The sequence below is a fragment of the Glycine max genome, chromosome 5 (genome assembly GCF_000004515.6).
Source record: "Glycine max cultivar Williams 82 chromosome 5, Glycine_max_v4.0, whole genome shotgun sequence".
Taxonomy (NCBI): Eukaryota; Viridiplantae; Streptophyta; class Magnoliopsida; order Fabales; family Fabaceae; genus Glycine; species Glycine max.
In genome coordinates this window covers 8060265-8132246 of record NC_038241.2, presented here as the reverse complement: position 1 = coordinate 8132246, position 71982 = coordinate 8060265, and the positions used below count along the sequence as shown (strand labels likewise).

Below are 71982 nucleotides of genomic sequence, written 5' to 3'. Positions count from 1 at the left end.
GATACTTCACAACCTAAATCCAAGGCTGGTGCTAGGTGGATTGTTGTTAAGGTACGTGATTTAAATAAAACTTCTACTTATATATATTGCTTATGTGTGTGTACACTTATTGTAGTTAACGTTTAATTAATATCCAAATTTCATTATGTATTTAGTGTAATAGACAAAAAGGAAGCACTGAGTGCGGCTATTACGTCATGCACTGGATGTCCACAATAATCTTAGGAACTTTCAGGAATAATTGAGAAACGGTAATTGTTTATTTCAAAAAAAAATATTTTCTTGTCATTGGTATTAAATTATTAACCTATGTTTTATTTGATCATGCAGTATTTTAACGATGTTAGACCATTGGAAGCAGAGAGATTGAAGGCGCTTCGCATACAGTGGGCACAATTTTATCTCAAAGTTACAAATCAAAGTTAGGATGTTAGGGAACTATTTCATTTTAGGTTACTTAATTAGTTTACTACCTCGTTTTACATTTTTGCCAATTGTTATGTCATTTGAACATTGAATATTCTTTATTGATAGTTATTAATAAATAATTTATTCATAGTTATCAATTGATAGTTTACTATAGCTTTATGCTAAAAACTGTTTGAAAGCAGAATGCAAATGATATATGATGTGATTTGTGGTCTGATTTCAATTTTACAGGTTAAATTTTGGATTTTTTGTAAAAATAAAAAGTGTATTTAAAAAAAAAACCTTAAAACAACATTTGTTTTTTTACAAAAATTGATGTTAATATACACAAACAACATCGATTTTTGAAAAAAACTTATGTTAACATACAACTTAACATCGGTTCCTCAAAAAATCGATGTTATTTGTGTATATTAACATTGGTTTTTTTATAAAAACCGATGTTAACTTATATATTAACATCAGTTTTTGTTTAAAAACCAATGTTAACCTATAAAAATTTAACATCGGTTTTGTATATAAATCGATGTTAACGTTTCTAACTTAACATCGATTTTTATAGAAAACCGATGTTAATATATGAGTTAACATCAGTTTTGTATAAAAACCAATGTCAACCGTCAACATTCATACATTTTTTTTTGTTGTAATTCTTATTATATAACATCGGTTATTTAGATAACCGATGTTGTAAATTTTACGTTAACATCGATTTTGAAAAGCTGATGTTAACGATAATACTTTCAACATTGATTAAAAACCGATATAGAAAGTCATAAATAACCGATGTAGAAAGTTTATTTTGTAATGCATGATTAAACTAATTTATCCAAGGAAGTCATTCCACTTACATGTTATGCTTAGCAATCAATGACAAATTCCTTCTAACTCATACTTAAGTGGTTTGAACTTGACATATTTGAGCTAATTAAAAACCTAGTTCTTGAATGAGCAACAAGTGTGTAGGGATCGCCTTGCTAATTTTAGATTTAATGGTAAATTTTAGTCGTTTGTAGTTGTTTTTTTTTTTGGGTGCTGGTGGTTTTTTAAGTTTAATTTTTTATCTGTTAACTTAAATTACATGAACTATTTCACTACTGTTATTGAATGGAGAAATTATTAATATAAATTTTTTCATGTTTATGGATCATACACGTTTGGTTAAGGTTATTTTAAAGAAACAAGTGCTTATTTTTGTCTTCTTAAGAGACTTTTTTAAAAAAAATAAGTGACTATTTTGTGAATTTGTGATGATGGTATTAGCCTCCATGATCTCCAACCTGGAAATTGTCCTAACTATTGTTGTATATGGTGACTAGTTTTAGGTGTTAGAGCACCCTATGAGTGGCAAGTGTACACCTGTTTGTGAACTCAAGGTATACTATGGATGTGTATTATGCGTTTCATTAATTAAGTTTTTTGTAGAAAAAAATCATCACATGGTACACAAAGGGAAGAATTAAAGCCAAGATGGCTTGCTGGCAAAGTGAAATACTTCTACCCCTATTGGTTTGAACATTGTTCTTTGTTGTTTGAATAGAATAGAGGAAATCCATTTAAATGGTCTCTTCTTTCTCTCCATTTCATAGTTCTTTCCAATGTATCATGCACTTGTTGCATTCATACTATATTTTTTTAACTCCAATGATTAACAAAATGAACAACAGAAAAACCCATATGACAAGGTAACCCCAGATGTACTTACACATAGACTATGTTTGATCACTTACCTAGGTTGCAGACTAGTTGGTCAATAATCATAATGCAAACCCTTTTTTTGCAAGATAATTAGCTATATATATAATAACCTTGGCCTCACTACTTTATGTGTGTTTTGCTTTTGTCATTCAATTGGTGCAGAACATAATAAAGCTACCTAGACACATATGGAAGGTAGACAAATTGGAGAAAATGGATGAGGGAAACTTACTTGATCTCAGGACTTCCCATGAGCATGTCGTGGAAACAGAGACACTTTAGGATTGACAAATGATATGAAATTGGAAACTTGCACAAGCTTAGCCTGCAATCTTGAAACAAATAATTAATATTCAACACACAAATGAAGTACAAAGTCTGAATGAAGATGTTTTGGTTCCTTATTAAGTGCATTAGTGTAAAATAGTGGATGCAATGCTACATGTAAGGTTCGACTCAATTAACATGACCATGCTTTAGTTAGAAGGAGAAGTTTTTCCTGTCTTCGTATACTGTGAGTTGGAATAGTTGGTAAACTTGTACAGGTACAAAGTTTCAAACACTGAACCATGGGTAATGCATGAATTAAATAATTAATCCAACCTGCAATTTACTTTAATACAACATTTAGGAAACATACCTAAATTGAGGTTAAGCTTCAGTTAAGGAATCACTACTTATGCATTCCAACGAAGCATTCAAGCCAACACGATGGGAGATGACGGGCCAGCCTGCGATTGACGGAGGGCACGATGTCGGTGAGGGCGCAGAGGCGTTGTCGGGTTAGTGAAGGATTTAGAGATCGCGAGTGAATGAAGGACTCATTAGTCACTTAGGTGTTGAAATCAGTAAGCAAACAAAGACGACTTTTGGGTTTAAACCGTCTTTGTACAAAAGTTGAAATTTACAAGTTTGTCATCGCGTTTATATTTACTTACTATTCAAAGACGATTATATGAAAACGTCGTCTTTGTTTTCTTATTTATTACAAAAATATCACCACCACATATTCTAAGACGGTTCTTAGAATTAGTGACGTAAAAAACACATTTTTTAGTAGTGATTGTTATTGCAAACTAAAACAAAATATCTTATCTTAAAATCATTTCAAACAAGTTTTTATAAACCTATGGTTGAGTCTTGTATAAATGCTTATTCAACTAAATTCTTTTTCATTATTTTTCAAACAAAAATGGAAGAAAAACTTAATTCAAGAGTGCCCCTTTTTTTCATCCTTTTCGTAACTTACTAAAGCACAATACTGTTAATGATATATATATATATATATATATATATATATATATATATATATATATATATATATATCATTTTCTCTTTTTTTTTTCTTTCCAAACAAATAAAAGAGTTAAATTTAACATTTTATTTCCTTTTTTCGGTTGTCAAACTAAATAACGTAACAAAAAATATTTCCCTTTTATCATTACTTTTTCCCTTCATTTTCTCTCTGTGTAATGTGCTCATGTCGGCTTTTGAAATATGATATTTTCAATATTAATGCTACTATCAGGGTCATAGTTTCTCTGCTCTTCATTATATCTTAGGGCCCCCGCTTATACTCACATGGGGCTCACCTTATGTGATTTGTGCATTATTTTTAAAGTACAAAAATCCAAACCATTTGATTATAATACTTTTATTGATAATAATATGTGATTACAGGCTTACAGTCATCATCATTACATCCATATGACTCTTTCCTTTCTTTCTTTATGAAACAGTCATTTTATTTATTTTTTCCCGTAAATTATCGGTACCGCTGTGTTTTTTTCTTTTTCGGGTAACTGAATCTTTTAGTGTATAATAACAAAGAAAAGTATATTTAATTCGATGCGGCTAATATTTAATGTTGGATATTCTCTCTAAGTGGGTGTAATAGTATTGATTTTGTTAGACTTGAAGATGGCCATCATCAATCTATTTTATTTATGCTTCTAAATTCTAACTTTTTTATGGTAACGTATGAGGAAAAAAATTACACTCTCTCAAATAGCACCTCAGAAAAAATTCCGCCTGCAAAATCTAACTTTTTTTATGGTTTTATGTGTAGGTGTAGCCATCCGTTGAAAGATCTGAAGGTTTCTAGCCTTAACTTCCAAATCTCCTACAACGCAATAGGAAGCAAAACACCAAACTCCTTAAGTTGTTGGTTCATCCAATCTAGCCAAATCGTGCCAGCTCCACTCAGCCTTGGAGGATTAATATGCCGCTACAGTTAGATATTGCTCACACCACCACAATGCTAGAAAATATGCCCCACGTCCTCGTCACCCCTGCCACATCTAGGGCAAGTTGCATCAGCTAAAATATGGCATTCAACCATAAACTTCTTAGTCGGAAAAGCATCATTCCCCAACTGCCAGATTAAAAACTTAATATTCTCTGGAAGATCAGTTTTTCATATCCACGCCCAAGGACCTCCTCCTCTAACCACCTGGTTCTGCAAGAGAAAATTATAAGCAGACTTTGCCGAGTTTCTTCCAGATAAATCCCCCCTCCAGACTAGCATCCCTCACATTCTGATGAAGAACAATTCGACTCGCAACAAGTTTATCCTTGATATCTGAGGCAACATGGAATAAAGCTGGTCCAAGTGCCATCCATCGTCAGACACCACATCCCTCACATGAAGATCCTTGTCATAAAGATGAACATAAGGAACTTCCAAAGAGAGAAAGGAATTTTCCCACCAATTATCATACCAAAAGCTGCAGTTACCATTCCCCAATTCAAGCTGAAAACCACTACTTATGCTAGGATAAGCTCGTCCCAGTGAAGTAGTTAAGTACGACCCCTTGTGCTGCAACATATCACCAACATCCTCCCCCGGATACTTAGAGATAAACAGCTGCATCCAAGGCTTCATGGGATTATGCATGATATCTCAAACAAGTTTCCCTAGCAGGGAAATATTCTGAAGCTCCATATACAAGCCCCAAGACCATCCTCAGACCGCTTTTTGACAATACTTCACAAGGTGAACTTTTCTATTATTGTCCCCACTCCAAATGAATTACCTCCCCTATCATGTCAATGCAATCGCGCGCACACTACTTGGGGAATCCACTGCATCTGCATTGTGTAAGTGGGAATAAAAGAGATAACTGAGTTCACCAAGGTCACCCTTCCAGCCTTATTAAACAACCTTCCCTTCCAAGAAGCCAATCTCCTTTGAATTTTCTCTTCAAGATGAAGAAAGTGACACACTGTAACTCTCCCATAAACCATATTATAGCCCAAATACCTCCCCAAATTATTAGTAAGCCTGATTTGGGGATAAAAGCAATTTTATTCCTCCTCTTCAACAGAACTCCTTTAGAAGAAAAGGTTTTCGATTTTTCCATATTAATCTTCATACCCAAACCAACACAAAACTTAGCAAGAATATTAGTCATAACTCTCACCTTTGATGGTTTATCCTTGGTGAAAAGAAGGACATCATCTACAAAGAAAAGATGAGAGAAGGAAGAATCCCCTCTAGATAACTAGATAGAATCTCAAGATCCCCCTCTAGATAACTAGATAGAATCTCAAGATCCCTCTTCAAATGCTTCCTTGACAATATACCTCAATTTCTCCATACACAAGACAAACAAATAAGAGGAGAGAGGATCTCCCTCTTTGAGCCCTCTCTTTTGAAGAAAAAGGTCAAATTTCTTCCCATTCCAAAGAAATGACATGGATGATGACAAACACCATGCATAATCAAGGAGACAATTCTCCTAGGAAAACCAAACTCCAAAAGCATCTGTCGTAGGAATTCCTAATTAACTTTATCATACGCCTTTTCCAGATCCAATTTGAAGATCACATCACCTTTAACTCTCCTGGATCTAGGCATGCTATGAATAATCTCTTGAAGGATGGTAGCATTATAAGTTGTTCCTCTCCTAGGAATAAGGCTACTTTACATAAGACTAATCAAGTCATTAAGAAAAGGCCTCAGTCTACTAACAAGGCTTTAGAAATCAACTTATAGATCACATTACATAAGTTAATGGGTCTAAAATCCTTAACATGCCTTAAATTGTCCCCTTTAGGAATGAGCACAATCATAGTTTCAGCAGCTTGAGGGTCAAACATATCTGTCTTGAAAACCTTGCTCATGAAATGCCAAACATCATCCCTAATAAGCTACCAATACATTTTATAAAAAAAATAGCTTGGAATCCATCTAGCCATGGGCCTTGTAGGACTTCATATACATAAGAGTTATGAGCACCTCCTCCTTAATTTGTCACAATCCTATCAAATATATTTCTATTTGCTTCTTCCATAGTCACCATAGAGAAAGGGAAGGGGAGTGGAGCCTCTAGATATTATCAACCAGACAAAAAAACCTTAGAAAAAATTTAGTGCTTCAACATGAAGGAGCTTATCATTAGTACACCACTCACCATCAAAGAGAAATAAGCCATGGATTTTATTCTTTTTCCCATAAACAACTACCTAAGTATGAAAAAAGCTCGTATTCTTGCTCCCAAGATTTATCCATTGCTCTCTAGATTTTTTAAATCATAAGGTTTCCTCTTGAAATAGCACAAGCTCATACTCTTTAAGGAGTTGTTGATACAACTGCCAAGACCTTAGACAATTAACACTCTCTAGATAGGATTCAAGTCCCTTTCCATGTAACTCAGCTCCCTTTTCCTTTTAAAGTTTCTTCCAAAAACATCCTTATTAAAGATAAGGGAATCTTCTTTGACATGCTCTAATCAATGCAAGACATTGTTATGCCCATGACCCCAAGCATTTTAGACCATTATACTATAGTCCTCATGAGTGTACCAAGTTGCTAAGAAATGAAAGGCTCTAGTACCACAACTCGAACTGGATCTTCATCTATGCTAAGTGAATTTTCCACCAATATGATCCAACCCCATCAAGTTACAATCTTCAATGTTCTGCGCAAAGATGGAAGCTCTAGCTTGGTTAAAACCTCTCCTTTCTATTTAAAAGAAAAAAACGTATCACTAAAGTCACCAATTGAAATCCAGGGGTGACTGACACCATGCATAATGTTTCTCAAGTGATCCCAAAGGTGAACTCTATTCGCAGCCAAAGGGATAGCATACACATCAATATACAACCAAGTTTTCCCCTTAAAGGTTATGTTTAGAGAAATAGCTTGGTGCCAAGACTCAAAGACTAAAAGAGAAATATGTCACATTCCTCCTCAATGACCAAACACCCTAGCATGCCCCTTCCTCTTGGATAGCCACAACAACATAATCTAACTTTTCCCGGAAGCTCACAGTATTAATAAATTGAGTGTGAACTTCAAAGAGAAAATTTATCTCAGGCTTCCACCTTCATACAACTTCCTTTAAGTGAATTTGATTCCTTTTCTCTAAAGCTCCTCCAACATTCCAAGCAATAACATTAAAATCTATTAAAATCATTAAAAATAGTGATATAGATAGTAATCGATCCAAATACACACATTAAGTGATGGCCTCCAAACTAACTAGACCCTCAACCCTAGCATCACTAAAAACCTCCTCACTAGCCCCAACATGAGCAACCTTCATAGCCATTGAACCTCCACACTTTTCCTAGCACATTAACATTCCCTCCTCCATCAATATCTCCATCTGGAGGTTTCTCATGATAGATGGACATCCCCGAAATAGGAACTTGAGATGGCCTCAAAGATGAGACATCTTGTGCAAGCAAATTAATTTGAACCTACTGGCTATGATGCCCATGGTTAGGTTTGGTCACCATATTTGGGTTGGGATGTGAGCCCAACCCACTCCTACTCAGGCCAGTAACCTTTGGATTCTTAGTATTAGATTTTGGAAAGGTTGACTTAGCCACTAGTATAGAAATGGTAGCTTTCCCATTAACACACAATCTTTTCTTTTTCTTTTTCTTCTCTCATGTCTTTGTAGGTAAGACCCCTTGATTATTCATGGCAACTAATTTGACTTTTAGTGCCACTAGACTCCCTTTAATCTTTTCTCCTGTGAGATCCATACTTTCATTATTTTTCTCCTTTTCCATATTATGGAATATTTGAAATGGATTTGACCCAATCAAGTCCCCATTACCACCAATAAAACTGTCTTCTTTATTTTTGCGCCTGTCGAATCCCTTATTCTTCACTCCTTTTATTTTTATTACCGTCAACCACTTCTCATGCAACAAATCCTCTCCCTAATTTTGTGGGACATTAATTACACTAGGGTTTTACTGGGATGTTTGCATCATTGCGGCTACTAGCTCCATCCCTACCATGCCAGGTTGACTTACTGGCTTCTGGATTTCCACCACCACTGCATTTGGGCAAGAACGAGCCATATGACCATACTTACCATAGTAAGCACAAAGAAGATGAAGTCCCTCATATTCAATTTTCAACCAATGATGCCTAAACCAAACTCATCCAACAACTGGTTGGTTCAATACAATTTTAACATATACCCTCACATGTTCCAAAGAATCCGTTAGGGTCTCACCTTCCTGATTCAGGTCAAACCCCTAAAACAACTTTTACACACAGACATTGCTCATGAATTATACAATATCCACAACCTCACACTTGTTTTCAAACATGTTTAATACATTGCACTACAATTTAATACCTCAGGTTCCTAACTTAGAATCCTACACTTTCTTTTTAACACCTCGCGCATATATACTTTTCTCAAGGTAAACACCAGTCAGATTATTGTATAATTCACAATTCACAACACAAGTAATATCATATCAAGGATTGACCAAACACTTATTCACAACCATATACCATGTCCATAATTTAACATCTCACAACGCCACAATTTAACATCTCACATGTTCATGTGTATGTCACAAATTAACACATTCTCAACTTGCCACTTATACTCAATCTCAATCACAATTTCATAATGCCAAAATGACATGCCATTACGCCTCAAGAATCATATACACATCACACAATAGTAATATTTACATGTCACAAAACATATATACATGTATGTGTGTGTGTGTGTGTGTGTGTGTGTGTGTGTGTGTGTGTGTGTGTGTGTGTGTATCATACAATAGCAATCTTCCAACATTTAAGGCATATAAGCATTCACTTATTCATTCGGTTAATAGCAACCACACGTACATGTATAGTAATCAAGTATATCCTTACATTTCCTCCTAAGTTAACTACGACCTTTGTAGAGTAAAATTACAAGAAAATGGGATGTACTACTCCTATTAAGTTCATACTTATCTTGTTTGAAAGCTAAGACAATTATCTACAACTATTATGTTGATAAAAAAACCGTTTTGACCATTAACTATGTCTAAGCCTAAGGTAAACTTTGGATCATTGCTTAATTCTGATAGCTCAACCTTTGCTCAGTAATTTGACTCTCTAGGGGGCTATACAACTCGAAATTGGGTGGAACCAACAAAATTTGTTAGTTAACATCTAGGGCTACAACTTTCATGAAGACCACAAAACCTAATACAATCATTTTCTTAGTAATGTTTAGACTACAAATTAATTCACGTTGTCAGGAAAATAACATGGGCTTAAAACAACTGATTTTCACTAAGCACAAACATGCTCTCATCAAGCACGGTCATGCTTTGCTAAAAACCTTCATTTCATGAATCAAAAGATGCACAATTCAAACCTCAAAGCACACCCAAATTCAAAAAGAATAGCACAAAACATGTGATCATATCATGGGGAACAAAGCCCTCGATCAATTTCAAGAAAACATGCAAGAATCAAGAATTTTCAAATTTCTAATTTTCAATTAAACCATCTAGTTTGCATCAGGGCATCAATTGACCCGTCAAACATGAAAAATTCATAGGAATCATTGTACAGGAAAAATTAAAACGTATAAAACACCTCAAAATTAACCCCAATTTGATCCTCTAAGGATCCCTACACTTGTTTACTCTAACCCCAATTGCAATAAATTCACCTCTTACATTTAAGCAAACTCACCTGTATAGTCCAACAGAAATAGCGGCATCTCTAGGAGTTTTCTAAGATTCCTCAAGCTTTTCCTCTGGTTGCTCTACCAGGGTTTTCAAGCGTTGAAGAGAAGGAGAAGGAATTGGAACCTCAATTTCACTGTCTCTGTGTGAGGGATATTTGTCTATCTATAGACATTATTTCACACATCCCAATGGTAGGAATGTGTGGATATGAGTTCCAAACAGGGTATCCAAATTTTAGGACAATCCAACGGTTAACGAGTCTAGGATCATAATTTTACTAGGACATTGTTTTGGTGTATGCGGGAAAAAGAGAGGATTTTTGGAAGAGGAAGAAAGGAGAACAAATTTGGGAGGAAGAAACAACATACATATGTATTGTAATTTTAAAAACTGACCTAGTATGTCTCCATTTATATCTAAGGTACTTTGAGCCTATTATTTATTCTATTTTTCTTTATTTTATTATTTTATAAAAAATGAACTCTATTTTACTCTTTCATTAAATAAATAATCAATTAAAACATCCTTTATTTTCTAAAACTTCATTTTACTCTATGTATTTTCTTGTACTATGAAACCTTTATTTTACTTAACAAAACCTGATGGAAGCTTGCTTAAGAAGCTTCTATGGAGGCTGGATTTTCAATGGTGATTTTCAGCCATGGAATTGCAACGAAAGATAAAGGAGAAGAGGTGAGAGGAGGCGCCATCCACTAGAGAATAAGCCATGGAAGAAGAAACTTCACCACCAAGAGAGTGTCTTGGATAAGAAGCTTAGAGAGGAAGCTTCAATGGAGGAAGAGAATGAGAGAGAGAGAGAGAGAGAGAGAGAGAGGCGTGGAAAATGAAGGAGAATAGGGAGAGAAGTTGAACTTTGAAGTATGTCTCACAAGTTTCTCAATCATCAAAGTTGTAACAAGTGTTACACATGTTTCTATTTATAGCCTAGGTCACTAACTTTGTGAATTTCATTTTCATTTTATATGAATCTAAAAGGAATATTCCAAGAATATGTTAAAGGCATCTTAGCATATTCCCTTTAGATATCACAAGCATGGAAGATGTGACTCTAGCACATGGGAAGCTTCCTTAAGAAGCATGGAAGGTAGCTTCCTTGGGAAGCAAGGAAGAAAGTTTCCTTGAGAAGCTAGCAGTACTAAAAAAATTAGTTTTAACATCATCCTATTAACATCGGTTATGCTAAAAACTAATGTTACGTAATACGCGGTGGCATTTTTGAAAATAAAAAAGCTTTATTAGCATCGGTTATTTGAAAACCGATGTAAACATCGTGTGTTTAACATTGATTATTTGAAAGCCGATGTAAACATTGTGAGTTTAACATCGGTTATTTGAAAACCAATGTAAACATCACGATTTTAACATCGGTTTTCAAATAACCGATGTTAAACGCACGATTTAGCGCGATTTTAACATCGGTTATTTGAAAATCAATGTTAAACTTGCGATGTTTACATCATTTTTCAAATAACCGATGTAGGTTTTTTTAAATAACTACAGCGCAAACCCCACCCTCAGCCACGAAATCATTCTCTCTCACGCTCAACTCTCTCTCAACCCTTGAAGCACAAGTGCGCCGGAGACAAAGGGGCCACCTTGTGTGGGCCTCTCATCGGAGACAAAGGGACCGCCGTCGTTCGCTTGCACCGCCGTATCGAAAAAGGAAACACTGCGCCACCTTGCTGGAAAAGCGGAAAAAATCACCAAAATTTGCTGCACCACCTTGCTTGCTCTCTCCCAGAAGACAAAGGCTCGGTAGGGTACGTTATTTTGTTATTATCTCTACCCACTTTAACTAAATAACATGCAATGTGAGGCTGGTAGAATTTTGGTATGCTTCCATTAACTTCATTGATGTTGTAAGTGGTGTATGCACTCAAGGTGTTTGTTTAAATGACTCATTTGTTGATGATTGCAATTTATAAAGATATATGTAACCATGCATCTCAAACACTACATTGTCAATTGGAAAATAAGAGTGTTCCTTTGATCTAGTTCAAATATACAATACAAAAAATTAATAGACAGTGTGCATATTTGGTGGTGTTTTTCATGAGATATTCTCATTAGAGACATTACACTAGTATTTGACTAGTAGTGTGCCGCAAGCCATAGTTGAGTAAGAAACAACAACATGAGATTTCTATCATAGAAGATGACATCATGCACATCCTAAAAATCCCAATAACTTACTACAATTATATAATTATTAAATTTGTGCCTTCTAACTCATTTTTCTTACATGGCCACAATCATCCTTTTATTTTCATTGTACCTAAAATGGTGCAGTGTGTGTACTGTGTAGGGAAATTTAGAAAGAGTTGATCATTCTCATCTGAAGCAATAGAATTGTTCTTTTAAGTGTTAGTGTCCCAAACACAAGTCTTTGTTGCTTCATCACTACTACACCATATAGGCTCCATGGCTCAATGTTTTTCTACGATTCCATCAACTTCTGTAGTATTTATACGCCTATTATTTCATTGTTTAAATCCACAATTAAACCTCACCTCTAGGTCACATGTTGGCAAGGCTCAAAGCATGAAGCCAACAATGGAAAAATCTAGTTTGATTGTGCAATGGTCAAAAAACTTTTGCTTGAGTGAGTACTTGTATTTTAAGTGTTTATACTTTTAACCTAAAAATTTCCATCTCTAAATCCTTTTCATAATAGCTGTAAAATTTTCAAGTTCTTGAAGCAAGGTTTCTTGACCAACATGTTGTCAATGTGGAGATGTTTACTAAGAACGTTTAGCTTATTTATTAATCTTGACAAGGTGTCTTATATAACATTGCTTGGAGTGTATGCAAATCTTTGTTGCTTTAAGTAGTAGGTAAATTCAATAAGATGGATAGTTGTGAAATAAAAAATAACATAATAACTTATAATGCACATATTAAGGGATATGAAATACACAATATGTTGAGGTAAAAAATTTGTTTTATGAGATCAAAGAAACACATTTATCCTATAGATCAAACTTACTCAATAGTTAGATGAAAGAAACATGATTTTTTAGTTATTATTTTGTTTTTTTTTTTAAGAAATGGACTTGTGGTGTGGTTTTATGACTATGATGGTCAACACAATTTTGCTTGATTTGTGTTGGATACCTTGGGATGATTGTTTTATAGTTAAAATGATAGTTTTAAAATTTTCCTTGAATTGATCAATCTAACCGGTTGGACCAAGAACTAATGGTATAATCGGTCTGAGCCACTTATTGAATCAGATATGTCATTGATCCAATTGGACCTGACTCGATTGAATCAGTGAACCGGTCTAGTACAACTAATATTTATTATTTTCTTTTAAATACAAGTTTTAATGAAAATAAAATAAAAAATCCAAAAATTGAACCCAAGACCTAAAAACTATTTAGTATAACTTCTTACCTATAGATCTATGATTAATTAGTATAGATATGACCCAAATAATATAATATAATATATATATATTATGTTAGTAGATGATTCTTGCCATTCAATTACTAACTCACTAGTTGGACCAGTGACCCATTAATCTAGTACCTTGATTGGTCCAATTTTTAAAACACTACATGAAATGGTGATAAAAATATTTTTGGGAATTTTTGTGTGACATTGTGAAAATTTTAGAAGCAAGGTTTCAATTATTCCAATTCAATCATGACTGCCCAAAATATTCTTAATCATGCCATATAATACTGTTAGTAAGAGGAAAACAATTTTATGTATCTCATCCTTGTTTATGCCTTTTCTTTGGCATACAATTTTATGTAGTTTATATTTACTTACTTTGCATTTTTTACAATTCATGTCTCAACATTAAATATGTTTTTAATTCATAGTAATTAGTAAATTTCTTATGGAATTTCTGGTAAAAGCTGTTTCAAAACAGAATGAAAATTATATGTTGTGTGGTCTGGTTTTAAAATTTGTAGGTTAATTTTGAGTTTATTGAAAAAACAGACAGCATATTAAAAAAATTCCTAAAAACAACATCGGTTTTTTAAAAAACCGATGTTGATGTGTACATATATAACTTTAATTTTTCATAATTCTTATCATATAACATCAGTTATTTAAATAATTGGTGTTATATTTTTTCGTTAACATCGATTTTCCAAAACCGATGTTAACTATAATACTTTCAACATTGGTACTTTTAACATCGGTACTTTCAACATCAGTTAGTAACAGTCTTAAATAACCAATGTAAAAATCCTATTTTCTAGTAGTGTAGAGGGGGGGGCATGCACTTCTTCCTTGGGGGGGGGGGGGGACGTGCACTTATTCCTCTTGGAGCCTCTTGCTCTTGGCTCTGGTGACTGGTCCCTTCCTAGGGAGGATTGCATCAAAACCCCTATCATCTCATTTATTTAATTTCTAAAATCCCAATTAATTTTTAAATAAAACTTTTTTTCTATTTTACGAAAAATGGGACGTTATAGAAAGCGTGTGAGTGAGAACAAAACACGTTGAAAAGTATTGTGTTGGTTTGTGGGGTTAGTCATTGATCTTGGTAGTAGGCAGAATTGATTTTTGAGGTCTTGAAAATGGCTACCTATGGAGGGTTTTGAGCGGTGGAGGGTTCTAACCAACAAGGATGTTGAGTGAAGCGTCACTGCGTGAAGTGTTGTAGTGTGAGACCCACCGAGAAGTCGACAATCAATGGCGTTACAAATGGTATTAGAGTAGACCTCTCTCCTAGGATGGTGTGGTTTGAGGACGAACCAGGCAAAAGCTGGTGGACATGTAACACCCCGATTGAATCACACTAGAATGAGAGGGATCCAGAGACTGTACATGTATGAGACTGTATAATTGAGAAAGACTTAAAAGAATTAATTGATACTACCTATACCAACAAGATGCATCTACTTTTCAGTAGCCTATCACTCAAGAACTTCATAGTTAAGTGTGTTTGACTTCGAGTAGTTATGAGATAAGTGACCTTTTGAGAAGTTTCTCGAAAAACATATGAGTGGGGATAAAATTAGCTAAAATATCTTGTTTTAGTTTGTGGGATTGACCATTGATCTTGGAAGTAGGCTGAACTAATTTTTGAGGTCTTGGAAAGGACTATCTACAGAGGATGTTGACCGGTAAAGGGTTCTGACCAACAAGGATATTGAGTGAAGTGTCACCGTGTGAAGTGTTGTAGTGTAAGAGCCGCTGATAAGTCAAAAATAAAAAATGTTACACGTAACATGGACATGACCCCGTCTCTTGTTCGGTGGATCTGGTGGGGTAAGGTCACACCGGTTTTCTCTCTGAAAGTCTCTCCTGAAGTCACCATTGTCTTGTGCCTGTGAATGTGATATTCTAAATTCTAATTTAGCAATGTGTCTCAAGAAAATGTATCAAAATAAATGAAGAAAAATACATAAATCCATTTATATAAAAGCATTTTGCGTTGAATATCTCTTATAGTTACACTTATAATTGGTATGTCAAATTCATTGAAAGATTATTATGGCAAGTTCTCTTGATGTAGCATCTATGATACAACTCAAGAAAAGAAAAAATCAATGTTGCCATTGATTAAATCATTAGACACACGCATCCAAAAGTTGTACATTCTTTCCCCAATAAAACATAATTCCACTTTCTTTATTTTCTTTCCTTTTATTCAAACACGTCCAATAATAATATTGTTTCATTTTCAAATTACCAACCTTGGACACACATAGTCCACATCCTTTTGTTATTTTGCCTGGGTAATGTTGCAACCACTGGTAGTTCAACGTGTTACATATCTTCACCATCCCTCATTCATTCTTGTTTGTTCCCATTGTTACCAACATGCATATCAAAGAATTAGCTTCTTAGGTTGAACAGAGAAAGCATTAATTTGAATTGAAGCTATACCAAATTCAAGCAAGCTAGCCAACAATAACAGATTAACAAGAGAATGTTGGAGATTTTCATATTAATTCTTAAATTCTTAAATGCAAATCAAACATGAATATTTATTCAAAATTACATTAATTATTATTTCAATGTGATTTTGGGAGATCCAATATCAAACCATGCATGTATTTAATGAATCACATTCATAATTATGTAATTTTTTAATAAATTTTAACTAAAAGATAAAAAAGTATTAAAAATAGTTTAACTTTCGTGCACTGTTATTGTTAGTATAGTATAAGAAATTACACTGTCAATCAATAAATTTATTATTATTATTCGTATATAACAAATAATTAAAATTAAAATTAATAAAATTATCATAATCTATATGACTGAACTAAAATATGTGCCATCATGTATTATTAACTGTTAAATAAACGTGCAAGTCATTCTCGTGGTGTGAAAAAATATTGAGGCTACTCTTCCAAACACTTTGTTAGTGGACCCCACACTCTGGAAAACGAAAAGAAAAGGTTGAAGATTGCACGACACTTCTCTTTTTTATAATCTGTTAAAGTTGTCTGCTTTTCCACATCATTCACACACAACCAAACCAACCATGCTTGATTTTGAATTTCAAATTTGAATGTGTAGGTGCCCACAAACAAACGGCCACATACATAAAACAAAGTAGAATATAGTATTTCCAATAGTAATAGTAATGGTAATACTAACAAGGAGAAATCATAATAATAATTGTGGTAAAGTTTGGATCTTTTGAGGTTTCCTCGTTGCAGTGAAACATGGGGGACTCAACTTGTCTCATGCAACAACCATTCTGTTATGCTTCCGGCATTTCCAATGAAGCCAACGAGGTTAGTTCATTCAGCAGTCACTTCCAGAATTTGTTTATTGGATTCTTGAACTGAACCACCTCAAATAACTTCCATTTGGTTTCTTTTCCTTTATCTTTTTAATGTTTTTCTTACTCTTTTACTTGGTCATGCATGTAGTTTATGAAACAACGGAATGAAAGAAAAAATTTTGCATTTTCAAAAGGGTGTTCATTCCTGCTTTCACTAGTGAATTGCATGCAACCCCTTGTAATGATTTTACATGAACTTGTATTATTGTCTGTTTGTAATTGTATACCCCAAACCGTAGTATGGAGAGTGCAATCTAAGTTTCATCCACAAATAACATGATAAGCAAATATGAACATCATTTTTGGGTCTCAAATCATATTTTGAGTAAGTAGAAGTGAAAAAACGTTGCTTTTGGTGGGGCCAAACCATGGTTTGCAAACTATAATCCAATACAATTAATGTTTGATGGGTTTTGAGTGGGGTTACCATAACATAATTCATTAAAGCTTTGTTTTTAGGCCATATGTTGGGTGCAATTAATCAAGAAGAGATTTTTCTTTCCTTGTTCAATGAAGGTTCACCTTGAAAAAACTGTGAAACTTGTGCGTTTCAGAACAACCCTATTCATGCACTTGGGCAATCAATTTCGTTTGGGAGGTTCATGTCAGAGTCCCTGGCATGGGAGAAGTGGTCCAGCTTCTCCCACAACCGCTACGTAGAAGAGGCAGAGAGGTACTCAAGACCCGGTTCAGTTGCACAGAAGAAGGCTTTCTTTGAAGCTCACTACAAGAAACTTGCTGCTCAGAAGGCAGCTGCACTGCTTGAACAAGCAAACAATGAGGCACAGAAAAATGCCACAGGACAAGAAGATGAGGGAGTAATTGACAATGACAATGACACTCATAATTCACAAATAAGTCCAAATTCTGAAATGGTTGTCAAGGAAGAACAAGATGCAAAGGTTTTAAGTGTTACCTCTGAGCAAGATGCTGTCGTCAGACTCACAGTCAGTGAGCATGATGTAAGTGTTACACCTGAAAGTGCCAAGGTAGAGGGAGCTGAGGCAGTGATGGAAAAAGTAGCTGTTGTGGGAAGTTCAATGAAGGTTGAATTGCAAAACCAGGTTGAAGATGTTGATGCACAAATGGAGGAAAGTGAAAAGCTTAGTGCAATTGTAACACCTCCAATTTTGACACCAATAGTGAAGGTTATTATGTTTATTTATTTCCAGAATTTTTTTTTTTTTTTTTGTGTGTGGATATTTTGAGGTGATAACACTGACTAGTTATTGCAACAGGTATCCAAATCTGAACAGGAAGTTTTGGCAAGTGTGGGCATGAAGAAACCACCCGTTTCTTCCTTTAAGTTGTCAAAGTTTAATGGAACCTCCAAGTTAACCACTACACCTGTTAAGTCCACAGCAACTATTTCTTTCAAAAGAGATAACATTGCTACCCCAATTAGCAACAAACCTGCTAATGGAACCTCCAAGTTCACCACTGCACCTATTAAGTCCACAGCTGCTATTTCTTTCAAAAGAGATAATATTGCTACACCAATGAGCAATAAACTTGCTAACGGAACCTCCAAGTTCACTACTACACCTGTTCAGTCCACAGCTGCTATTTCATTCGAAAGGGATAATATTGTTACTCCAATGAGAAATAAGCCTGCTATATTAAGCACTGCAGATAAAAAGAGATCTACTCCTAGATCAGTTAATTTTACACCCATTAGAGAACTTAATAGATTGACTGCTTCAGTCATGAGGAAATTTGAAAGTACAAGAGCTGGTGCTGGTTCTTCCAAGGCTTCAAAGGATAGCTTGACTCCTCTAAGAACTCCAACTATGGTATTTCAGCTTTTATGCTTTGTCTTTTCAATTTTTCACCCTATTCAAAACCCTTCAGCATCCATTTTGCCATGATCTTCCATGTTGCAATTTTTGTCATTTTTCACCCTAAAGTGAGTCATTTTCAAATTACAGGCTTCCAAGGAGATGCAAAAGCAATCTTCATTGACCCCATTAACTGAAAAGAAAAGGTACTTGATTTATAAAATTGTTAGTTGTAATGTGAAATATGGTTTCAACTTTTCTCTAGCTGTTTCTCATCCCATATTGATGAAAAGGTGCATGTAAATTTTGTAAAATTTCAGGAACAAAACGCCTCTTGATCTATCATCAGCACCAGGAAACCATACGGGTGGTTCTAAATGGCGCTTGCTTTCTGGAGAGTAAGTTCTTTCCACTTAAGATTCCATGAGTAGTAAAAATTTTAGTCAATAAATGAACAATTTATCTTGGTTATTATTACCTTTTTTTTACCATGGAAATGAATTGAAGCATGTTATAGCATTGAGGCTGGAAAGCAGGCCACTAAGAGCACAAATCTAGGTGTTTCATTAGTAGCTGATTAAAGCCATCGTCATATAAAAAGGACTAGAAATAAAGAATTACTCATCTTCATCATTCTCTTCAATAGATTACTGGTCTAGGAGATACATACACATCTACAAACTTCAGTTTTATCTCTATATAATATACGGCCAGTACATAATAGTTCTAAGAACATTCTCAGCCAATTCATTGAAAGAGTTGGTGCAACTTGGTAACTGATTGGAAGGTCTTTAACCTTTGCAAGTACTTTTAGCAATATATGGTCTATTGGTCTTTATTATATAAGGGGCTTTTCTTTTCGTTGTTATTGTTTTTAGACCTGTATTACCAATATATTGTTTTTATGCAGAAATAGAATGAGATCCCCACTTATATCATCCCCTTTCAGCTTGAGGACAGAAGAAAGGGCTGCAAGAAGAAAGAAGGCAAAATTAAAATCCTTTTTTTATTAATTATGAGTTTACATAACGTGGTTATTAAAGTAATTGTCTGTTGATCTTCATCAATTTTAGAAACTTGAAGAAAAGTTCAATGCTAATGAAGCACAAAAAGTGCAGCTGCATACCAAACTCAAGGTGGGTGACAAATAAAATTAGTACCAAGTAAAATGCTGTTGTGAGAGTTATCTTTGTTTCTTAAAATTCAGTTTAATCAAAAACATCTAATCCTCTTATTTGCAGGAGAAAACTGAGACCGAGATTATTAGAAAACTACGCCAAAGCTTTTGCTTCAAAGCCAGGCCACTGCCTGATTTTTACAAGGAAAGGAAAACATCAACGAATGAGACAAAAAAGGTATCTTTCTTAAATTGGTAACAATTACAGTGATCTTGACCATTTGCACTTCAAGATTGGAAAGTATAGAGATTTTTTAAGGGTCATTTTTATTTGAGACAATATTTTGTTTTCTATTTTCAAAAGTCTGTATTAGAAACAGTGAAAATTGTTTTTGCAATTCCTACTCAAATTTTTTTCCTATATAAACTTTTGAAAATAAGAAAGTGAAAATAATGTCAATTTCATAATTAGAAGTGAAAAAAAAAAGATTTTCAAACCAGACAAACCCGTCAGTCCAAATCCATGAGAGGAGCAAATTTTCAGTACTCTTACCTACTCCTTTAATAGTTTTCTGTTATTTTTTCTATCTAAACAAATTAAAATGGGAAAAAGGTAAAACTATACATGTTGACTGTCATGATTTTAATGAGTACATACTCCTGAAGCACTAAAATTCATTCCCAACAACTGCTTCCTTCTAGGATCCACTGACACATTTTGAAACACCTAAAGACGGAAGGAAATCCACCCCTAGTATGGCGGCAGACAGCAAGACTTCTTTTCCTCCCAACAGACCTGTATTGAAAAACAGTGGCACGAAGCATTTTCAGGGAAAGAGTGGTCGCACCTTGTCTCATCCTCTAACTTCAACTTCCACGATTATTCCAACTCATGAGAATACGTCACCAAATATTCAGAATGGATACCATACTGGTAGAAACTTCAAATATCAACCATGTTGAGAGCAAAACATCACTTGACAAATTGATTCTACTAGCAGCGGAAAGATCAGTGTAAACTTGTAAATGTAGCTTCATGGAGATGGGATTGTATTGTATCACACTAGTTAGACCCAATGATCATAAGTATGACCCTTGTTGTATTCCAGGTATATAGCAACATTGGTCATTAGTGTGGCCTTCTGACACGTTATTCCTTTTTTTTTTTTTTTCTATTTCCACCCTCACCATCTCTCTTTCTGTGCCCCCCCTCTTGTTCAAATATCTTTACCATGTATAACCAATATTGAGCGATTCGTTATTTCAAAATGTATTGGAATTTTTGTAGAAGTCATGCACAAATTGTAGCAAAATCTAACTTCTCTAAGTGAAAGTGTGCCTAGAAACGCAAATAACAAATAAGACTTGCATAACCGGAATGGCAAATTGGCTTAATGTATAGAGTACACCCTAACCTTGAGATACAAACAATTTTGGCTTATAATCGGTAATCACCAAAGGAAGGGTATGCTTACAAACGCCAATTCTCAGCAACAAAATGGATAAAAGCAAGAATACATTGTTTTGATTAACTTCCTTCAGAAGTTTTTTCTTATAATGTGTAGCAAATTTGTTGTAACAAATTTGTCAAGAAATCTGCATTATTGTGTATTTCTTATTTTTGATCTGTAACATACAAATGCAAGTAACATTTCAGGAAGATGTACAATTTCAGACAAGATTAATACATGATATAGGCTGCCTGTTCTGTTAAATTAAAAGTTTTGCAAATGAAACACTACTTTGTATCTGCCATGGATACAAAATGACAGCCTAGGTTAATCTAAATGCCTTCAATTGACTAGTTCAAATTTGCCTCTGAAAATTGAGAGGTCAAACTCTAGCATCTTTTGTCCATCTCTTTAAGATGTACTGGGATGGAACTATCCTTATGTTCCTATAGTCAAGAACTTTTAATGCATGGCAGCATAAGATTCCCACATACTCAAATTTCATACAGCAGCAACTGATTGTCTTGTTAGAAGAATCAAAAGTAACCGAATACTCTCGTACCTGTTCATATATGCTAACTTTATAATTATACAATGATCCACTCTCAGTGCAATGCTTTATCACTAGATTCAAACATGCTTCATATTCTTTCTGAAATAACTCAAATATCTTAGGTGTGTATGGAGCACTTGCATGCTTTAACGTAATGATATCCCCCATCAGCGGTGGCATATGCTGGCTCATGTCATAATTGGCTTCTAATTCCCTGTAGTGCCAATCAGTAACAACCTTAACAAGATACTTCAAAAGTGGAAGAATGTCTGTGCCATGCTTTAGGTACTTTTTCAGGTTGCCAGTAAGATTTTCTCTCAGTAGCATGCTTACCATGTCAGCACAAAAAAACTGTCTTCCATATGCTATGGCCCATCTATCTCTGCTGCCATATATTTGTTGCAACCATTCATTTTGCCACAGATCATACTTGTCCAGGAGAGCATTCCATGCATTAACAAAATAATCCTCCTCCTCATTATCAAAGAAGCAGCTTCTCAAATCATTTACAAAAGAACCAGATCTAACAGAAACATGACTCAGCTGTTTGAGGGCATCTTGATAGACATGCCATACACAAACTCGATGATTTGTTTGAGGTGATATGGAATTGATTGCTTCAGCTGTTATTATGTCTAGATCTGTAAGGATTGTCTTTGGCTTGCGTCCAGACATTGCCTCAATGAAAACTCGAAACAGCCACTTCAAAGATTCTACAGATTCATTATAAAGAAGTGCTGCCCCAAAGATAGTCATTTGCTGGTGATTATTTATACCAAGGAACGGAACAAATGGCCGGAAGTCCTTATAATATTTATAACTACTATCAAAACAAATAACATCACCAAAATCACCGTAGTCTACCATCATCTTTGTATCAGCCCAAAATATATTAGTTATTTGATCATCAGCATCAAGCTGGAAAGCATAAAAGAAAGAAGGATTCTTTGATTGCTTGATTTGGAAGTGATGTTTAATCTTTTCAATTTCTCCCTCTTTCATTTTGCTTGTACATTTGAAAGGTAGTTTGTATTCATGACCCATGGGATCACAATCCATATCAACAAAGCCTTCAATAGCCTTGCAATTGGATTCAGAGGTTGACGTGGGCAGCACATTAGATCCATCTGCAATGTTCTTTTCAACTTGAGTTGTAGCTAGCTTCTTTTGTGATCTTAACATGTGCACTCTACATGCAGCAACAAGCTCATGATTATGCTTTTCTTCAAAGTGAGTAATATGATATCTACCATCAGGTTGTCGAGAAATTACCAGTTGTGCTAAACATCCAATTCTAGTATCCTTTCGAGGTCTCTTTACATTTGTATCCTGTTTGTCTTTATGCCGAAAACCTTCTCTGAAGCAAGTAAATCGTCTAGATGCCACAGCACCATCAACTTTACTCCTATTTACATAATCTTTTCTTACACTGAAACCTACATGTCCAGCATATGTATTATAAAATTCATATGCATGCTCCTCTGAGTCAAATCCCATTCCCAGTTTTGGTACCCCATCCAACCCTGACTTGGTTAAGTTTGCTTCAACAGCTTGAGCAAAAGTCAATCTTTTCTGTGATTGTAACATATGAGCAGTACAGGGTGTTACTAACTCGTGATTGTGCTCAGTTTCAAAATTAATGACACAAAACTTTCCATTCGGCTGACGAGAAATAGTCATGTGTGCCAAACAACCAGTTCTTGTTTCCTGCTTCAATTTCCTCAAGTATGTACCATTTTTGCTAGGACGATAACCCTGTCTATGGCAGGTGTATCTTCTGGACACCACTGCACCATTTATCCTACTTTTGTTGACAAAATCCTTTCTTATGCTGAAACCGTTGAGGACAGCATACTCGCTATAACATTTGTAAGCAGTGTCTTCTGATTCAAACTCCATGCCAATCTTGGGTGCCACACATATTTCCTCCTCATTTTTTACATCAGTACTAGTCATTGTAACAAAGGTAGCACAGGGGTTCTCAGTCTCACACAACTGTCCACTACTGACGTTAGTAGGAAATTTGTCAACATGGAAAATATTTGATGTCTGGCATTCATCATTAATTTCCATGTGACTATTGTCAACAGGACAAACATTTGGACTGGTACACTCATTCTCGGTGTCAATGACCTTGTTAGTGTCTGAGACGGAGAAATCACTGTGGTTTTGAGTCTGACTCTCCTGCCCCATATCAATCACCACCTCAGGGGATATTGGACATTCATTTTCTGCATCTTCCAGGGGGTGCCTTTTTATATCAGGTTCAGTATCCTGCATCGACCTATGTTCAAAATATATCAAAAGAAAACAAGGGGAGGAAAGCATACAGCAACAACAGCAGACAATCTGCATTATATACACATAACGTGTTTGGGGTGGTGCTGAGGTGGGCCAAAATCAATTTTGATTTTACAGTGAATGGGAAGCAACACATTGTTGCTATGGAAAAATCACATTTTTACATGGTTTTGGGATATCCCTCCATGATTTTGAAGGTATCCAAACACACCATAAGTACAGTTGAAAAAAAAAAAGAAATTTCTAATTATATCAAAACCTAACATGATATACCATGTCTCTGCTACAGGTTATGAAGGAAATATATGCTTTAAAATTGAAAATCATAGCTATCAATCCTGGATAGCAGTGAGTAGCAGCCAACCCCGAAAACACCATGGTGGGATAACCACTACAGCAATATTATAGGTATGAGATACAAAATATTATATTATACATATACAAATACTCAATTTTAAAACATCTAAAATTTAAGACAATTTAACACTACACCAAAAATTGAAGACATCCTAAAGAGAACACAGAGAAGAACAAAGATGAAAGACATGTGAAAGGCCAAAGAAACTCAGCCTCAAATAAAGAACATAGCACTGTCTCAGTGAGAGAACAGAGCATTGCTGCAGAAGTCATGGGTTGGCTGGAAACCAAAGAACATCACAAAGAATGTCAGAGATGGCACTGAAAAGAGCAGTGCGTGGGTGGTTCATTTGTCTAAAGAGCTTATGTGATTCAATGAAGAATGGAGCTTTCATTTCAAACCCTTTGATTCAATTAAGGGGAGTGAAAAGCAGTGCGTGGGTGGTTCATTCGTCTAAAAATAGTATCCCTTTAATTGAATCAAAGGGTTTGATCATTTGTATGGTTGTTTGGCACACATGACTATTTCAAAAATTGTAACCTTATTTAAATTCCCTAAAACTAGGTGGGGACACTTGTACGGTTGTTATTGATAGCAACAAGGTTATAAATTGTATCCCTCATTTGGTATGATCATCAATGGAAAATATCAGTGTTTATCTTTTATCTTCTCTTTAGCTTTAATGATAGTTTTCTCTAGTTTCAGAGCATCCTAGTTGTAGCACTCTAACAATGGTGCCTTCATCAGCTTACTCCCCTCCCACACCATCAACCACCACCCACAACACCCATTATACAATACAGTCAACAAACCTTTGTGGACATGTCTTGCTTGTCCACGAAAATGAGCTAAAACATTTTTCCCTTCCATCGTGGATTCTAAACCCTCCAATTCTCTTATGCTTACAAACTGCAGATCCACAACCATCCTCATTCCTCAAGCTGTGTCTCTCCAGCCTTATCTTCCTTCACTACAGGTCCCCATCAACACCAAACATTGTCCGATCTTGGCCTTTCAAAACGGTTTCATCTCCACTGTTCATCCATCCCACATCATTTTCCAAAATTCAACCGGCAACAACACATGTTCAAATCCCACCTGCAAATACAATCCTCTCACCCTTGGATAAAACCTGCTCGTGGTCACTACAAGACATGGGTCAGCTCCGGTCAACATCATGTGACCCAACCCAACTTTTGACAACACAGCTGGTGATGGTGTTTTTGAAATCCAAACAATTCCCTATGCAAATTCCAACCGTTCATAACATTATCAAAACCAACCCGCACGCCCACAATGCCACGTATTTCCACCTTATTGCCCCAACATCAAATCCATAATGAGGCTATATGATGTTGACACTAGGAATTATTATTATCCATTGATTGACATCATTTAAGGCTATATAAGTGTATTCCTCTTTACCTATTAGGATCAATGGGAAATATCATTGTTTATTTTTTATCTTCTTTTTAACTTTAATGGTAGTTTTCTCGAGTTTTACAATAGCCTACTTGTAGCACTCTATCACATTCCAAGCTATAATCTAAACTATTGTTATTCCATTCTGTTCCTTCATTCCATCCCTTTTCATAATCTACTAATCATAGCCATAAAGTTCAAATTAGATTCCCATTATTGTAAATCTTTTTTACACCATTACCTAATGATGTTTTGACAATATTGCAATACAAAGTAAAATTCTGGAACTATAGACAAATAGTGGATCAAAATGATATAAGCTCACTCTAATTGAGGAAATCAAACCAAAAACCATGAGGGAAAGAGTTACACAATGGCGGAGCTGAATACTTGCATTACCCACTCTCTCAAAACTCAGTTAAGTTCATTCCACAAACCATTAGCCACATCATAAACAGACCCAAAACAAATGCAGAGGACTTGAATCAATCACTTAATGTGCACAGGAGTGAGAGAACAAAGTCTTAGGTTAGGGTTAGGGTTATCAAATGCATATATATACAGATAGCAATTAACAAAATCAGTAATCACTCAAGGAATTTGACAATAGATAAATTTACAGGACGAAAAACGAGTGAATCACAGAAAAGAACAAAAGGGAAAGATCAAATTAAGTTAATTGGCACTAAATGAGGTTAAATCAAATTGTTATAGTAATAAATAGCATTGGTTTCTGAGTTAATAATCAAGTGCTTGGTACAGAAAATTAAGAAGCATAAAAGAGGAGGCATAGAGAGTGTGAAAGAAATTGGAACCTGGAAGCTGAGGAGAATCGGAAAGAACCGCAGAAATTTTAATTGGGCTTTAAATAATTCGGAGCTGTTCGTTCGGTCACACACACGAAACGAAACGGAGAAAGCGGACAATTCTCATCTCTGCAGTTTGTTATTTACAAAGGACGTCAGGAGTATACTGTAGAAGTTTTTTTTTTAGCTAACAAGTAATCATTGTAGAAGTTAGTATTAGTTTTTATTTATTTATATATATTAATTGTTAGTTTGTAAGTTTTGTAATAGCAGGAGAAGATATCAAACCAATCATATTTTCCTTCTTTCTTTTATTAGACACTCAAACCACCTTATATCTCTGGTTAGTATTAGTGTATCAGGTTTGGCATTAATTTTTTATTTTACTACTACTTTCATCCATAAATATAAGATTATTTCCGTCATTTGCATTAATTACTTTTTGATTAAAATATTTTTAATTACTTTTTAATAAGTACATTCTTTCTCTTATAAAGATTGAAAAAGAATACTAATGCACACTAATTAAGTGGAAAGTAATAAATTGAAAAGAGAGATGATGAGTCTAGATAATATTAAGGGTAATTTAAAAAAAAATAATATAAATTGTTAACTAATATTATTAACTAACTTTCTTAAAGGGTGTGAATTAGTTAAAAAAATATTATAATTTAGGAATATAGGTAGTAACTTATATATTTAAGATTTTATAAGACTCAGATTAATTACTATATAAGAATTAAAAATAAATAATTTAGTTAATTATTAAAATTATCAACAATTATATAATTTTTTGAGAGTTATTTTAAAATCCAGACTAATCCGATCTGTCGCACTAACTCGACCATGACCTCGAAGATTTGGCTGGGTCAAGTTTACACTTAAACTGGTGACCCATTGATCAATCAAGATAGCAAAGGTATATTCATTCATCAACAAAAATACACTAAAGAACTTCTAAGAATGTTTAAAATGGAAGGTGCTACACCAATGAAAACCCCATGCATGCTTCCAATCCTCTGAGTAAAGACCAATAAGGTAAACCAGTAGATCAAATGATCTACAGAGGTATGATTGGACCACTTTTGTATCTGTCTGTTAGCAGACATAATATTATGTATAGTGTATGTTTGTGTCCTAGATTTCAGTCTAATCCTCGAGAGTCACATCTCAAAGTTGTTAAGAAAATTTTACAATATCCAGTAGGCACTACTAATCAAAGTTTGTTCTATGAGAAAAATAAGATTTCAGGTTAGTAAGATATTGTGATGTAGATTATGCAAGAGACAAAGTTGAATGAAAAAGTATTGGTGGTTGTCATTATCTTGGACCTTGTCTACTATCATGGACAAGTAAGAAACAAATCTCCATCGCATTATTTATAGTTGAGGCTGAGTATGTGTTTGTTGCATGTTGTTGTTCACAATTGTTATGGGTAAAATATCAATTAGAAGATTACTCTAGTATTGAGAATAATATAACAATATATTGTGACAAAACTAGTGCAATCATTCTGTTTAAAAATCCAATACAACATTCAAAGGCTAAACATAATGAGATAAGATATCATTTCATTTGTGATTATATGCAACAAAGAGTTTTTAATATAAAATTTGTAGACATAGATCATCAATGGGTTGATATCTTTACCAAACCTTTGTTTGAAGATTGTTTCATCTATATTAGGGAACATTTAAATATGGTTAGTCTATCAGAATAATGATGTATGTCATATTGCTTTAGACGATGTCATCATCTTATAGTCCATCATTAATTTGTTTGGACTAAAATGCGTTCAAAGGTACACACAAAAGGGGGAGTGTGTTAACAAAGACAAAACTTTTCAATTTTCTTTTGAAAAACGTGTGTCGTCATTTTTTCACCATGATTAAGAAACAATTTTCAAGAATATTAAATGTGATTTGGACCATTATTGTTTATCTCTCTCATTTCAAAAACATATAAAATGCAAACGCGGGCAACCAGAGAAACTCTTTTGAAAAACTTGAACTCTCAAAAATCTCTTGTGCTTTTTGCTTACGTCTAGGAATTTGATTCTTCAAAAACTCTCTTTTCTCTTAAAAAGTTTGAATCTTTGTAAACAATGGCCCCTGAGAAAAGCGAAATTGTTAGGGTTTCTAGTATCCACAATGTTGGAGATGCTAAGAAGGTCTTTCCAAAAGATTGGTTCATCCTTGGGAAATGGGTAAACTTTCAAAGTCTGATGGAAGAAGGCTTCATTGTCCAATGCCTTTTTGATTGTTTTGGCTGGACACCATTATTGGAGAAGTTCAATTCATGGCACTATGTGTTATATGCCCTATTCTGGAGAGCAGCAAGACAAGATGAAGTTAGCATTCGAGGAGCCGATAATGGAAGAGAGGTGATCATCTCGCTTAAGATTGTTGTTGCTGTGATTGGATGTCCAAAAGAGGATTTGGTCTTTAATAAAGATTAGGAGAAAGATATAACCTAGGACACGGTGGACATTATGATCTATGAAAAGCAATGTCTAGAATTATTTGATTAGAAGGCTTTGGTCAACTTCTTGAGGACTACAAACCTCACATACATGTACAAACTCATCCATAGCTTTTATGTTCAACATAATAATGCCTAGACTAGGATCAAGAGACAATGTAAGTGATAGAGACAGATTTTGCATGTATAAAGTGATGGTGGGCGAAAAGGTGAATCTACCTGAATTCATCTTCCTTTACTGGCTTCAAGCTTTCAAGGATACATTTCACGCAAAAGAATGGAAGAATTATGTTCCTTATGAGATGTTGTTCATTCAAATCATAAAGAACAATGGGGTAGACGTGTCTGTGTTGGAACCATCTATAAGTCCCTCACAACTTAAAGGTTTGACCTTTGTCAAAATAGGAGTAGCTTACAATTTCCTTGAATATGCTCAAAAGTATATCAAAAGAAAGGTCAAGAAGGAGGAACCACGATTTGGTGTTGAATAGACGGAAAAAGCTAAGGAGTTGCCAATAGATCTGGAGTCTTGAGCAGTGTTTCAACAAATACAAAGAGAGTAAGCTCAAGCTAGGCCAAAACCTTCTAAACCTAGCCAACCCAGACCCGAACTACTTATCAAAGGAAAAGACCTACCTCCACTATATGACGCCAAACCCTCAGATCAATCAAAGAAACCCAAGATGCAATTATCATCTGACCCCAAACCTGTAGACCTTCAGACCCTCAAACAACTCAAAAGAGGAAGGAACCAAACTCTAAGTCTAAACCTAAATCTCAGCCCCTACCAAAAAGACCAACCATAAAAATAAACACCCTCAACTTGCACCTATCTCACCACCCAAACCAACGTCACCATCCAACACCCAAGAATCTAAAGTTGAGATTCCTAATACCCTAACTCCTCAACCTTCACCCTCTTTGGCCTTTCCACCCCAAACTCCAAAACCTTCACCCAAACCAGCTTCTCCCTCCATGAGCAAGAAAGAATGCCTTGGCTAAGGCAACAAAGCAATCTTTGACTGAGTCGAGGAGGAAGGCCAAGATAGATAAAACTCTTAAGAGGAAGGATGCCTTGCAGGAAGAAGTTGGCATCATTGCATCTAGGAAAGCTATGCCCAGGGAAGAACATAAAAAGAAGTTGGCTGAAGATGCAAACCTGAAGACCTTTGCAGTAAAGGTCTCTGAAGAAATTCCAGAAGATGTTATTTTGGAATCTCTAAAGATTTTGTTTGTTGAAGAGGGGCAAAGAAAAACAGTTGAAGAGGCTACCATGGTTGATGTTGATGGTAAGCCAGTACCTAAGGAAGTAATTATAGAGTCCATCCAAGCATAGTCTAAACTTGAAGCTAAACAAGCTAAAATGGAAGAGCTTGAAAGGATTCAATCTATTATTGAACATAGAGCTAAATTATTTTCTACAAATGTTGCTGCAAGGAAAGCAGAAGTTAAGTGGTTCTCATTCTTGACGACTTGGACACAATGGAAAATGAAGCTCTTGAAGAAGCAATGGTCTACTTTGTTATTGAAGTTTCTCTTAATGAGTATGAGGACAACATAATTGAGACAGACCCTAGTGTTGAACCTGTCAGATCAAGGCCAATTTCTGAAGTTGATAAAAAACAAGTTGATGTTGTTTTGTTTGAAGTCGTGGATCAAGACAACATCAGACATTTTGAAGCTATCTATGGACCACCAGCATCTAATACTGTTGTAGACATACAAGCTGGCATGGAAATAAGGAAAATGTTGCAAGCAACTAAAGAACCTATCAGATTAATGACTCTTTTTGCCAAACTTGATCATCGTCTGACAAGGAAAGATCAATAGCATGTCATCGAATGGCTTCTTCCTTCAAGGTCACTACCTCCACCATCACCTACAAAGGATTCTACTGTTGAACCTGATGTAAACGACAGATTCTACCATGGCTTTAGAGGATATAGAGTGTTGGAATGACAAGCCTACAACAAATTTTAGAGAGACAAAGTTGACATTGGGACTCATAATCTTGATCCAGAAATGCAAAAGTTGGAGTTGGAAAGGCTCAAACTCCTTAAGCTCTAGAAGGAAGGTTTTCTAGGTATTGATCCTTTCTCTTATCAATCTTGGGACACCTTACTTGAAGAGGAAGACTTTTCTCTTGGAGTCTATGGAGAAAGAGAACCAGTATTCAAGATGTTCCCCCCATGACATATTGTGGCTCCTAATCCTAACAGTCTGATCTTCAAGCATTTGCCCATACTGAAAGATATATCCTTCTAGTGTAAGCATCTAGAGAAGTTGTGAGGTTGCATCTACTAACATGCCCTTCTCTACTCCCTTGGATTTACAACAAGTGGTGGGTTTTCTATGTACCTTCAATGTTGTTATTCCATAGGATCGGTCTAAGTCTGGAGAGAATTTTCAAACTGAAGACATCCAGAGGCTCCTAAAGAGATTATGACTTTCTAGACTAGGAGCAATCATGCTATGGCCCTAAGTCAAGAATGAAGCTATTTTCCTATAGAGAGAAGATCAAATCAAGGCAAGCTACTCTAGAGACTCACTTTCATATCGTTATTGATATGCATGTTATGTATCAGAAGATCAAATGCTACAAGGGTAAGGAATTACTGATTGAAGATGATGAAGATGTTGAGTTTATCAGATTGGTTAAAGCTCGACCTAGTCACCTATTCAAACATGAGCTTGAAGTTCTCAAACACAAGACTGACCTGACAACTCTGGAAGGATATGCCATGAAAAGGTTCTATAGGCTGCAAGAATGCTACTCTGGTTTGAAACCTAAGGAGAAGCCACTTATGGATGCCTATCATCATCAAGTTGGGCAATTCTATCAAACTCTGAACCACACTTGCCTCCCTCAAGAAACTCCCTTCAACATGATTTGTACATGGAAAAAGGATTTTATGTTGAGTCTGATCGCACCTTCTCTTTGGTGGTGACTTTTCCCTTCTCCAAATTCTTCTTCACACACCATGTGGATCCTATCATTGAAGAAGTTGAATCTAATGTTGAAGTTGATTCTGACTCCATGGTCGTTCTATTTATGATCCTTCACCCTTTTGTGCCTATGTTCATTTGCTTGAATTGGAGCTAGGTAGAACCAGAGAGTTACTTGCCTAGGCCTTGAAGGATCGCACTCTTGTTGAGAAGGAAGCTCATATATGGTCTTTGATTGGTGACTATTTCTATAAGAAAAGCCACTAGGTGGAAACCTCCTTGTCCTCCAACACCACCTGGTAGTGTTGTTCATCTTTCTTCTGATTCTGAGGATTCTAGTGATGAGTTTCTTAGGAAGCTTGGTGAAGAAGTTTCCAAATAGAACGGGGAGAAAAAGTAAAAGGTTGAAGCTCGACATCATCTGAGGGGGAGTAACAAAGTCTGAAGAGATCCATTTAGGGGGAGCTCTTATGGCTATTTCTTCCCTGAACATTTTATTCAATACTTAAAACACATCTTCTTGATGTGAAAATGTTTATATGAATAAAATGATATGTTTTCTGGTACCTGTTCAAACTTTACCTTAAAGTCTTACGATGCTTTACGATTTGTTTATCATATATATCATTTGCATCTAATAAGGCTAACTAATGTTTTAAATGATATATCTTATAAGTTTACCTTTATCTTTTAAATTATATTTGCTTGACATCATAAAAAAGGGAGAGTTGTTAAGTCAAAAGACATTTATGTCTTAAGATGAATCATGACCCCTTATTATTTTGATTAGATGTAAAAAAATACAAAGGTTAAAATCTCCGTCTTATGCGAAGTTTGCGTCTGATGTTTTAGATGATAAGCAAATAGAGTGATGACTGATACAACATTTTAGATGACATTTAAGACTTCATTGAATAGTGTCACAACCTACCCTTCGGCAGGAGGGTGAGGCGAAAATAAAAAGGTGCGTCTTCTCATGAAGAAAACCCGTGGAGTCCCTAGTGGAGTCGTCTATTGTCACAACCTACCCTTCGGCGGGAGGGCGAGGCTAAAATAAAATGGTGCATCTTCTAAAAAGGAAAACTCACGGGAGTCGCCACCAACGTTTATTCAAGGAAAGCGTTAGAAAAAACCAAAAAGAGGTCTGTGGATTTTGAAAATAAGGGTTCGGGAGTTGTTTGCACATGGAGAAGGTATTAGCACCCCACCCGCCCGTTACAAGGGACAACAATCTTTAATCGAGTGTGTAAAAACGTGACTTCAATATTCTTTATTTTCCCTTTTTATATTTTTTTTAAAATTTTTTTGGGGTTGACAAGGGTGTTGCCTCGCTCATACGTATCCTCGGGTGCGATGAGGAATTCAGACCTGCGTAGTTCTTTAAGTCTGAATGTTTGTATTTTAAATTAATTTTATGTTTTTGAAAGATTCATTTTAATTGCGAACAAAAAGTCGTTTAAGACATTGGACCTTGGAATGATGATTTAAATTTTGAAAAGCGGAGTGAATCGTTAAGGCGTTGGACCTTGAAACAATCTCAAGTGATATTTGATAAAAATAAGTTATTTATGAGTTGGTTTTATCTTCATTTTTGTTTATTAACTTTCAATCTCTTTAAAGACAACTTTACAACATTAGTGATTGGTTAAGATTGAACTTTACAAAGGAAAACAAGATTATCGATGATAGAAGGAGGAGATGAATATGCACAAAACAAGGGGAACCCCTAAGGGTGCCTAGATCACATTCAAATCTTAAAAACAAAACTAACCGATGATCGCAAAAAGAACACCGAACAAGGAACGATGTAGAGATTGATCACAGTCGCGATTCGGCAGCACTTCGACTTCGTTTCCTCTTCTTTCTCTCTTCTCTCAATTCCCTTAACTTCTGAACCTTGGAACCCTTTACTCAGCCTCCCTCATGCCTATTTATAGCAAAAGATGGCATTAGGGGTCATGGCAGCTCGCCTAGGCGAGCTCAACTCGCCCAGACGAGTTGATTACTTCACCCCTAAGCTAGCTATTTGGGGGCCCAGGCGAGCCAAAGGCTAGTCTGGGCGAGCCAGGGTTCAAAAAACCCCCTGAAATGATTCTTTTGCCCCCCCTTTCGGTATCTTTCACATTCTTGATCAAAATATCGAATGATCATCTGTTTCGCACTGTAACTGATGTTCAACACCATAAGTCGACTAACAAGGATCAAAAGATCAACAAACGATAGTCCCCGGATGAAATTAGGGTATGACAAATAGTATGTGTCTGAGAACTATTTTGCAAAAACATTCTCTTAGATTGTTGAATCCTATGAAGAATAAATGAAGCCAAGGTTTAAAATTCCTTAATCGCCATCAAAATAAAAGCTCTGTTGCACATGACCTGCTCTGACACGAAGGAAGTGATTACTTGTTGCAATACTCAACACATAAGCTTTGGAAAGTGGACTCTCTACATGAGAAAATGGCGTGCATTTAATGCAAGCATTAAAGGCCCCCAATGGCCACATTCATCAGACAAAGATTAAGTATAGAAATCTACCTGTTGTGAGACAACGAACACTTGAAGATGAAACCTATATAAACCAATAGCTTTGAAAACATAAAAAACACAATCTTCCACAAAAACATTCATTATTCTTTCTGCACAAAGCTTTCTATATATTCTTGTAAAGTTAGATAAAGCTCTTAAAAAATCTTGAACATATTGAGAGAAAAAGACTAAATGTTCATCATATATCCATCTGTAAGACAATTCTAGATTTTTTCTTTGTGCAAACTCAAACTACAAATCTGTAAGACTAAGTGTTGATTGTATATCTGTCTATAATCTCTTTGTGCTTGGTAAGACAAAGAATATTGGGTGTTAATCAAGCTTGAGACTTGATGTTTTTTGCTAATAATTAAACATAGTTTTAGTTGTAGAGACGAACCTGTATAACTTTATGTCTATAATCTGAATTTGTTGTTAGGCTTGTGCTTAATGTGTTTGTTTTTTTATTTTCTGATTGTGTTTTTCGTAAAATTTGATATGTGTTTTACACAATTTCTTCTTCACACAACAATGTTTGTTTGATTGCAAAAATGTTTTTTAGAAATTACTAAAATCATAATCCAACCTCCCTTCCTTGTGATATTTGCCTTTACAACATGACATGCAATTACCACTAAAGAGAAGAAAGTAAGGAATCCAAATAATGATTAAATTGGTGCATTTTAAATATGAAAAGGTGGGCACCTTTTGTTTCATCTGTGGACTTATGGGCCACAATGAAATTTTTTTCCCACAACTGTTTGATAAGGAAGAGGATGGAACAAGGGGTGGGCCGGGTGTGGAACTATGAGTGAACCTAAGGAGAATAAGGACTAGATGTGAGTAGGTGGATGAAGAGGGGCGGCGATGAATGGCATAATGAAGCAGGAGTTGGAGGGAGTCATTAGGAGGAGGTAGAGAAAAAGGCTCGTGAAAATGAAGGCAACTCGGAGGCTAATAATCAAAAGACAGCAGAAGGCAGTCACAACGTAGGGAAAACTTAGTAACCTAACTAAGGAAAGCCCCAAATTTGTTACCTTCTAATGATATGACTACAAACCCTTACCAGATGGTTGTCGCATTAGGATTAGAAACAAAAGATACGATTGGAGAGAATACAGAAGATGATAGAGCAAAAGACAAAAAGAGAAGGAGGAATGGGCCAAACTTCAACATGCCATATATGGAAGTGGGCCATGGGAACAAAGCAGAATATGCAGGTTATGAAAAATCAACAACCAACTCTACCCAACATTTTTTATTGATAGGTCTTTGTTTCAAGGCCTTCTAGGAGTTATGAAAATACCCAATTGGAACTACTAAAGGGCTCCAAAAAGTTATCAACATCTGCATTTCGAAGGAATAAGCAGGTTTTATTGTGGAAGATCCATCTTTGACAATGTCATCATTGCTAATGAGGTTCTGCACCACTTAAAATGCAAAGTGAAGGGAAAAAGAGGGAGATCGCATTGAAGATTGACATCAGTTAAGCATACAACTACATCGAATGAAGTTTTCTCAAGGAGATAATGGTCAAGTTCGTCTTTGATAACTTGTGGGTGAGTTGGATCATGTAGTGCGTCCAAACTGTCCAATACTTAGTGATAGTCGACAATGATCTTGCTGGTCCTAGTAACCTTGGCCAAGGGTTCTGAAAGAGGAACCCTTTGTCCCCTTTTCTACTCATTATTTGTGTTGAGGGTTTATAATCCCTTCTCAGAAAAAAAAAAAAAACAAAGCTTATAGGTGATGTGCATGGAGTGAAAATTTGTCGGGTATCCCCTTTTGTATCTCACCTTATGTTTGTAGATGATTGCTTCTTATTCTATAAGGCCTTTTTACAGGAATGTTTGCATGCTAGGAACATTCTGCTTGCTTATTGAAGTATTTCGGATCAAGCTCTCAAGCTTTAAAAGTCAAAGGTGCTATTTAGTAGAAATGTTGATGATGCCCTAAGAATCGATATTATGCGTAGCCTGGGTGTCCAAGAAGGGGTTGTGAATGGAAAGTACCTTGGGCTGCTATACGTGATAAGCAAAAATAACAAATTCACCTTCAGATATATAAGAGATAGATTGTGGAGAAGCCTTCAATGTTGGAAGTGCATTCCTTTGGCGAGTGCTGGCGGGGAGGTCTTAATAAAGGCGATAGCTCAAGCAATCCCCAACTATTGCATGAGAATCTATCTCTTTCCTCACTCACTTGCGAAAGAACTTCAAAAGATGATTAATTCTTTTTGGTGGGGGACGAAAAGAAGGGACCTCAAAGGCATTAACTGGCTATCTAGAAATTTGATGGATTGGGCTTCAAGAACCTCTATGGCTTCAATCTCTCTTTGCTAGGGAAAAGGGTTGCAAACTAATGAACACCTCAGATACTATGGTTTCAAGGATTTTAAAAGGCTAAATACTATCATTCCAAGGATTTTTAGACCCGAAAATTGGGAACAACCCATCTTACACATGGCGTAGCATATGTAATTCCCAGGTTCTACTAAAGGAGAACTTTAGATGGAAGATTGGAGATAGTTCCACCATTAATATTTGGAATGAACCATGGTTGCGGTCGGATGATGGGCCTCACACCTTAACAAATATTATTCCTGGCTACGAGCATCTCATAGTGAAAGATCTTATACACGAAGGTGAAAGGCCTGGAACAAAAATTTGATTCAAAAGCTTATAGGGGATCAATTAGCCAATGAGATTCTGAAAACTCCTCTCTATAAATTTATCACCGCTGATTCTTGGTATTGGTTTTATGATAAACGTGGTCTATATTCTATGAAGAGCGCCTATAGGGTCTTCATGAAGAATGTGATAGATGAGACCCCTTTGCTAGTGAGGACTAGTTTCAGATTTGGAATATGGAAGCTTCACCTAGAACAAAGCTATTCACATAGAGGATTTGCAGAGACATACCCCACCAGGATAAAACTTCGTTAAAAAGGTATGGATTGTCATACTCTCTGTCTCCACTGCACCTCTGGTTTGGAGTCTGTGTGGCGTGTTTTTTTTTTTGGTGTATATCTATGCAAGACACTTGGGACAAGATGGGCCTGGATTCTAAGTTGAAGCTTATTATTGAAACTGTCTACTTCATTAAAAAAGCAGTCATTGCAGCTCTGGCTATTCTAAACCCGGCCAAGGGAGCCTTGTTCGGTACCGCCCTTTAGGCTCTCTGGAGGAGCAGGAATGATAAGCTCTGGGAGAATAAACAGTTTTCAGCTTCTCACACTAGCTCTCGGGCTTCCTAATTCCTAGTGGATTGGAATGTTGCTAATGCTCTTAGGAGGCAATATCCATCTCACCATCATTTTGTGTCCCATACCAGATGGTGCATGTGTTCCAGAGATGGGCTATGTAAGATGTAACTTAAATGCTGTGTTTCTTGGCTTGGCAAATATTACTAGTTGGGGCTTCTGCTCAGAGACAAGAATGGAGCTTTTGTGTTGGCTGTCAGATTGGGATCAACCTTGTTTGCCAACTTCAGAAGGGAAAGCTTTAGGTCTCCTTATAGCTCTTAAGTGGTTGATGGATTGTGGTTTGGCCCATGTGGAATTTGAATCAGATTGTGAAGTGTTGGTGACAAGCACAATTCAAGACTTCTCAGCTGTTGGCGCTATTATTCGTCAATGTAAATACATTAAAAACACTATCATGAATGAAATTCCTTGATTTTTTTCCCTGTAAAAAAATGAAAAAAAAACATAAAATTATATGAAAAATGTATAATTAATTCTAATTATTAAAAGAAAATAATTTAATCGTTAAATTATCTTAAAATATTTAGATTAGGAAAAAAGAATACATATTAACAAATTTTAAAAAGATGCGTATAGGTAGTTTTAAAAAGAATACATATTAACACTTTGAGAAAAATATAATAATTATTTAAAAATAATCTACTCCTATATTATAAATTTGAATCGTTGTCTTGAATAAGAGCATTTTTTAGTTATTATCCAACTATGGCGTTTTTAGAAGTTTTCCTAAAATGAAAGCAAGTTTTGGAGTTATTACCATTTTCATTGAGCCACATGTCTTTTTCCAATATAATATTTTAAGAGTTTAATTTAATCTTTTTATTTTTTAAATATATTTTTATTTTTAATCTTAAATTTAATTTAACTTAAAAATTAGCTTTAAAATTTTATTTCTCAATTATCTCAAGTCGCTCTCATTTTAACTTCTTTGTATACTTAATTTTCATAACCATTTATGTGTTTTAATTTATTATTTTAATCTTTATTTATAAATTAAATTTCAATATTTTTAAAAATTTTATAAATATTAAAATATTATTGTACCTCAATAAAAAAATTTATTGTAAATCCAAAATATAATTTATTTATTTAAAAAATATTATGAATTTTAATTATAATATAATTTATATATTAAAAAATATTTATGCCTATTATAAATTTTAGTTATATAAAAATAAGTATAAATCACCAATCTTATCCTTGAATGTGTTTAGCGTTATCAAATTATATAAAATTAAAGAGTTATATTCATTTATGTTTGTAAATAACTTTTTTTTTATAAAAAATCTAGTATTCAATCAAGACTTTAAAAAAAATCATGTGATATTCAATTAATCAAGAGTATTATATTTTTTTAAAGGACAACAAAGTATTGCGTTGTTCGATTAAGATTTTTTACTTATAAAATGTCTTTTGATTCTGTAAAAAAAGTGCTTTGATATTAAAAAAATATAAATGTCGATGGGTGATTATTAACGTTAATTTTGATGAATTTATATGATCTTTTAATAGGATGTATAAATATCACACGCATCCAATGATTTCATTACAACCTTTCTGTATACTTAATATAATTTTATTATATTACATAACTTAAAAATTAGCTTAAAATTTTTATTTCTCAATTATCTCAAGTCGCTCTCATTTTAACTTCTTTGTATACTTAATTTTCATAACCATTTATGTGTTTTAATTTATTATTTTAATCTTTATTTATAAATTAAATTTCAATATTTTTAAAAAAATTTATAAATATTAAAATATTCTTGTACCTCAATAAAAAAAATTTATTGTAAATCCAAAATATAATTTATTTATTTAAAAAATATTATGAATTTTAATTATAATATAATTTATATATTAAAAAATATTTATGCCTATTATAAATTTTAGTTATATAAAAATAAGTATAAATCATCAATCTTATCCTTGAAAGTGTTTAGCGTTATCAAATTATATAAAATTAAAGAGTTATATTCATTTATGTTTGTAAATAACTTTTTTTATAAAAAATCTGGTATTCAATCAAGACTTAAAAAAAATCATGTGATATTCAATTAATCAAGAGTATTATATTTTTTTTAAAAGGACAACAAAGTATTGCGTTGTTCGATTAAGATTTTTTACTTATAAAATGTCTTTTGATTCTGTAAAAAAAGTGCTTTGATGTTAAAAAAATATAAATGTCGATGGGTGATTCTTAACGTTAATTTTGATGAATTTATATGATCTTTTAATAGGATGTATAAATATCACATGCATCCAATGATTTCATTACAACCCTTGTGGCTTTCCTAAACCCACATTCTTTATTCTTTTTTGTCACTTGTCAAACTTTTTTTTTTCCATCACAAATAATTACTTCTCTATTTGTTGAAGGTGGCCCTGGTGATGATACAATACTTGATCATCCCTTTCTTCCAATCCTACACATCTATGCAATTGAACCACCATACGAATCTTCATGGATCTCCAATATTACTAGTTTATAATGATCATAATTTTTAACCTATTGTTTAAATTTAAGTGAGAAGTTCTTCATGCATGTATGTATGAAGCTGAAATCAATTAGTTACTGAAAGATTATAAAAATTGTATTGGTTTTAATTTTATTTATTCAAATTTTATCATTTCTTTGTTTCTTTTTCATTGACTACTATAATTTTGAACTTTTTTTTTGGTTTTTCTTATTATCTGACTCTAAAGAAATTAAACAATGTTTATTGTTAATTTTTAAACAAAATTTTCTTTTATTAGTCCTTAACCCATATATACATATCAGTGAGCACATATATCAATTAATATGTAATTGTGTTAAATATTCGAAGAAAAAAAGTTTAATTTAAAAAAAAATCAACATTCACATTCATTTTCAATATTAGCTAAAGGTTATGTTTTGCTATCAATGTCAGTAAAACAAAATTCTCAAGAGACAAAATATTCACATATATATCTTGCCACCAACCTTATTCACAACCCTAGCTAATCATAGATTAGAAGTTGCAATGTGACAGGTTTACACAAGTAAAGACTCAATATAAAAAGTCAGATTTTCCATTACTTGATCTTTATGAGGAAATGCCTTTCTATGATATTCACCAGATTCAGTGCAATCAAAATGGTGTTGCAAATGAGTGTGTTTTGTAATATGAGATGATGTCACGTAAAAACCTCTTATTCATTTTTTTTCACATTAAATATAATTAATCAGATTTTATTTATTTTTATTTAAAATCATAAATCAAGATTATAATTATGGCAATATTTTTTTTAATAAATCATGATAATAAATCATGATTATATATCTTCCTATTAAATGCAATAAAATAATTGAATTATATGTTGTTCCGTATATTTGATTTAGTTACACTGATTTAAAATGAGAATAATCATAATTGAATTAAAATGAATAAAATAAAAATATTCATTTTTTCCTTGAAAAAAAAGAGATGATTTTTTGATAAAAGATTGCTCAGTCAATATTTTTCATTGAGTGTCGGCATATAATATGAAATGTTACCAGCTTAACTTCTATTTTTTTAAGGTAAATTTATCTTTTTATTTTTTTTATTCTTTGGAAATAGAGCAAAAGTGAATCCAATAACATTAACATGGATTATTGTATTGTTCACGTTAAATTTGACTGATTTTGAATTGTATTCTTTTTATGAAATTAAGTGAAAAAAATTTGCACATAGCATTTAAGTTATTTCTATTTTTTTTAATAGAAATTTCTATGTGACAAAAATAATGTATCAAATCAATATTTAAGGAAAATATTATTTATTTTCTTTTATCCTTTGATCATTATTTATAAAAAAAATAAAAATATACTAAATCAACTTTTTTTAAAAGAAATGTAAGACAACATCAAAGTTTTAACCAAAACAACTAAGTCAATAATAACAATTTTTTAAAACATGCATGTATATAAAACTATATTTAAATACTTATTGATATATCTACTAATACATTTATTAAAATTAAAATTAAATAATTAATAATATATTAAAAATTTAAAATAACATAAAAAATACTTTTATAAATTATAAAATATGAATTATTATCCGTGCAAGATATGTGACACTAACCTATATAATGAAAAAAATACAGATGATTCTTGCAATCCTTATATATAACGGCAATCCTTATATATAACGAAAAGTCAGAGCAAAGGAACTTGAGTGATGAATTGAAATAACTTCTTTTAATAATTGTTTTGAAGAACAAACTACAGTTTAAATGTTTTGAAGAACAAGGCATCTACCATTTACTATCTAACTAAAAGACAACTTATCAGCCCCTTGCATATTATGGCTTGACCAAATAAGGCACGGGTAAAATAGGTGGACAAGCCACATTTCATTTCGTTGACAGACATATCCGAGCAGACCCGATGAATGGTGGCCCGGCGGGGGTTAAAGGAGGATGCATGGGGCTTTCCGTTAGCAGGGAGGTGGGGAGGTGCTATGGAAGGGGAGGTGGTATGATTTCGGCTGTTGATGTGACTATGCAGAGGAAGAAGATGGGAAAAGTTGTCTGCTTATTGTGGGAAGCAGAGGCGACGTGGTTCCGACTGGTGGTGGTGGCTTCGCAGAGGAAGAAGATGGAGAGGGTTGGTTGGGTATCATGATATTCAATTTCAGGAGAATGACATCGAGTTTGGAGTCCATGGAAGCTTGGGTTGCAGCGAAGCGAAGTTGAGTTGTAGTGAGTTTGGCCATGGCGGCCTCGAGTCGATGCAGGCTGGTGGAGGAAGGTTCGACTTCTGCCATTAGAAGGCGGCATGTTAGACCAATTGATAGGAACAAAGGACAATGGTGCCTTGATTTCGAGGACAAGGGTGATGAAATCCTACTCCCCAAGGACATTGGATAGAATACTCTAAGAAGATTGAGCCAAAGATTCAGAAGAATGTCTTAGGATTCTCATGAGCCTTAGGGTAAAATTTGGGCCCATGGGTTTTCTTTGTAAATATTAGAATAAGCTTTCCTTCTTTTGGGCTTTGTATTTTGACCATTTTAGGTTTGTAGGGTACCTTACAAATTAAGAACATCCCACTCTACAAGTTAAGGGTATCTTAGTAATATAGAGTTTTAGCCTTGCATTTCAGGGCATTTTGAGTAGTCTTTGTAGTAGAGACTTTTTTGTATTTTCATGTATTTTGGCATGAGGTGAGCTTAGCTATTATAGGGGTGTGTAGTTTGCCCCCTCTAGCTTCTCAAGGAATATGCTAAGATTCCTTTGGCATATTCTTAGAATATTCCTTTGGAATATTCTTGTGGCATATTCCTTTCCCATGTGCTAGAGTCATTCTTGTGACATCTAAAGGGAATATGTTAAAATGCCTTTGGCATATTCTTGGAATGCCTTTGGCATATCCTTGGAATATTCTTCTTAGATTCACATGAAATGAAAGTGAATTTCATTTAGTTAGTAACCTAGGCTATAAATAAAAAAAAGTATAACACTTGTCACAACTTTGATGAATGAAAGTCTTATGAGACACACTTCAAAGTTCAACTTCTCTCCCTTTTTTCCTTCAATTTTCCACGCCACTTTCTCTCTCTCATTCTCTTCCTCCATTGAAGCTTCCTCTCTAAGCTTCTTATCCAAGGCATTCTCTTGGTAGTGAAACTTCTCCTTCCATGGCTTATTCCCTAGTAGATGACGCCTCCTCTCACCTCTTCTCCTTTATCTTTCGTTTCAACTCCATGGTTGAAAATCACCATTAAAGAACCTTATTGAAGCTCAAAGATCCAGCCTCCATAGAAGCTTCTCAAGCAAGCTTCCATCAAAGGGACCTCATTCTACACTAAGCATTATAACTCAAATTCATCTCTCCCTTCTTTCATTCATTATAACTATATTTATACATATCATAGGGTCACTTTGTGAGATAACAAAATTGGAAAGCTTTAATTAATATGTTATATCTAACTTCCTACACTTATCATTTTATGCATATCCATCCAAATACGTGGGACGCTTGATGCTCCTTTTGGGCCTACTACTGCATCTTCTTCCTATCAACCAAACAAGATCGCTAGGAGAATATATGACATAACTTCATAGAGGAATGTTAAATGCTAATCACCTTTATTATAGAAAAATGGGATTGCACATAACATAAAACAATTACAATCATAGTATTCCATAGATATATACTAGGAAATTACATACCAAATAGCATTTTTATTAAGTGAAGAATTAAAATAACTATCCTTTTTCCTTGCATTTTGTTTAAAACTTATTGAAGATCAACCCACCAATAAAATATTTGACAGCAAATGAATTCCTTTTTGGAAGATCATGTACCAACTTACTATTTATAAATGTAATTGAAGTTGAATCCAAAGAAATTCAACCATTAAGTATAACCAACAGAATCATCCAACAAATATATCGAATTAAGGAACCACTTACATCAAAGAGCAAGTTTCTAAAACCACTTACATAATTTAATATTAATTTTTATAAGCAAATGAAAGTGGTAGCTTAATACATTTATTGGTGAGAATCAAACGAGTTCTTTTGCTAATTAATAGATTTTTCTTCTATAGGTAAATATAAAAATATAATAGATGTTAAAATATATTTACTATAAATTTTAATTATATAATTTATACATTAAAAAATAATTATAAACTTTCTCTATAAAAAATAAGTGTAAATCAACTATTTGTTTTTGAAAGTGTTAAGCCACATATTCCTTGTAAGGTGTATATGGTTGGAGAAAAATGTTAAAATTTTCACCATCATCATCATAAAAAGGCTTTCAATCAATAAGTGATAGACCGGTAAGAAAACATAATATGGTCGGTCATTATTAGAAAATAGGGTTTTAACATCGGTCATTAAGGACTTTCAACATCGGTTATTAACCGATATTGAAAGTAATACCGTTAACATCAATTTTAGAAAATCAATATTAATATAAAAATGACAACATCGGTTTTTTAAAAAATCGATGTTATATAGTAAGAATAAAAAAAAAGTCATATATATATTTTTTATCAACATTGGTTTTTACCAAAATCAATGTTAACTTATATATACAACATTGATTTTTTCAAAAATTGATGTTGATATGTACATACAACACCGGTTTTTGAAAAAACCGATGTTAAGATATACATACAGCATTTATTTTCACTACAAGTCGATGTTGTTTTTTTGGATTTTTTTAATGTGTTGTCTATTTTTTTTAATAAACCCAAATTAACCTACAAATTTAAAACCAGAACCACAACATATAATTTTTATTCTGTTTTCAAATAGTTTTAAGCAGAAATTCCATAAAAAATTGATATTTATTATGAATTAAAATAATATTTAATGTGCATATAACATGAATTGTAAAAAATGTAAACTAACTAAACTACAATTCCAAAATTACTTAAACACTAATTGTTTCATTTTTATCTTTCAAATAATAGATTGCCCAATGGATGCGAAGTGCCTTCAATCTCTCTGGTTCCAATGGTTTAACATCATTGAAATACTGCATGATATAATAAAACATAAGTTAATAATGTATAATGCAAATTATAACAAAATGAAATATGTTTCAATTAAACAATTACCGTTTCCCAATTATTCTTGAAACTTCCTAAGATTATAGCTGACATCCAGTGCATGACGTAATACCCATACTCAGTGCTTCCTTTTTGTCTATTACACTAAATACATTATGAAATTTAGATATTCAATGTTAAGTACAAATTATTCTGCACAGTATTAAAATATAACTAGAAGCATTGTTTAAATGACTTACTTTAACAATAATCCACCTAGCAGCAGCCTTGGATTTACTTTGTGGAGTATGATTTAGTTCTTTCAAAGCACTGTTCAATACAAACGTGGATGCGTAATGTAGAATTAAAATATTGATGTTCCCGACTAATGCTAATACAAATGTATTGAAAAATAGAACTGACCTGTTAATAATTCCTTTGAGGTAGTTGTCTGGCCTATTATGCAACGAACAAAACCAGATAACAACATTTCCCTTAGGCAAAATGACAACCATTTGCTAATGTGCACTGCAGTGGAGAACAATATAAGTTATTATACTATTATACATTATTTAAATTCATTTGTTTAGTTTAACTTACCCATTCAAGTAGACTCCTAGGTACACATCCCTCTTTGAATTTTGCATTCAGTTTTTAATATAACTTTCTTATTCAAATTGTGATTGCCTAGGTACACATTTCCCTTGTGTGGACTATGGCTCGAGGAATCCATACACATCGTCATTTCCCGCTCGCATACTTGTCTCAGTTTTATGCCTATTGTTGTTAAAATAAAGTCAGTTATGTATGAATTTTAAACAATAATGTAAACTGACTTACAGAATCCACAACTGTATAACAAAGATGTTGAGACATTGACCATCTGTGCTATTTCTGATAGATCTTCATACTTTATGTACAAGGGGAAGTTATCATTAAACACCCCAAACATGGTAGCATCCCACATAACCTCCAACGACATAAGAAAAAGTTGTGGGATGGTCAATGTCATTAGATATATGGGATCATCAACATCATTATCCAGCCTATCTGTAGGTTTCACCGGTCCCACAGTTCCATGTTTATCCAACACAATTAATTGCCATAATTTAACTACAATGAACACTTTAATTGAAAAAAAGAATTTAGTGACAGTGAAATACATGTTATGGTAAATGCTTGACAAGATGTGTTGGCCAAGCAATGAAGGTGTTAAGTGCCTGCCCCACCAATTGAACCTGTTTAGTGGGTATAGGAATAAAAACATCTTCATCTCTAACTTCCTCAACACCAACCTTGACTTGATCTTGGCGCAAAGGCATGTTGTGAACGATTGTCGACCCCTTATACAGTCTTCCTAGTGCAACCAGGTGGGGAGGATTTTCTTTGACGTACAACCTGCATTTCTTTGAGTCACCCGTGTCTGGATCGTTCCCTAAGGGATCAACACAACTCTCCTTTGTGTTGACACGAGCAGCTGAAGGACCAACCTTAGGCTCAGACGGTAGTGCGAGTTCCTGTGATTGCATTCGCGATTGAAACTGGTACTGCATCTGATTGAAGGACAACATTAGTTGTCGAGTCACTTTTTCTGTGATCGACTCCTCCAGCTGGTCCCTGATTTTTTATGTTAGCTGTTCTTGGTCTTTTGGAGCCATGGATGAAGACGTGCGAGAGGTCCTTTGAGCTGGTCCAAAGTATTGTTAGATCGTGACACCAGTTCCTATAGCACGCACACGACTAGGGTGTTCTGTCGTCCAATGACAACAGTCAGTACATCCTGACGTCCATGGGCGACAAAGGAATCCTGTGAGGCCTGCTCCTCCAAGGAATCCTATAATGAACACATTTATTCGTTTACTTAATCAAACAATAAACATAAATAATTGCAATTCACAATTGAAAGTGACTTACAATTTTGTTAGCAATTTCCTTTGCTGGCTCAGAAGTCATTTGCCTATTTTCCTTGGTGCGGGCCAACTTCTACTTCACCTGTCATCTAATGGGAGATGAAGGATCAATGACGATATCAGTGCTTCCAGATTTAGCAGCTTCCTCTAGTTGTTTCTTTTTCTTCTCCTCCATCAACTTGTTTTCTAGAAATTCATAACCCCCACGTGACAACAGGTGAGGGGCAATATTTTGTTTCTGAATGGCCTATGCCTTCTTTCACACATCCTTTAAAAATTAAAAATTATCCAAAGTTATGATTACTGACAATAGTAAGTAATTTTAAAGTTTAAAGCAATGAAAATCACAAAGTTACCTCCCACGAATGGTCTCTACGACTTTGACAAAATTGGGTCCACTTCTCTTTGCTAATGTTGTACTTTTCGCATACAGTGTCATCGACACTGTCCTTGTCAGCTGCAAGTGCCCATTTTGATGTCAAATCAAACTTAAACTGTCTCCATCGCTCCTCCGTAGTCTAAAGTATTTTCTTTTTTGTCCTCAGATCAGATGTTTCATAGATATCAAATTTAGCCTAACAAACAAAAATTACATTTTATTGTTACTAAATTACAATTTTATTGTTAATCAACAACATGCAACATTTAAGTAGAATACCTGAATATCCCCCCATATCAAATCCTTATAGGCAGCAAGGACTTGTTTCCAATTCTCGTATGTGACATCCACCTTATCACGAGCGACGATCCCCAAATATGTTCTTAACTTCTTTTTGTGGGGACTGTCGGCTTTCATGGCCACAGGATTCACAAGGACCACGGGTCTCTCTGCCCCAACTGGTCTAGTAGCCAATGATCTCAGGCGTGTGGCTTTTCTTGTCCACTTCAAGGTAGAAGGTGACGTAGCTCCATGTGGAGCTTGTAGGCCTTGAATCATCTTCATCAATGGAGTTCTTTGCTTCTTGAAGTTTAATGGCAGTGGAATGAAGAAGGAAAAAAGTGTAGAAGCAAAGCTTCAAGAATTATTTTGATGATGCTAAGGAATTATAAAGATCATTCAAGAATGAAGAAAGCAAGATTTTAAGCAAAGGCAAAGGTCTCAAGAAAAGAATTAAGATAGGTTTTAAGATAGACTATTAGAAAAGATTTTGAAAAGCACAAATGATTGGCCAAGAGAGTTTTTATCTTAAGAATAATTTTTCCAAGCTTGTTACTCTTTGGTAATCGATTACCAGAAGACTGTAATCGATTACCAGAAGCCCAACATTTCTGAAAATGGTTTTTCAAAAGTGTAATCGATTACTATGACTTTGTAATCGATTACCAGTGCTTATAACGTTCAAAAATATTTTGAAAAACCTTGTAATCGATGACACAAAACATGTAATCGATTACCAGTGGCTCTGAACGTTGAAAATTCAAATTTTAAATGAAGAGTCACAACTTTTCAAGAAAGATAACTGTGTAATCGATTACACCAGGATTGTAATCAAATACCAGTGGCATGTTTTGAGAAAATCTGCCAACAGTCACATCTTTTCATTTGATTTTTAAATGGCCATCAAAGGCCTATAAATAAGTGACTTGGGCACGAATTTTCTAGAGAAAGTTTTCCCAGTTAACAAAAAGGCATAATCCTCTCAAACAAAAATCTTTTATCATTCAATATTCCTTGGCCAAACACTTGTGATTTTCATAAGGAATTGAGAGCCTCAATTGTAATATCTATATCTTTCTAGAGAGATCATCTACTCTTCATCTTCTTTCTGTTCAAAGGCTTAAGAGACTGTGAGTCTCTTGTTGTAAAGGAAATCTGAACACAAAGGAAGGAAAGTCCTTGTGTGGTTCAGTACTTGTAAAAAATTTACAAAGATAGTGGAACTCTAAAGCGGGTTGCTTGGGGATTGGATGTAGGCACAATGGTGTGGCCAAACCAGTATAAATTCGGTTTTGCATTCTCTCTTCCCTTTATCTCTTATATTTACTGTTGTTTATTAGTCTCATTTCAGTTTGATCATTTGATTCGTCATCTAAGTAATTTGTTATAAAAGGAATTTAGAACTTGCATAAAAATCTGAGTAAGTTTTAATTGGGGGAATAGTTAGCATAATCTTAATTTAACCCCCCCTTCTTAAGATTTCTAAGGCCACTTGTCTAACAAAAATATGATTGGAGACGCCACTTCAAGGAGAAGATGAGTCAAGATCGAACAAGTTCACCACCATAGGAAGACATGGATAAGAGCTTAAAGGCAGGAGAAGATGAATAGAGAGAGAGGGAGAGAATGAGCATGAAATTTTATGCCTCAAAACAGGTCTGAACTTTGAAGTGTAATTCTCAAATGATCAAAGTTGAAAAAAATGCACATACATGACCTTTATTTATAGCCTAAGTGTCACACAAAATTGGAGGGAAATTTGAATTTCTATTCAAATTTCACTTGAATTTGAAATTGGATTTGCATAGCCAAAATTTCACTAATTATGATTAGTGAATTTTAGATATAGTTCAACCCAATAATCCAAGATCAAGTCCAAGATTCTCCACTAAGTGTGCTTAGATGTCATGAGGCATGTAAAGCATCAAGGACATGCACAATGTGTGACTATATGATGTGACAATGGGGTGTAGCAAGCAAATGCTCACCTCCCCCTCTAAAATTTAATTGGATTGGGCTTCTCCCAATTCAATTAAATTTATTTCCCAACACACATCACATATTCACTTAATGCATGTGAAATTACAAAACTACCCCTAATACAAAAAACTAGTCTAGGTGCCCTAAAATACAAGGGCTGAAAAATCCTACATTTCTAGGGTACTCTACCTACATTATGGAGCCCTAAATACAAGGCCCAAAAATAATTAAACCTTAATCTAATATGTACAAAGATAAGTGGGCTCATACTTAGCCCATAGGCCCAAAATCTACCTTAAGGTTCATGAGAACCCTAGGGCCTGATCTTCTCTTGCATCTCTGGCCCAATCTTCTTGGAGTGTTCTATCCAATGCCCTTGGGGGGTAGGATTGCATCAGAAGGGGAATGTGATGTTGCATCAATAGGAGGAGGAAGAGAAGGAGATGGAGGAGAGCTTGGTGGTGTAGTCATTTTCCTGTATAGAAAAAACATTAATTTTGAAGATTATCACCAAACTCAATAGCTTATGTAATTGAATGGAAAAAATGAAGTACATAATAAAAAAATACATTAGACGATGTTAATTAATTCTCCTTTATCATGAGCATTACGATTAGCATGAATGTTGCCAGCTTCTTCTCCGACGACGTTAGGCGACATTTATGTGGACAAAGGACTAAGTAAGTATCAATGTGTGAATCATCATCTTCAACATTAACACCAATTGTTTTCTCGTGTAGAACTACTGACCATCTTTCATCACAAAGGTCTTGAACATAAAATACCTATTTAGCTTGTTTTGCCATGATGAAAGGGTCATTATGGCAAGCGAGTTTCTTAAGATCTATTAACATAAATCCTACATCATCGGTCCGCACACCGGTATTGTTGTCAACCCACTTACATTTGAAAACACAGATAGTAAATTTGGCATAGTTAAGCTCCCAAATTTCTTCAATGAAACCAAAGTAAGGGATGGAAGCTACACGAGGATTGTCATCATGTACACTGGCGAAGTGTTGAGATTCAGCCCTTAGGGTTACCCCACTGTTTTGCATTGTACTTTTCTCATCTTGTTCTTTTGTATAAAAGGAATACTTGTTTATATTGTATCCTTGCCAAGTTATAACATTTATTTTAGGCCCATCTGCTAGCTTTCTTAATGTTTCAGAAGCATTATCGTCACCAAAGATTGTATCTTTAAACCAATTTAGGAAAGTCTTGTTATGCTCTTTCAACACCCTGTTCTTTGACATTTTTGGATTACTTTCCTTCACTAAACCTTCATGGCGAAGTATGTATGGAAAAACTTCATTACTATTATTCAATACATACAAATGAGCTAGTTGCAAATCTTCTACACTTGGAGTGATAACATGCAGTCCTCTTGAACCCTTACATCTCACTCTTTCATCATGACGAGACTTGGGAAGCCCAACAGGTTTTTCCTTTTCAATGTACTGTGAACAAAATTCAATAGCTTTTTTGCAATGTACCCTTCCACAATAGATGCTTCTAGACAATGTATATTCTTTATATACCCTTTTAAGATCTTCATGTATCGCTCAATCGGGTACATCCATTGCAAATAAATAGGACCACAACATTTGATTTCTCTAACCAGATGAACAATTAAGTGAACCATAATGTTGAAGAAAGCAGGAGGAAAATACATCTCCAACTAACACAATATAATGGTAGCCTTGTTTTCCAGCTCATCTAACTTGACAGAATCAAGTACTTTGCTAGATATGGCATTGAAGAATAAGCACAACCGACTTATGGCAAGCATGACTTTGTTAGGAAAATAGCCTCGTATGGCCACGACTAACAATTGTTGCATCAAGACGTGGCAATCGTGAGACTTTAAGCCTTCCAACTTAAGATCTTTCAACTGTAGAAGGCTTTTAATATTTGAAGAGTATCCTTGTGGAACTTTTACACGGCGTAGGCACTAACAAAAACTCATCTTTTCCTTTTTGACAAAGTATGACAAGTTGGAGGCAAGTATATTTTTTTACCATCAGACCTTGGATGTAACTGGGCTCATATACCCATCTCAGCTAGATCTTGACGAGTATTCAAACCATCTTTCTTCTTGCCTTGAATGTTAAGGAGCGTCCCATTGACACTATCACAAAAAAATTTCTCTACATGCATAACATCAATACAATGTCTAACATCTAGATTGGACCAATACGAAAAATCAAACAAAATTGACCTTTGCTTCCATATGCAAGTGTTACTTTTTTCCTTCTTTTGGGTCTTTCCAAATATAGTATTCAAGTGTTGAACCCGCTGAAAGACCTGGTGACCAGTTAACAGTATCAACACAGTTTCATGCTCTTGACTTCTATTAAATGCTTTTTTCAATTGTCGGTAAGGGTGATAAGGTTTCAAAAAATGTCAATGCCTAGTGTATACTATTTTTCTACCATGTTTCAGTTGTATGTAGCTTGTATCTTCTTCACAGATGGGGCATGCACAATGGCCCTTAACATTGTACCCAATCAAATTCCCATATGTTGGAAAGTCATTAATGGTACAAAAAAGCATTGAATGCAAGTCAAAAGTCTAATTTCGAAACCCATTAAACACTGAAACCCCCTCATCCCATAACTTTGTCATGTCTTCAATTAATGGACTGAGATAAACATCGATGTCATATCATGGTTGTCTTAGGTCCGATATCATCATAGACAATATCATGTATTTTCGCTTCATGCATAACCAAGGAAGCAAGTTATAAATTACTAGCAAAACTGGCCATGAACTATGTCGAGTGCTTAAACTACCATATGGATTCATTCCATTAGTGGCAAGTCCAAGCCTAAGATTTCTTGCCTCTTTGTCGAAATCCGGATACAAATGATCAATCTTCTTCCACTGGGAGGAATCAACCGGATGATAGAGCATTCCATCAAAGTTTATCCCATTTGCATGCCATGTAAGGTCTTTTGCATCGTCTCCATTAGCAGACAAACGCTTAAACCTTCGAATGATCAGAAGATACCACAACACCTAAGCTAGGGGGCCCTTCTTTGAGTTTTTGTCACTGCTACACTCATCATCATCCTTCACTTTTTACCGTGATACCCCACACCTAGGGCATTTGTGCATTTCTTCAAACTCATGTCTGTACAGTATGCAATCATTGGGGTAAGCATGAATCTTCTGATACTCCATACCCATTGGACACAATATCTTCTTGGCCTGATAGTAACTTCTTGGCAACCTATTTTCGTCTAGAAGCATACCGTGCACTACTTAAAACAGTGAACTAAAGCTTTTGTCGCTACACCCATATTTGGCCTTCACATTAACCAGACTTAACACTGCTAACAACAATGTCAAGGAATTGTTGCACCTTGAATACAAAGGCTTCTTTGAATTAGTTTGCAATGTGAATGTATGTGTATGAAGGTTTTGATGATGCCAAGACAAAAGCAACACAAGTTTTATTTCAAGTCCAAATCAAGACCAAGAAAATAAAGATCAAGAAGAAAGCTAAGTCTTAGTCTATCCTTGTTAAAAGAGTCTCTTAGTGATTGCAAAGGTTTGGTCTCACAACATAGTTTTTAATTTGAAATTTGAAATTTGAATTTTGAAAGATGTAATTGATTACCACTTGTTTGTAATCGATTACTAGTAACAGAACTACAAAAATTCAAATTGAAAAGTCATGACTTCTCATTACATAACTGTGTAATCGATTACCAAAGAGTTGTAATCGACTACCAGTAACGAAATTTTAAAAGTTACTTTAAAAAGTCGCATCCCTTCATAAGTTTTTGAACCCACCAAGGGCCTATAAATATGTGACTTATCTATGAAATTTTTAAAAGAGTTTTTCAGAACCTTATTGTCTTATCCTCTCAAAAAAAATCATTGGCCAAACACTTGCAAATCAATTAAGGATTCTTCTAAGAACTTCATCTTGTATCTTCTTCTTTAAAAGAGAGAAAAACATTTGTACTTTCTTTAAAGACTTATTAAGATCAAGAGGCTGTTTGTCTATTGAATTGTGAGTTTCCTAAACACAAGGGAAAGGGATCCCTCGGGTGTTTAGAAGTTGTAAAAAAGATTTTTACGAAGTTAGTGGAAATCTCAAGTGGTTTTCTTGAGGAATGGACGTAGGCATAGGAAGTGGCCGAACTAGGATAAACTGAGTTTGCATTCCTCTCTTTCCTATCTTGATTACTATATCATGCATATTATTTATCTTGCACACTTGAAGTATTTTGTTGATATAACTTTCATCTTCATCTTCAATATTCTTAACATATAGATTTAAAAGAGAATTTAGAAGTCAATTCAACGAGAATTTTTTTAACTTAATTCACCCCCCTCTTATGTTATTGAGGTCACTTGTCCAACATGCAATCTATCAGGGGGATATGCTTGCTGAAAATACTCTTGTCCAAGATCACAAATCATATACTCTAAGCGATCTCCCATTTCTACATCAAATGGTAAAGATTGGGACCCCCTCTGCATGTCTATCAATTCACCATGCCATATCCATATTGTATAATTCTTCTTAATCCCATCACACAACAAATGCTCCCATATGTCGTCCAATATTTATTGTCTCCCATTCAAACAATTTATACAAGGACAAAAATATTTTTCATCCCCATCATGTCGACTTCTTTCGGAAGCAAATTGCAAGAACTGTTTCATGCCTTCCTCATATGCAAGGCTCATGCGAATTTTGTTCATCCAACTTCGATCCATCTAAATAATAACTCCATGATACTCACAAAGTTATTCAATGCATGAAAATATCACTTTTTCATTAAAGGTGTGGTCCTATCCCATTCAGGAAGACATATTTTTATGGTAGATTCATATGTCAAGGTTAAGTCTATTTTGTTAAATTTGATGAAATTTTGGTAGCATTTCACATTGATCTCCAAGTACATGACATGAAAGAGGTGGGATTAGTTTCCCGACAATCAAGTATACACTCAGAGAACAACTAGAAATGCATTGTACTGAAATTTCATCAAATTCAACAAAATAATCTTAACCTTAACGCATGAATCTACCATAAAAATATGACTCTTTCCAAACTGTCCAAATGGACAATTCAAGATTCAATACAACGATTAATGCAAAAATGTCTGCAAGAATCATTGTATTCAATCTCAAATGGGAATCTAAGGTTCACTCATGATGAACAAAACATTGGTAACAAAAATGAGCATCAAAAGTTTATGAAAAACTTTCGTACCTATGATGATGATCAGTATAATGTCCAACAACGAATGTCATGATTACGATGCAAAAAAACAACACAAATAGTGCCTAAAAATTAAATATTTGAATGCTATCTGACATATATAAGAAACTTGGACATATCAAGTAAGACATTACATGAAATGAACAATGACCCTTCACTTTTGAAAAATCATGTGTTCACTATCATGGTGCTTTAACGGAGTCAGAGGGCAATGAAAATAAGTAAATCTCAGGTATTTGGACATGTATGTTTCTCAAATGTCAACAACTAGATGTTCACACACAATTGTAGTTCAGTAAGCAAACCCAAATTAAAGAACCAATGAATGTGCATGGAACTAGTACGATGTGTTTGGAGATACTGGTTTTGTAGGCCAAAATTTACCTAACACAAAAAGGTAGTTACACAGGTGCAAATAGACTGTGATAAATGTAGAAGCAAGGCCCTCAAAATTACGGAAGTGACAAAGGGTACCTTTATTTTGTTTTATTAATTAAAATAACTAGCTTGGCTTATTATTAATTACACCAAGAATATTTATGTTATGACCAACAATATCTAGGTATATATGTACATGGCTTAAGGAATTCAACTTGAATTGATTACAAATATTATGCCTCCTTAATGGTGAATCCAACTTAAGCTTTGTTCTTCTACAAGCTACTTTTGTTTTTATTTGGTGGAAGTGGAAGTGGGTTGGCTTCTAAGAGTTTGTATGTCAAGAACCATAAGTATTAGGTTCCATGATTTCTAGATAGTTTTATAAAACTGTCATCGTTCATTTTATTTTCTTTAAAAATTTTCCATCGCATTTTGTTTTAAGATGATTTCAAAGCAACCATCGTGAATCTAACGTCGTAAAATACTATTTTTCAAGTAGCGAGAAGTGAAAAACAATTCACAATATAGCTTAGCAAAAAGCTCATGGGACATGCCTTTCTTTATGGTTTCCTGATATCCCCCCAAGCTGGAGATGAGAAAATGTTAATCAACTCTAGCTTGGAGATTAATATTGAATAATTTAGGACGAAGAGCTTTGGTTAACATATCTACTATTTGATTGGTTCAGGACACATGAAGTAAACACATTAAACCTTACTGAGCTTTCTCACGAACAATGTGATAACTAATATCCAGATGTTTGGTGCTTTCACGAAAAAATGGGTTCACAGCAATATGGAGTGCACTTTGATTGCCACAGTAAAGAACTACAAGACAATGCCATGATACTTGGAGATCAGCAAGAAGATAAATGAGCCATTGTAACTCATAGGTAGTAGATGCAAGGGCACGATATTCTGCTTCAGAGGGGGATCAAGAAAATATGTATTGTTTCTTGGTTACCCATGAAAGTAATGAACTACCAAGGGAGAAACAATAACCTATGATTGATTTGCGGGAGTCAACATAGGTTACCCAGTCGGCATCACTAATCCCGTTAAGTACCTTAGAATTATAGTGGCTGCTTGAAAGTGAATTTGAGTAGGTTTGGACATAAATTGCCTTAATTATTGAGTGACAAAAATGATGTATGGGCGAGTGTTGGTTGGATAGATCAATTGACCAACTAAACTTCTACAGGGAGAGGATTAAAGAGTACTTCACCTGAATTATGACTAACACGTAAAGAGCTATCTACAGGGGTTGACAACTCTTTTGAATCCAAAAGACCAAAATCTAGCCAATACTTGCATTGGAAGAGAGAAATACCTGTGGAAGAATAAGCAACTTGCAAACCAAGGAACTATTTTAATGTTCCAAGGTCTTTAATTGGAAAGAGGGAGAGAGGAATCTATTTGATTGAAGATAGTCTTGAATACAATTCCCGATTAGGACAATGTCATCAACATACACGATGAGAGCAGTAAAGTTAGAACCTCAATCTTTATCGATAGACTAGCTTGCTTAAGGTCGTATAAGGATTTAAGTAACTTGCAACATTGATAAGGCTTGTAATCATGAGTGTCAGGGGGAATAACCATGTATACTTCCTTTGAAAGTTCTCCATGAAGATAAACATTGCTCACATCAAATTGGTGAAGGTGCCAATTATTGATGGAGGCCAGTGGAAGCACAATGCAGATGTCAGCCATATCCATTTTAACCATAGGAGAAAAGGTCTTTAAGTAGTTAATTCCCTCTATTTAGGAAAATCCCTTAATGACTAATCAAGCTTTGTAGTGTTCCATGCTTTCATTGGGTAGGCATTTGATTTTGTACAACTTACAACCTATGGGATGAACATTAGAAAGAATGTCCACAATGGTCCAAGTCTTATTTAGCTCCAGTGCCTCGATTTCATGAATCATGGCATCATGCTAACACTAGTGTTAGGTATCATTGTGATAGCTTGATGGTTTAGATTAGAGACATAATGTAATGTTGATGAGGTTGAGAGTAAGAAATTACTGAATGGAGTGGATACAAGCACCTTGACAATTATTAGGTTAGGAAGTTGCAATGGTAATAAACTAATGTGGCTGGTGGGTTGTAAGGTCTAGTAGAATGGCACAGTAATCGAGGTTGAGGAGGAGTAGGTGGAGAAAAGTTCAAAGATGATGAAGAAGAGGAAGATACGAGTATAAGGTCGGCATTGTTGTTGTTCTGAAAGGGAGCAGAACAACAATAGTGTAGACCCTATGGATCACTGGGCCTAACTAATGCTGGGGATTATGGTGAGGATTGTAAAAGTGAGTGGCTTTCTATGAAAATAGGAACTAGACTTTCAGTTTCAGTGGCTATTTAGTTTGGGCCAACAAGGATGAAAAATATGTTCTTTGGTAGTATTGTTTTGTTAAGAAAAGGTAGAGTCACTTCATGAAACACCACATGTTTGAAATTTTTATTTTGTGTCTAAGTCTAAGATAGCATATCCCTTTGTGCCATTTTGGAACCCCCAAAATGCCCCACGTTTGGATCATGGATCAGAATTATGACGATTGACAGTGTATGTAGAAGCATAAACCAAGCAACCAAAAACTTTGAGAGTGAAAAATCTGATGTTTGTTTATGTAGTAGCTCAAAAGGTGTTTTATTCCAATTAATTGGGGATGGAACCCGATTAACTAGATAAATAACATGCTTGATAGCATATAACAAAAAATTACTTGGGATGTGGAGAATGAAACATAAGAGCTCTTGCCACATTCAAGATGTGTTGATGTTTCCTTCAACTCTTCCCTTGTTGTTGGGGTGTAGCAGCACAACTTGTTTGATGTAAAATCCCTTTGAAGCAAATAAATCTTTTAAAAATAACTTAGGCTCATTGTCTAACCATATGATTTTGACCTTTGCTTGAAATTGGTTTTCAATCACATGAATAAAGTTTTGAACATATGTTTTAACTTCTAGTTTCGATTTTAATAAAAAAAAATCTAGGTATAACAATTGTGATTATAAAGAATGGTTGAAAAATATTTGTGACTGTCCAAATATCTTGAAAAAAGGTCCCTAAATATCCATTTGACCAAGTTCAAATATTTTGGATGCTCTACCGATACTTGGTAAATATGATAACCTTCTTTGTTTATCCAAATGGCAAGCATCTCAAGTTTCATTATTGGACTTAGAAATAAATGGAAATTGTTGATATAAATGTCAAATATTTGAAGTAGAAATAGTGGTAGTAGTGATGGAATTTTTCACTAAGTCAGAGCTATCCTTGCTGATGAATAGATGATATAAACCTTTTTGCAGCTTACACAAATGAATCAACCTCAATGATTTAATTTCTTGAATTTTTCAAAAAATGGCAAAAATGTAACTATGTAAGACAAAGTAGTGATTAGTATAGAAATAAAAATAAGATTGAAATTAAAATGTGGGACAAAGAGAACAACATGAATGAAAAGATTTGGTGAAAATAAACAGTGCCCGAAATTTGAAAAGTGACAGAATTTCAATTGGGCAATTTAATATTAACAGGTTTTATTTTAAAATGAGCTTGGAAACAATTTAAAGAAGAGGCAGCATGGTCTCTATCCCCTCTATCAATCATCCAAGGATTATTTTAAAAAAAATTGGTGGAAGTATTAGAACGTGACTGTTACCAAACGAATCAATCATCTGGGCCTGAACCATTTAGGCTATCCGATTGTTGTAGTAAGACCATCAGGCTTTGATGTCGGCCTGGAGTGATATTGAGGTTTGACCCATGTGTGATTTCCTCTTTTCGTTCATCTTCTTCTCTTTCATATGTCTTTGCACTGTTGACGGAGTTAGTCGCATGACTATGACATCATGGCCTTCCGGGGTATCAGGGATGGCCAAATGCGATTGACGGTTGGGAAAGGTTCCATCATAAGAACTTGGGATCGAACTATAGAGAATTTTTCGTCAAGGCCTTTGCGAAAGCGGATGATGAAATCTTGTTGCTGGTGATATGTTTTGTCAGAGCAAGAGCAGGATACCATGGGGCGATAGTTGTCGAGTTCTTCCCAGATTGATTTATGTTTAGTGAAATAGTCAGTTACTGGTTGTAAACCTTTAGCAGATAAAAGGTAGAGATGGACCATAATGAGAAAAGTTGCTTTTCATACATTTCTATAAGTTACAAGGTGCAAAATTATTGGCTTATCAATATGGTAATATAACTCACCAAAAGATAAAAAGGAATCTACAAAAACAAACAAAATAGCAAAACAAAATTGCAGACAGGAAAAACAGTTCACAAAAAAGCTCAGTAAAGAGCACGTGGGCAAAGAATGACAGAGCATTTGATGATTTTAGATTGAAGAAAGGACTGGAGGGTGATGCTTTCAGTTCGGGTCATGGAAGAGTCAATCTTGAGCTGCAATTGGGTCAAACCTTTCTTTATGGTTTTCTGATACTATGAGAGCTTAAGAATAACCTAGAGAAACACATTGTTTATAGTGAAAATTCAGTTTGTGGTAGTTATAAGCACAAAGGTGAAGGTAGCAAGCACACCCAAACACCTTAAGGAACTGGTAGTCAGGTCTTATTTTAAAAAACCCAAGGAGACATGTAGGTCTGCGACTAATGCCATAATTGGCTACAAAGAAGGAATTAGGGCACAGAATTCCCCTCCTCCATCTGTTTCTACTACCTTCAACTTAGCGTTGAATTGCATTTCCCTGGACGTGGCAGGAAAAAGTTAGCATGTCTAACTTGAGTTTGACTAGAAAGGTCCATGCATGTGAACCTTGTGCAAGCATCTACACAAGTTAACATACATATTTGTGACAATAGGCATTAGATCCCCACCTATCATACAATAGATTATATGGGGAACAAATAATAGCTCGAGATGCGTGTTAGGGGAGACAATGTGCTCATGAAGACAACAAGCAGGGAAAAACTCATTTATTGATTTCTTAGGTACAACAATATCTCCTGATTTAAGATATACTTTGAGAATCTCATGTTGAGGACGTCCTCCCAACCTATATGTCACGTTGCAATCCTAATTGTTGACAGGTTACGGTCACAAACAGTTAAAAAATGTTGTGGTCCAAATCACAGTCGTGGCCATGTTTTAGAACCTTCACATGTTATAGCTAGACAATGATAGAAATAGAGTAGAAAGTGAAAACAAAGATGAGAGACTATTGAGACTAATGCCAAAAGAGATAAATTGATTCATTACTAACTAGATGAAGGTTGCAAAGTGAAGCTAAGCAAACCACTAATACCGGGAACATATTTCTTATAGTTAAATTTATATCCAAATGAGAGAAAAGATGGAATATTGTATTCTAAATAGATTCTTGTAATAGAAGTTAAGCTTTTATATATACCGAAACTAGTTTGTTGGTGGAATCATTGTCTAATTTATAACATACATAAGAATAGAATTGGAGCACTAAAATTGTTGTAAAGATGGGTGGAAGATGGGCTTCAAATATTGCAGAGTCGCTTTATGTCCTCAGCATTGGCATACCAGCTTGGAATCAGAACAAAGGCAAGTGCATGAAGATCTCTATATGCCTTCTTTATTGTATATTCCTTCAGTCTACAAGCTTTTGCAACTTCTTTGATGTCTATCCCAATTAAATACAAATTCTCATCAAGATACATACGAAATTCAAAACTTGGATTACAAATAAAACAAAACACTTCATATGAGGAATTGGTCAAGTTTCAATAGCCTGTTGATATATTTTATTGTAATGTACCATATTCCATAAAAGTATATATTTTACAAAAAAAATCTAAAAATTTAATGAGGGATGAAGAAAAAAGGAAAATTATTCTTGTTTAGACAAAAATTTTAACATAAAAATTCAATCAATTAGAATGTAAATTATTTTTTTTATCTCATCACGTGTATGTCTATATAGATAGACAAACATTATAAAAAAAAGATTGATACACAAATGGATATGTAAGAATTTCACTTTACATATTTCATGTTTCAGAGTTATGCACGCTGAATAACAGTTTCTTTGAGGAGAAAAGAAGTAGAAAAAAAAAAAAACTATGCCACCAGAGTGTTTGATCATAAGAAAGGAAAAGAAAAATAAAATCAACTTGAACATTTCATATGAAACTCTAGAATTTGGAAAAGGGAAATGATATACTTAGATTCCTATATGCCATTAGACACCAAGATATTAAGAGATCCAAATAAAAGAGAAATATGTAAACATGGTAAGTAATATATGATATATCAAAATAGCTTAGTTAAAAAGAAATAAAAGGTCTGTCTAACTTATCCCAATTAAAAATGAGGTCAATTTTTAAAAAATTATATCAACCATCTTGAAGTATATAGTTAATCGCATCAATATCTTTTATAAGATTTAACCTTATTTTTATTTATAGTAAGTTAGACCATCTCATAATAACAATGATTTTTCAAAAGTTGATTTTTTTTCAAACATCTAATTAACATTTATGTTTTTCTATCTGTTTCTTCTTATCATATTATTATATCATTTATCATACATATACTTTTCTCATTTTGTTGCTCTCTCACTGAATGTAAATAAATTAGCATTCTGAGTATTCAAGAGTAATTTTTAATAAAGAATAAGTAATATTCAGACCCTTATATTTACATATTAGAATTTAGATATCTAAAGCAAGAGAAATCAAAAGAAAACCCTACCTCGGAAATGCATCATATTATCTGAAGAAAGTTGATCAACCATATATATAGTTGCTGCCATAACGGAAGAAGGTCTGCTCCTTTCAATTAACTCCAGAGCTTTTTGCAGCACTTCTCTCACAGCTTTGATGACATGGTTGCCAAGGCCAAGATCGGTGCACAGGCGTTCACCTAAGTCCAAGGCCTGTGTCTTGTCATAATTTCTGCCCACCTGAAAATGCTTTTTGAACACTCCTATGGCCTTGTTAATATGCTTATTCTTCTCTTTGGCTTCTCCAGAAACACTTTGAATTTCCTTTAAAGTCATTGGAAATCCCTCTTCTTGACATACCAAGTACAAGCATGCCACCATAGAGGCCCTTGAATGTCTTCTCCGTCCCCTAAATACCCTTCTATCTTCTGCCTTCTTGTAGAGTTCCTTGGCATGATTTTGTATGCTCCTAGCCAAGCCTAAGTTATTAGCCATTTGTTCCATGGTCAAGAGCGCGGCTACGAGATCGCAATCTCTCTTCAGTTTTCTCTTGGCAGCCCTGTTGGAATTCTTGATTCCCCGTTGATTCTTACAAGTTTTTACCATATCACTATTGTTATTGTCATACAAGGAGGGGTGTGTAACAAGTGTGGTAAGGTCAGCTCCACTAGTAAGTAGTAAAGGGTTGAAAGGGTCACTCACACTGAATACTTGTTCTTGATGCTCATCTTCATCTTCATGGTCACCACCACCATCATCATCATCCTCAAGTTTATCCCCATAGAGTCTCAATTTTGGTATTTCTTCTTCTATGGAACGGGACTCGAGAACCAAGCCACATTCTGAGCAGATTGAGTCCCCAGCCTTGTGATCATACACTAATGGAGTGTAGCTTTTGCAGTCACTGCAATACTCTTCATCAGCTGTCATATGTGTATTTTTCTGTGTGCTTAATTTGAAGAATGAATGAATGAAATGGTTTTATGTGAATAAGGGAGGCTTGGTGTTGTTTTATATTGGCAGAGCTTTGGATTATTAACATAATCTTCTTGAGGATGCGGTTTTTTTACAGAAAAATTACATCATCCACCGAATCAGTAATAAATGGAATTAACTCCATGTATCTGATCAATGCTAAAAAAGAAAAAAAAATTGCAATACATCTTTAAAATTAATTTGTCATGTAGTGTAAATCATTAATTGGCAGTGTTTGGTAAAATTAATGTTTCTTTAAATTAAAGATAGTCAAATATATATATATATATATATATATATATATATATATATATATTAATTGATGTGAGAGATTTTCAAGATTAATGCCAATTTTTTTCTTATAAAATTATGTGTCTATTAATGTAAAGTGGAAGTATAAATATATGTGATTTTTCATGAAGAGATTTAGAGGCATGAGATGTGATTCTTTACCTAGAATTATTGATGTGAATCTTCATTAATGAGATGCGATTGTTGACCAAAAGTCATGACACGTGAGATGCGTGAAAGACATGAGATGGTTTGTGCACAGAGAGAATTGAGAAAACTATTATTCTATAAATCAATATACATGTAGAAAATTAGAGAATAATACAAAACCACATATTTCACCATATTTTTAATTTCGATTTCAAATCCTCACTTCTTTTCTTTTGTTATACACATAGAAAAATGAGAAAACTATTATTCTATAAATTATCATTGACGAAGACCTAATTTAAGTGTCCAAATCATGTCAAGGAATTTCAATATTTCACAAAGCGACTTCACTGATACACCTTATTATGTCCAATTTCTATAGAGATGGGTGAGAAAGAATCAAACCTAAATAGTAGTGTTTTACACCATCCTTAGAGATTTGTGTTTTTTGTTTGTTTCTTCTTTCTTGCAAGACCATTATCATCAATGTAGTCTTTTAAGATATTTTTTTCTTGTTGCGGAGCCCGTACCACCAATTCACGCCAACAATCTTTAGGTTTGACTACCAATTAATAAAGATTGTTTTAGGTTTGAGTTTGTCCAAAATAATTATTCCAACAATCTTTTGGCTTGAGTAGCTGTCAATAAAAATTGTTTCAACAATCTTTAGGTTTAATTTTCAATTAATAAAGATTGCTTACACAGCAGAAATATTTATATACATAAATTTGTGTGATCAATACTTATACTTTATATTGCATTTCATACTACAAAGGGAATTTATAATTACAAATGTATATCATATTAAGAAAATTTTAAAAATTTGTGTGAGCAATTGCTCCATATGTCTCTTAAGTAAAATTGTCTTGATCATCTGCAAAGTCGATAAACATATATTTCATTTCAATAACATGGTAACAAAAGAAAAAATGTTATTTTTAACTTATAGAAAAATGAGTTTTTATATTTTTATTTAAAAAACTTACCTAGTTTACCATTCATTTTTTAGAAAATGTCTTTTTAAAATATATTTATAACTGGCTATAGTTTCTTCCTATATTTAGAATAAACCTGACTTAAGCATCAGTGATGTCTTGCACGACCATTAGAAGTTTTTTTTCTTTTTTGGTAAAAATCCTTTGCAGGTATTTATCCCTACACTCTATTAAATGGAGTTACCAAAAAAGTAGCAGCCAACATACGAAAGATCCCAAATGTAGTTTGATTCATTTTAGGGCACACTAATAACCTTTTATTGGGTGCATGAGAATCTAATAGGTTGGATTTTAAGGAGGGTTAGTCAACAAATCTCATTTTAGTGCAAACAAAGCTGCAAGTGCATCCATTATGGGCTCGCAAAGCAACATAATTTGAATTCTGAATACATATGTGACTATGTAATCAAAATTGACTCAAGCTGATATGAAGCAGATAAAAAAAACCCTATCTGTTTTTAGTTGGTTACATATTACAAACAAAATATTTTACTTTTCTTCCTTATGATGTGTGTGTTTTATTCAAGCTACTTTCAATTTCCATTACAGAAAAGAGCAATGTCAACAGATTGGTACTAAACCAGTGTCTCAACCACACTGTCAACAAATTTCTGCCAGATCCCTTCCAATTGGTTCTCTTGGAGAGGGATTCCATTCAAATTAAACTGCCCAAGCTTCATTAGTACTAGATAGTGCACCACCTTAATTCATATTATTGTTTGCGTGGTATATCTTGAGCCTCATTCAATTCATGCATGCGACGACGGGAGATGTTGTATGGATGATGACTCAATCGGAAGATGAGCTTCAACAATGCAGAGTCGCTTTATGTCCTCAGCATTGGCATACCAGCTCAGAATTAGAACAAAAGCAAGGGAATGAAGATCTCTGTATACCTTCTTCAATCTCTCTTTCTCACTTTACAAGCTTTTGCAACTTGGTCCATGCCTAACCCAATTAAATGCAAATTCTCATCAAGATACATACGAAATTCAAAACTTGGATTTTAAAGAAAAGAAGCTAGAGACTTATAGAGAAATCGGTGGCCAAGTTTCAACTTCTTTTTAATGTACCATAATCCATAAAAAAAAATTACAAGAAAAAGAATCTAAAAATTAAGTGAGGGGTGAAAGAAAAGGGAAATTCTTCATGTACATTACAAAACTCTTATGAAAAACTTAATCAATTACAATGTAAATTATTCTTATCAGTTCTCTCTCACGTGTGCAGTCATGTAAAAAACTCTCTATATTTCATAATTTATAATTATTCATCGTGAATAAAAGTTTTCTTGAGGAGGAAAAAAGTAGGCAATCGAAAAAAAAAAGAAGGATAAAAATTGTGCCACCATAGTGAGTTTGATTGTACAGAGGAAAAGGAAATCAAACACATCTACAACATTTCCTACGTAACTCTAGATTTTGAGTAAGGGAAATGATATACTTAGACACCAAAAAAGAGATTCAAAAGAAGAAAAATGTATACATATAATAAGTAATTTACCTCAAGTAAAATTTAGATTAAATAATTTCAAGAAGATAATTGATGCAATTAAAAAATTATATCAATTTGAAGTACATAGTTAATTACACCAATCATATGTTTTATAAGATGGTTTAATTGTATTTTTATTTAGATTGAGAAAGAACCGGTTAAGAACAATAATTTTTTAACATTGTATTTTTTTCAAACATCTAATCAGCATATATGTCCCTCTATTTTTTTCTCACTACTACAAAAAATGATTTTAACATCGTAAAGTTAACATCGATTTTATTGAAAACCGATGTTAACAAAAATATGGTGACATTTTCATAAATAAGATATTTTTGTTAACATTATTGTGTATTAGCTAATTTTGTTTTAAATTTATATATAATTTATTTTATTTTAACAACAATAGGTATATGACTGAGACAAGTGTGCGAACGGTGAATGTCTTGGGGTATAGATTCATCAAGCCACAGTTCATACAAAAATTCTTACATTTTCATCATCATCATCATTGTCATCATCATCATTATATAGTCTCCATTTCGGTGTTTCTTCTTCTATGGAATGAGACTCGATAACCAAGCCATATTCGAAGCAGATTGTATCCCCAACACTATGATCATACACTGATGGAATGTAGCTTGTTTTTGTAGTCACTGCAATACTCTTCATCTGGCAATGCTATATGTATATTTCTCTTTGTTTATATGCTCTTTTCATCAAAATGAAATAAGGAGTTTTAGTGGGTTTTTTCAACAATGGAGTCTTAGTGTTTTGGATTAATAGAATCAATGTTGAGGATGGTATTATTACAGAATAATTACACCAATCACCCACTCATTAATAAATGAAAATAACTCGATATACCTGGTAAATACTAAAAAAAGAAAGAAAACTTTTACAATATATCTGTAAAACTTATTTGACTTGTAGTGTAAATCATTACTTAATGTAAAACTGATATGATCTTTTCATATATTTCAATCGTATCTTACAAAGGGAAATAGGTTATATTTATATACACAGAAAACCCTATTTCTAATTATAACTAAATCAGGATAATTATAACCAAATCAGGGTAATTAACAATTAATAACTATATTCCTATTATAGTTCCTACAATTTTGTTGACAGTTAACGCCAACACTCCCCCTCAAGTTGGTGCATAGATATCTCGAATGCCCAACTTGTCAAGTGCGTTGTAGAAGTCTCTACTACATACAGCTTTTGTGAGTATATCTGCTAATTGATCTGAAATTCTGATACTGGGGACAGATGTCGTACAGGATGTCACGACATCACACTTCAGAACATGCAGATTGTGTTTGACTGTATGAACAGATTAAACAAGTAAATAACACAAGAGAATTGTTAACCCAGTTCGGTGCAACCTCACCTACATCTGGGGGCTACCAAGCCAGGGAGGAAATCCACTAAAATAGTGTTAGTTCAAGGTCTAACAGCCACTGTTTACAACCTTCTCACCTAACCACTACCCGTGCGATCTCTACCTAAGAGCCACTCTTAGATATGAGAAACCCCGCTCACTCCCTCTCACTCACTCTCCCGAGTTTACAATTAAATCAAAGACATACCAGAGATCAACTCTGAACAAAAGAGATCAACTCTACACACAAGGGATCAACCCTACACACTAGAGATCAACTCTACACACTCAGGTCCAACACTTGATGCTAGGGTACCATCAAGGTGGCTCACAAAACACTCAAGTCCCAAAAACTCACAAAATAACTCTTCAATCCCGGACTTGGTACAGAACTCGTGCAGCCTCCATGATTATATAGCAATTTGCGTTCCTGGGCTGCAACGGCTTGTGCTGGAGGAGATCTATCATTCTTCCTGAAAATCTGCAGTTAAAGAACTAAAAGATACAGTTTGATCTTTTAGTTTTTATCTTTAATCTTTAATCCCTGAACGAACTCTTCTACTTTGAAATTCGAACTTTAATTATCTTTTAATTCGTTCCTAAAGATAGATCATCTAATCTCTTGCTAACTGCACAATAATCTGTTAAAGATATAACAGATTTATGTGTCCAGTATTTTCGGGCAAGATGTCAGGACATCGTATCCAACATCGTGGATCCTGCAGCTTCAATGCTTCATTTGACATTTTATCTTGACTTATGCATTGTGCAGCAACTCCAGTATTTTCGGGCAGGATGTCAGGACATTGTATCCGACATCGTGGATCCTGCAACTTCAATTCTTCATTTGTCATTTTATCTTGCCTTGTGCATTGTGCAGCCCGATCTTATTCCTTGACATAACGTTGGACATCATGTGCAGCAACTCCAGCTTTCCTTCATTGTCTAAGTGCTTATGTTTTAACAAAATCTTAGCCAATCTTTTAAAACTCCGTAGAGCTAAGCACTAACAATCTCCCCCTTTGGCAAATTTTGTCTAAAACATACTTAGACACTTCCTGAGCAGGTACGAGCAGTTATGCCAGTGGGATCAGCAACTTTCATTATCAGAGTAATCAAGCACAGCGAAAATTCTTCAAGTTGCAAATCTACAAGTCTTCTCCAGGATGTCAAGACATCTCACGTGACATCAGCTTTCTGCTTCTGCTCCCCCTGTCTTCATGCTTACTGCAGCATCTTCTATCAGCTACTAGTCTTTTCCAGGATGTCAAGACATCTCATGTGACATCCGCTTTCTGCTCCCCCTGTCTTCATGCTCTTACTGCAGCATCTTCTATCAGCTTCTAGTAGCTTACATCAGTCATCATCAGCAGCAGCAGTCTCCTCCTCAAAATCGTATACATACAACTCCCCCTCAAAATCATGAATCATGCATACATCGTATCCTACTGCCATACATCGTATCAATCATGCATAATACGACTATTGCATACATAGTATCCTACTGCTCAAAATCATGCATAATAGCAAGCATAATACTATTACTCCCCCTTTTTAGACATAAATTTGGCAAAAGTAGGATGCATGAAATTAATGTGCAAATATTACAGACCAATAACTAGTAATTGTTCAAGGGACATGCCCCTTTAGCTAGTAAAAGTAAAAATATAAAGGTCTGATGATCATGGGGTGGCTTCAGAATCATCATCATCGGATTCTGTTTCCTCTGCTGCATCTTCCTCTTCCTCAGCAGCTTCTTCTTCTTCCTCGGCTGCTTCTTCCTCTTCCTCAGCTGCTTCACCATCATCAATGCCACTTTCTGAGAGCCTTTTGATCAGCCGTTCCAGCTCCATCTTCTTCTTTGTGTTGGCTTTGATGGTTGCTTCCAGCACCTTGCATGTGTCCTTGAGTTCAGCAATCAAGGCATCCTTGGACACAGCACCTGAAGCAGCAGCTTTCCCTGATGTCGAGACAATGTCTGGGACATGTGTCCCCTCAAACAGTTTGTAGTGCAGGGATAGAGGAGATTCTCTCTTCATCACAGAGTCAGTGTAGTTTAAAATATTGGGGTGTTGACTCAACATAATGCCACACAATACAGTTGGGAAGGCAATGGGTAATTTAACAGCAAATGATTCTGAATGCTTAACAGTTTGATCAAAAATATAGTTTCCAAAATTAAATTTGGACTTGGTTCCAACAGCATACAGAAATTTACCCAAACCTGTGGCAACAGTGGAAGTATGATTAGTGGGTACCCAGTTTGCAGCACCAATCCTGTGTAGAATTGCATACTTCACACTTAGCTTCCCTGCTGAAAGCTTCCCTTTCTTTGGCCAATGCTGGACTTGTTTGGCAGTGATTTCCTTGGCAATTTGATGCTCAGAAACATCAATATCCACCATTCCTTCAGTAGGTCTGCCCAGGTACTTGTTGATCACAGCAGGGGAGAATCTAACACACTTTCCTCTGACAAATACTTTTTGATACTCATCACTCTTTCTGTTTGTTATGTCAGAGGGAATGTTGACAATGAATTCCCTGACTAAGCTTTCATAGCAGTCTCCCAACTTGGTGACTGTCTTCAGTAGTCCAGCAGCCTTAATGAGGTCCATGATTTCCTTGCAATCCAAGGCATCTCTTCCCAGTTCTCTTTCAACAGCAAGCCTCCGTTGATATACAAATTTCCACCTTTCAACATTGCCAATGGAGTGGAATGAGATGTTGTCCAATGGTGCATCAGGTACATTTCCAGGCACCTTCTTGCCAGATTTCTTGGCCCTCTTTGATGTCGAGACATCTAGTTCGACATCATCATCAGAATCAGATGAGGAAATTTCTTTCCTCTTCTTGGAGGGGATTGCAACTTTGCTCCTTCTGGATTTGGTAGGAGTGATTGGAATGCTCTTCTTCTGGGCCATAGTTTTGATTCGTCCAGACCTCTTGATGGGGGTTTTTCCCTTTCTGCTTTGTAGTCTTTCTGCAATGCCAGGTGCCAACTTGTTGGCAATGGGTTCTTCATCAGATTCTACTTCTTCAAGGTCAATGAGGTCACCTGGAGCAGGTTCTGGTGCCCTTGGTGCAGGGGTCTCCTCTGTTGATTGATCCTCTTCATCTGTTGACTCCTCTTCACTGGGTGAAGGAAGGACTTCAGCATTTGGAGTGGAGGATGTTGGAACATCTTTCTCAGCATCAGGCGCAGAAACACTTGGGGTGGAGGATGTTGGAACATCTTTCTCAGCATCAGGCACAGAAGCATCTTTCAGAATGCTACTCACAATACTGCGGATTTTCTTGTCCATCTCCGTGTCTACTTCCCTAGGACTTGTTGCAAGGCTAGGGTTTTCAGCAATCTTCACTCCCTGTTGTCTTCTGGGAACCAGTTTCTCAGGGACAGAAGCTTGACCAGGAATTATTTGTATGGGTTGGATGTTGAATTCTGGTTGTTCCTGGTGCGGAGATGATGGTACAGAGGGTGAACCAGAAGCTGAAATTTCTTTTGGTGAGGTAGCCATGGAAAAGCAGAGCGTTTGGAATGGTTTCGCAAATTTCTGAGAGTTATTGGGAAATGCTGAAGACGGGATTACCACGACAATATAAGTTTGAATGAGGAATATAGAGAGGCGTGTGAAGCAACGGTCGAATTCGTTTTGGCTTAGTAGTGAACGTGCTATTAATGTTAAGTGATTCGTTTGGGCACGTTCAGATTGCAGTAGCTGCTATAATTCCTCTAGCAGACAAATGCCCAGCTTGCCCCTCAGTTTTTCAAACTGATTTGCATCCAATGCCTTTGTGAAAATATCTGCTATTTGTTCCTCAGTGTCAACATGCTCCAGTGTGATAACTTTATCATCAACAAGCTCTCTGATATAGTGATGTCTAATGTCAATGTGCTTGGTTCTGCTGTGTTGCACAGGATTTTTAGAAATATTAATAGCACTCAAGTTGTCACAGTATAATGTCATGACATCTTGTTCGACATTGTACTCTTTGAGCATCTGCTTCATCCAAACTAGTTGTGAACAGCTGCTTCCTGCTGCAATATACTATGCTTCTGCGGTAGATAGGGACACACAGTTCTGCTTCTTGCTGAACCATGAAATAAGATTGGTTCCCAAATAGAAACATCCACCAGAAGTGCTTTTTCTGTCATCTGCACTTCCAGCCCAATCAGCATCACAATACCCAACCAGCATTGAATCTGAACAATGACAGTACATAATCCCATAGTCACTGGTGCCATTTACATATTTCATAATTCTCTTTACTTGATTCAAGTGACTTATCTTGGGATTGGCTTGATATCTTGCACAAACACCCACTGCATAGGTGATGTCAGGTCTGCTAGCTGTTAAATATAGTAAGCTCCCTATCATGCTTCTGTACAGGCTTTGATCAACACTGGTGCCAGCTTCATCCTTTGACAGCTTCAAGTGAGTAGGTGCAGGTGTTCTTTTATGGCTGGCATTCTCC

General features: G+C 34.7%; 3 protein-coding genes across 5 annotated transcripts; 1 reads left to right on the top strand and 2 right to left on the bottom strand.

Annotated features, from left to right (window-relative positions):
- Positions 1-16557: 16557 nt before the first annotated feature.
- Positions 16558-21020, top strand: LOC102659529 (protein WVD2-like 4). Of its 2 annotated transcripts, none has more exons than XM_006579627.4 (9): positions 16558-16811; positions 17378-18009; positions 18100-18654; positions 18790-18845; positions 18960-19037; positions 19550-19625; positions 19713-19775; positions 19881-19994; positions 20459-21020. In XM_006579627.4, exons 2-9 carry the CDS (start codon positions 17464-17466, stop codon positions 20717-20719), a joined length of 1749 nt encoding a protein of 582 aa, XP_006579690.1. In that variant the 5' UTR covers positions 16558-16811; positions 17378-17463; the 3' UTR covers positions 20720-21020. The 2 variants fall into 2 exon arrangements, with proteins under 2 accessions (XP_006579690.1, XP_006579689.1); XM_006579626.4 differs by having other exon boundaries at positions 16559-16811; positions 17416-18009.
- Positions 21021-21197: 177 nt separating this feature from the next.
- Positions 21198-26848, bottom strand: LOC102659753 (protein FAR1-RELATED SEQUENCE 7). 2 transcript variants are annotated; one of them, XM_006579628.4, is made up of 2 exons: positions 26657-26848; positions 21198-24044 (listed from the first exon to the last, which is right to left on the bottom strand). In XM_006579628.4, the coding sequence occupies exon 2, from the start codon at positions 24038-24040 to the stop codon at positions 21590-21592; it is 2451 nt and encodes an 816-aa protein (XP_006579691.1). In that variant the 5' UTR covers positions 24041-24044; positions 26657-26848; the 3' UTR covers positions 21198-21589. The 2 variants fall into 2 exon arrangements, with proteins under 2 accessions (XP_006579691.1, XP_006579692.1); XM_006579629.4 differs by having other exon boundaries at positions 21198-24034.
- A 34119-nt stretch (positions 26849-60967) lies between these two features.
- LOC102659390 (transcription initiation factor IIB) lies at positions 60968-63147 on the bottom strand. Its single transcript, XM_006579625.4, has 2 exons — positions 62247-63147; positions 60968-61176 (listed from the first exon to the last, which is right to left on the bottom strand). Exons 1-2 carry the CDS (start codon positions 63145-63147, stop codon positions 61034-61036), a joined length of 1044 nt encoding a protein of 347 aa, XP_006579688.1. The 3' UTR covers positions 60968-61033.
- Between the last annotated feature and the right edge of the window lie 8835 nt (positions 63148-71982).

Bases quoted from the DNA above. Each gene is read 5' to 3' on its own strand.
- LOC102659390 (XM_006579625.4), bottom strand. From the start codon at position 63,147: ATGACAGCTGATGAAGAGTATTGCAGTGACTGCAAAAGCTACACTCCA. The intron at 61,177-62,246 runs GTAGGGTTTTCT...TAATTGGGATAG, and splicing joins TAATATGATGCATTTCCGAG to ACATCAAAGAAGTTGCAAAA.
- LOC102659529 (XM_006579626.4), top strand. From the start codon at position 16,740: ATGGGGGACTCAACTTGTCTCATGCAACAACCATTCTGTTATGCTTCC. The intron at 19,038-19,549 runs GTAAGTTCTTTC...GTTTTTATGCAG, and splicing joins TGGCGCTTGCTTTCTGGAGA to AAATAGAATGAGATCCCCAC. The intron at 19,995-20,458 runs GTATCTTTCTTA...GCTTCCTTCTAG, and splicing joins CAACGAATGAGACAAAAAAG to GATCCACTGACACATTTTGA.
- LOC102659753 (XM_006579628.4), bottom strand. From the start codon at position 24,040: ATGCAGGATACTGAACCTGATATAAAAAGGCACCCCCTGGAAGATGCA.